This window comes from Cryptomeria japonica, chromosome 3, assembly GCF_030272615.1.
Source record: "Cryptomeria japonica chromosome 3, Sugi_1.0, whole genome shotgun sequence".
In the NCBI taxonomy this organism is placed as follows: Eukaryota; Viridiplantae; Streptophyta; class Pinopsida; order Cupressales; family Cupressaceae; genus Cryptomeria; species Cryptomeria japonica.
The window spans coordinates 366,837,635-366,909,723 of NC_081407.1; positions in this window are offsets into that span (position 1 = coordinate 366,837,635).

Below are 72,089 nucleotides of genomic sequence, written 5' to 3' on the forward strand. Positions count from 1 at the left end.
AATGTCTCTACACATGGCGCTGGTGACCTAGTTTTCACCATGGTACTTGCCCAGGGCGCCACCGAAGTGATTTTCACCGTTGGACGAAATTATTTCTCTTTACTTTTTTGGATTTTTCAATTTTTTTGTGTCACAAGGCGCCTGTTTGCCAGGTTTTCACCAAGTAACGATTTTTTTGTTTTTATAATTTTTTTGTATTTTTGAATTTTTTGATTTTTTTGTATTTTTGAATTAGGATATTCTGGAGAACTATGTGTAAAATCTGTGAAGATGCATGTTGTTGATAGGATCCTCCAAAGGTTCACCTTCTGTAGTTGAGAGCTGATATGCCCCAGATCCATATGCTGTTGTAATGATGTAAGGACCAAGCCAGTTTGGTTCGAACTTGCCCTTCTTCTCTCTGTCTTGCTGATTTTTAGGATTTTCTCTAAGAACCAAGTCACCTACCTCAAATGTGTGAGGCTTGACTTTATGATTGTAGCTGCATTGTTCCTTGACTGAATGATGTGTAGCTTGAGTGTCTGTCTTCCTTGATAAAGGAACTGAGATAGAATTACTAGTGTGTGGACTACGTGGGCCCATATGCGTATCACCTGAAAAAGTTTGGGCATCACTGATAGCAAAGTCCTTCGAGGAAGCTCCATTAAAGGTCCATGATGTATCGCCAAAAGGGGATGAATGTGTGGAACAAGTGGATGAGTTATGAAGGCTTATGATTGCGAAAAGAAGTGAAAGTAGGATAGCATGATGGAGATTTAGGATCAACAAGTATGATTTTTGACTTGAAATTGTAGAACTTTTGCCCCCAGTTATTTTGATATTAGGGGAGATCAACTCTTGTTCTTTTTGCTTCATAGGATTTTTGTCCTTGACCTTTATTTTTGCAGAGTCTAATAGATTTTGATTTTGATTTTGATTTTGACTTTTATATTTTTCTTTTCATAGCTTGATTTGTGATCCCCAATGAGTAAGGGCTTTTGTAATTCTTGTTGATCCAAGTCTGGGAGTGGAGTGGAAATGGAAGTAGTGGATGATATGGTAAGGCTATGTGATTTCTCAAGAGGGCTGGTGATATGCTCAATAGATTCTTTGTTGGAACCTCTCTTAGGACTATTGATATCAAGAGATGCTTGCACCACTAGAGGAGATTTGCATTCAGACTTAGTAGCCACAACACTAGGTGGTTCACACCCAATTCCTTGGCATTGCAAATTGTTTGTAGGTTGTTCCTGTTGATAGAATCTCTTAGGAGATAATGGGAGTTGGTCAACATGAAATATATACTCACCACATCCTAGGTCTTTAATCTTGAACTTTTCTTTTAGCTCTGCTTGTGTGGATGTAGAAGCTTTTAATGATTTTGGATCCACATATGCTAAAGATGGAACAGCTTCTCGATTAGCTGGAATTGTTATTTCTGATCTAGGTCGCAGATTGTTGCAATATATGAATGGATTTGGATCCGCTTTGACAGTCACTTCAACTCCATTGTGTGGAAACTTGATACATCGATGATATGTAGATGGGATTGCGCTCATCTCATGAATCCATGGACGTCCCAAGAGTATGTTGTATGTGAGATCTAGATCAAGGACTTGACAAACCACATCCTTTGTAATTGGCCCAACTCTGAGAGGTAAGGTGACTGTGCCCTTGGATGAACGCTCTTCATCATCATATGCCTTGATGGTAATTTTGTTTGTAGAATTTGCAGCTTTGTCGGAATATCCCAATTGTTTAATAGTGCTCAATGTACAAATGTTTAGACCTGCTCCTCCATCTATCAGGACTCGTTTGATTCTATGTTTGTGTATGAAGGCTTCAATGTGTAAAGGTGCATTATGTGGCTGATTTACAGAGGTGTCATCAGCTTCTGTGAATGTAAGGGAATGTGGAATGGAAAGGTATCCCACCATGGCTTGAAACTGATCCACGTTTAGATCAGTAGGAACGGTAGTGTCTCTCAAGATTTTGTCAAGAATAGCTTTATGAGCGGGGGATATACGTAAGAGCTCAAGGATGGAGATGAGCGCGGGTGTCTTCCCTAACTATTCTACAAAGTCATACTCAGGTTTGGTTGATGAAGAAGCGGTATTATTAGTGGAGGCACCTGGCAACGTAATTTTACCTCGACGAGTTGTAACATGACATTTAGAGGTAGGTTCGGAAGAAGATCCAACACCTCTTAGGACAATCTTGGGTCACTGAGGAGGATTCTCAGGGTTTTCATTCTTGATGGTAATAGTAGAGATATGATTGTCCATCGAGATATGATTGATAGTTGAATCATAGTTGTAAGGTGCTCTAGTATAGCTGGCTTGATCATCTGTGACTTTAGCTTTTCCCTTGTCGTGCTTTGGGAATGGTTCCTTAAACATCTCATGTTCTTGATTGGATGAGTGTCCCTCAATCTCAATGTCATCTCTATCAATGAGATCTTGTACTATGTTCTTCAGTCGATGACAATTTCCTGTCTTATGACCCTTGCTCTTATGAAATTCATAATGCTCATCATCATTCCACCAATTTGGTTTAACCTTTGGTTCATATGGAGGAAAATTTGGAACTGTGATTACCTTGTTTGCCACTAGCTTTTTGAAGACTGACTCAAGTGGTTCTCCCAATGGGGTGTACTTCCTTCATGATCTAGAAGTTGTTTGAGTATTCACTTGATTGTTTGTAGAACTTGATCCCGAAAAGATGAATTTGGGTCACACTGTATTGGCATCAACAACACCATCATTGACTGTGTTCTTGTTTTTATTCAAAAATCTTGGCTTGTCCTTTCCTTTAAAGTCATCTTTGTTTTCCTTGAATATCTTAATGACTCCTTGTTCAATTAGAACCTTTTCTGTTGCTAAGCCTTTTTCAATGACGTCCTTGAAGGTGGACAAACAAGCTTTTCTTAGATCATAGCCAATGTCCCTGTTAACATTTTGTGTGAACATTTCTACCATTTGTTTCTGTGGAATTTCACAAGAGCATCTGCTGGCTAGATTTCTCCATCTTTGTAAAAATGATGCAAAAGATTCTCCCTCTTTTTGCTTGGTATTGCACAAAGTAGTGATTGATATGTCTGTCTCTATATTGTAGGAGAAATGTTGAATAAATGCCTCTGCTAAGTCACCCCATGACTTAATACCAGGTGGTAGTTGGGAGAACCATTCCATAGCTTGATCGCCTAAGCTTTGTGGGAACAATCTCATCAAATATGTCTCTTCTGCCGCTACCTGAATGCAAGCTGTGAAAAATTGTCTTATGTGTGCCTTGGGGTCCCCTTTTCCTCTATACTTGTCAAATTTAGGCGTCACAAAGTGTGCAGGAAATGGAGGCATTGGAATGCTCTTGTCAAATGGATAAGGACATATGTCTCTCATTGTGTATGTTGGCTTTGGTGTATTTATGTCCTCCATTTTCTTTTGTAAATCCCTGATTTGTTGCTCCAAATTGTTCTTAGGTGGAGATCGACTTCTTGAACCATATCCCATGTTTGAGGCACCAATTGGAGGAGGAGCATATTGCATATATGGATGATATTGATCATACACATGTTCATATGGAGGAGGTCTATATTGATGTGGTATATATGGAGCACTTGGTATAGCTTCATGTTGAGGAACCCCATATCTATTTTGTGCATGTATACCATATTCTACAGGCATGTCATGTTCTATTGTGTTGCCCCCAAATTTGACATGGGGTTTCCTTGTGTCCAAATTTTGAGCATCCCTTTGAATATCCAATTGTTTTGGTTGATCCGTAGCTTGAGTATGTGATTGAGCATATATGTCTGCATAAGACTTCCATAATGGTCTGCGAAGGTGAGTATCATACGTTTGAGCATGTGTATGTGGGACCTCTGGTTTTTGAAGCAAAGCTGATGGTGAGTCAGGTACCATATGTGGTCCTCTATTTCCTCCACTATTAGGTCTCCTTTGATCCATGTTGGAGTGAGTTTGTTGCAAAGGTCAGTTTTCCATAATTTGAGACATGTCAAAATCATGTGGTATCTTGGCTCCACTTTGTGCCATCATGTGTAAGAAGTATTGTCTATCCCTCCTCATTATTTCTTCAACCAATCGATTGAAATGGGGATTCATAATGGATTCTTCTACATCTGTTGAATGTATTGAAAAGTTGTCCACATTGTCATTGTGTGTAGCATTGTTGTTTGTAGTGTCTGCGTTTTCCACATTTGGAATGTTTCTATAAACATCCATGTCCGGCAATGTAGTGTGCTCAGGATTGAAAAATAAATCGTTGTCATACTCATAAGAACTCATGTTTGCGGACTCTTGAGCCTCTTTAGTTTCTCTCCTAGATTTTTGAAGACGGGTTTCAACCATGAACTAGGTATTGACCAAGATGTGAGAGACTAGATGAAAAATGGAAAAAGTATGGAAGACCAAGAGTTGAATGGAATGTAAATGAGTCTGAGGTGTACTTGTAATGTCCCAAGTGTAAGACCAGGTATGTATGTAGTAGAGTAGGTGTGACTTCCAAAGAGAGGATAGTTTCTCTTGATGAGGTAAGCTGACCTTGACTCTAAGTAAGACCAAATGAGACCCAAAGGTAAGAAATCTTGATGAGGGACCACTTAGCAAAGTGTTGTTGTATGTAGTGTGTTGACAAAGTATGATGAGGACAAGCAACTGACCTTTTGACCCAAGTTTAGACAAGTATGAATGTAAAACGAGATGTGAAGCAATGATGGACTATGTGAGACCCAAGGACAGGTTGAATGCTAGATGAAACCTGAAGAAACAACCTAGGAAGCTCAAGTATTCCGAAACTGATTTCTTTTGTTTGCTGGACTATGAAATTTTTCCAATTTGTGAAGTTGTTGGTTGTGACCAAATCTGAATGTTTGACTATTTTTCGTGACAAAAGGACACAATGTTGATGAGGACTCAGTGTTTGCAAGTGTTTAGACTCCAAAATGACTCCAAGAAAAGTGTGTTGTTTGATGTAAAATTGTTTTGCATACACTTGAAGACACAAAAGACACAATGTTTTGCTGTTTGGTCTTGATTGTTTGAATGTTTAACATAAGTCAAGCACAATTCTTATGGCTGGCCAAGACAATAGTTGTTGATCCCACATGGGGTTTTACCCCCGAGGCTACGCTATTCAGAGCGGATACTTAGATGCTTGACCTCACTGGCTCCACTCTTGACACTCACTTCTCGGGTCAGCCAAGCATCAGTCCCCATGAAAACTCCCCATGGCGAACTTTGTATCTCTACTAAGAACCGTATGTGTGTGGGCCGCTACCAAAGGTCCGACCTCCTGCCCCAACAACTAGAAGGATTTGGGCTTCTAAAACAAAAAGGTGCTAGTAAGGGCATCTGTTCGTGTGGCCATACATGCGGCACTTTCAGCTCTGTAAATACAGAAGGCTCCCAGTCGATAGGGGTTACGCCCTACAAATGATCAAACAAATTTGATCAAACAGGTTTATGGGGAGACATAGTGTCGATATGAACTAATCAGCACACGTTATCCATAGTTTTCACCATGAATACAGTTGTTTATAGTGGTTCGGAAGAGGTGGGTTTTCCTTGCTACCACTTGGGTCATTCTCTTCTCACTAGTAGTCCTAATGACCACACGGGAAGACAGGCCCTCTAAAGATTAAACAAAAAGAGTCTATTGCTCAAGACACAAAAGACAATGATTCAATTTTAGTGCACCAATTGAAGTGTTTGCTAGTCTATGAAAACAAGGCACACAATAAAAATTTAAAAACCCTTGCCAAGGACCTGCAAAAAATATTTGTTAGTAGTTTGGATTTTTTCAAATGATCACCCCTTCCTGCAAGCACACAAGTTAGGCAAATTTTAGATCCAAAAGACTTTGTGAAATAGGGGCCTTCAACAATGCGTTTTGTTGACCAATTCAAAGATCTAATTCATCATAAAAAAAGACCACCTGTAAAATTTCAAGAGATTTCCAGAAATGTAAGAAAATCCAAAAAATTTGCTAATTTGCTCCAAAAATTAATTTTTTATGAAAAATCATAAAAAATTCATATAAAATGCAAAATTGATCCAAAAAATCTGAAATTTTTACTGAAGAGTCTCGATGGTCTTTCAAACTTGCACAAAACATTTCTTACAACAAATCCAAGTAGTTTGTGAGATATGAGTAAAATAATGCAAAACCCTAATTTTCAAATATCTGATTTTTGAGGAATTATTTTGCATCAAATTTAAAATCACAAAGAACAAATCCTATGTATAATTCTGAGAGATTTCTAAAAATGTAAGAAAATCCAAAAAATTCGCTAATTTTCTCTCACAATTAATTTTCTATGAAGAATCATAAAAAATTCATATAAAATGAAAAATCGATCCAAAAAATCTAAAATTTTTATTGAATCTTTCTGATACTTTTCTTGACTTGCACAAAAAAATTTATATCAAAATTCAAATCCATTTGTGAGATCTGATCAAAATAAAGAAAAACCCTAATTTTTAAAGATCTGACTTTTATGGAAATATTTTGCATCAAAATTAAAATCATAAAAAATAGATCTTGTGTATAATTATGAAAGATTTCCAAAAATGTAAGAAAATCCAAAAAATTCTCTCATTTGCTCTCAAAATTAATTTTTTATGAAAAATCATAAAAAATTCATAGAAAATGAAAATGCACTCCAAAAATTCTGAATTTTGGATTGAGAGCTCCTGATACTTTCTTCAACCTGCAAAAAAATTTGGTGCAAAATTTCCAAGCTGTTTATGAGATATGATCGAATCTCTCCAAGATCTTGATTTTGTGTCCAAAACCCTAGCTGCACAAGGTTATTCTCCAAATTGTTTTACAAAATAGCAATATAGGGTTAGAAAAATCTGCAAAAAACATAGATCTAAGAAAAATCCATGTCCCACCGGGTGTGCCAAAATGTATATGGTGAAAATGGATAACAATAATAACGATATTGAAAGGCTAAATGAATCCAACCACAAAAACCCTAGCCTAACAACAACAAAGATCCACCATAACATATGAAGATTACCTAAGACAATGTAAGTAAAACAAAATCAAAATGTATATACCATCACATGTCCAATAGGGTTTTGAATCTCCATTGATCTTGCTTGATATATTTGCTCTCAGATTTTATGTGCACAAGAGCTCAACAAAGAACGGAATGTGGTTGCAAGTAGGATCGTAGTGTAGCCAAGTCTTCAAGATTGTTGATTAGGGTTTGATAATGAAGGAGGCATCTCCTTAAATAGAAGACACAATATGAAATGGAGGGATAAGATTGAGAGGTGTAAAAAGGAGGTCAGCTAGGATTAGAGGGTAGGTAGAAGAAATAATAAAATAATGAAAGAGGTAGGTAGTGTAGGAATTAAGAGATGAATAACATGTGTCATGTGTAGAAAAAGCTAATGAATTAATTAAATAAATAAAGATTTATTTAATTAATAGAGGAAATGGGATAATTAAATAAATAAAATATTTATTTAATTTAGGAAAAGAATAATTTAAATAAATAAATGTATTTATTTAAATGAGAAATAAGGCTAGAAGAGGATAAATGAATTAATTAAATAAATAAAGATTTATTTAATTAATAGAAGAATTAGGCTTAGATAATTAAATAAATAAAATATTTATTTAATTAGACATGACAATTTTGGGTGTCTACATATACCTTTTCGATATGGATCACTCATTGTATTCTTGGTATTCTATTTTCTCAATGCATTACCCAGATTAAACAATATAGTATGGAGAAGAGATGTTTCGGTTAGTACTCTGATTAAAGAATATTTGGAAAATTTGGATGATTGTAATGCTTCTTGTCACAAGTTCTTTTTGCATATTTGGAAAGAGATGATTGTGAGGAATCATATTGCTCCAAAAGTTATTGAATGGTATAGAGGTGATATTACCTTTCTAGAAGACAAGGAAAACTCTTTTATTGAAGCTATTATTCCAATAACTTTGTGGGTGGCTAAGATTTTCCTTATGAATTGTAAGAAGATGAATGCATGAGCATTGTGGACATAATTCTTAAGATTCCAATAGATGTGAATACATAAAGGTTTGGGACATATTATGAGATTATAGGAAGAAGTGTTGGAAAGAGATTCAACAATATTGAGACAATGCCAAAAGGAAAGAAAATAAGGAAATTGTCTGAAGAATCATCTACTTCATCTTCTAAGGTGTGTAAAGCTAAACATATATCAAAAGAATTTACAGAAGTTATTATAGTTGAAAGTGATGAAGAAAACTCAGAGAAGGCTAGTTTGCAGAGAAGTGCTACAACAAGAAAGATGGTGATTGCTTCCCCTATCTCTTTAGAGGAAGGCTCGTTTGATGAAGACAAAGTACTTGAAATGCATGTGAGGCCTGACAATTTAAAAAGTTTTTGGTGAGTTGTATCTCATTGTTTTATATTATGATCAAGACATCATTGAACAGGCGTGTGTAACATATTTTCTCTGGAGAAATCTTGTTCCTATAAATGTTGTTGATGTTCTTTCAAAAGTGTTGATAGAATTGTTAATTGAGAGAATGCCTATAGTTTCTAGTGATGATAGTGAATCTAGTGAACCTTGCACAAAAGGAAATGTGGAAGAGATTATGTCAGAAAGGTGCCTAAAGGCACATCATGATCTTAAGTTGAACTTGGTTAGTTTTAGGAAAATGATGGATAATGCATCCGAATATTGCTTAAGATGGCATGCAGATACAAAGTGATTCAAATATTAAATAGAATCCATTGAGTCTCATCTTACGGAGTTATACTAGTCTTTTAATATTACAAAGATGATAATGGTGCAATGAGGTCCAAGACTCAGGATCTACATTCTCAGTTGTATATGTGACAAAAGAAAAGATAATAATATGTGAAGCTATTTTGTGTACTCAAGGATGCCATGAATTATGGTTGTCAAATTTTCTCAGATCATTGGTAGATGCATAAAAGGTTGAGCAGAGTGTAGTTAATATTGATGTCTTTGATGTTGCAATGAATTTATGTGTTTATTGTGTGTTAGAGAAGAGTTGTATCAACTACTATTTGTGAATGAAACTCTTCTTTTGTTGGTTTGAAGAAAAAATACAAGGATATTTAGGCTAGAAATTTTTTACAGATATTTTTGTTTTCGTTTGCTTTCTGGAGATTTTTGTTAAGGGGAATTGCAATTTTACTCTATATGGTTTTTGGCTTAAGGAATTACCCTTTGTCATTATTGTAAAAGGGGGAGAAATAAAGGAAATATGTTTGAATTTTTTTTTGTTTTAACACCAATAACAAACATGGAGATTTTTGCACAAATGGATGTATTTTTTATCATTGATATCATACCTTTGTCAATCATGTTACCCCTACGACATTTTTGGCATTGTGTCAAATTACTTTGGTATGGATATTTTTATAATCATTTGACACTTGGCATAAGTTACATGAAATATTTGTTTTGTGACTAATCAAATGCAAAGTTTTAAGTCACTTAATGTGACTAGGGCATGTGAAGTGCTTGGTCCCCATCATGAATGAAATAACACATTAAGTGGTGGTTTGAAATAAAGAGGTGCAAAAGTCTTTAAAGTCACGTCATGTAACTAGGAAACATAACATGGTTTGATCCCCACCATGAAGGCATTTGTTTTAGTGAATAACATGCAACATATTCACATATGCTAAAGAAGTCACTAGGTCAAGTGACTTTGTGAACCACATTGCATGATATTTGGTACTTTGTTAAGATTCATTTTTTGAATTGTTCTTTAGATGAGAACCTAAATCCGGTGAGCTCATTTTCACGAAGCTCGAACCGAGCTCTGCTTTGCTATTAAGGGCACAATTCTATGTCTAGGGTTTGATTCTCATATCGCCATGGGAAATGAAACCGTTTGAAGGTTTTACAAGCAGTGATATTTGATGCAACAAAACAGGAATTCTTTGACAGTTGGTAGAATCCAACCAAGATGGGTTTCTGAGGAGAGAGTTTGACCTTCAAACATCAAGTGTTTCGAATCCCTGTTATTTCTTTTCTATCTAAAAATGTTACCGAAAAACTTCCTCTAGTTAAGTGTTTGTCTTAAAATGTTTAGCAAAAGGGTTTATTCATATCTAAATTGTTTGTTTATCTGGGTTTGGAGTTGCTTCGGGTTTTGTAGAGTTTTAGGGTTTTGTTAACCTTAGTTTAATCCTGCTCGAATTCGTTAAAAGATAGAGTGTATATGTTTGTTACATGTTTAAGCTTGAAAAATAATGCTTTCCTTTATGTTGTTAAATAGGATTAGTTTGTACAAAATAGTTGGTTTTTTATATTCAGTTGAATACCATGACAACACTTTAGTTGGTTAAAAACAAAAGATGTTATAAAAGCATTGTATGGAAGGATCTTAGGTGTGTGAAAAGAAGGAGAACTTGAACAGATGAACTAATCAAAAAAATTATACTGTTTTTAGAATTTTGTTATTATTATGTTGTATATGATTTACAAACAAAATTAGGCTCGTGTATGATTCATGAGTATTGTATTGTTCAATACACAATACTATTGTGTATTTCATCTATGTGCATACCAGTATTGTGAACATGAACCAATTTTGTTCTTTGCATGAGGCTGATATGTTTGTACATGTAAAGGTTCAATAGTATCTTGTACTTGAACTTTGAAAAGATGTATTGTTGCTTCTAACTCTTATGAGTTCAGAAGATGATATTAAATGAAACAGAGTAGAAACTCTATATTTACTCAAACTCATTTGTGAAAATTGTAAAAGCTAGTGCGGCACATTTGTAGCTAGTGAGGCATATTTGTAACTAGTGAGGTTCTTTGGTTAGTGAGGCCATTCAACCAATGAGGCATATTCAGCTAGTGAGGCATATGTAAACATTAATTTTGCAAATTAAGCGAGTGTGCATTTTTGAATGGTTTTTCTACCCATGAGGGTTTTCCTCTCAGGACAATTTTTTTGTGTTGTGTGTTGTTCCTTTGATATGCTTGATTATGTGCATTTTCTTATCATGTGTCATTCAGTTTTAAGTTGTCCTAAGATTCATTGATCAACATGAAAATGTATTGTTGTTTGTGATCATGTCCTCTTCTCATCTTTATTTTAGTTAGTCAAACTTCATAGCAAAATCTCTAAGTTATGGTATCAAAAGATTGTGCAAACATCTTTACTCTTAAGTCTTATATCTGTGAGTTCATCTTTTACTTCATAACGTTGAGTTGATATTTTCTTGACATAGACCTGTCAGTATTGTATTATTGTCTTGATATCTATCATAAGTTGTAATGATTACATGCAATATTTCTATTCAAGAGAGGTTATCTTGTCACTCTAGTTAGTGTTGCAGAAGATCTAAGTTGTTTTCTTGGGTTATCAATGTTTGCCAAAGTGTTTGGCCCTAAGTTTGCTTGTTCTCATAGTTGTTATGTTCAAAGTGTTTGAAAGATTAAATCAAATTCATTTGAATTGATATACCATTGATTCACCCCCCCCCCCAATCTCAGTGGTATTGTATTCCAACAAGTGGTATCAGAGCCAAACCCTATCTAACTAACTTAGGGGATTCCTAGTAGTGGAGTACTCATCATGGCTAAGTGCAAAAGAAACAAAGGTGAAAAGAAAGCCACTAGTGTCAAGCTAAAGGATAATCAAATATCTCCTGTCAAGTCCTGTGAAGTTTTGTCTCAAGAAAAGTCTTTGTCAGTTGAGACAATGAGTGATAATGAAGTTCATACTTTGAGTAAGATTCAGCAGCAGTATGAAGACAATGAGATTGAAGTTGATTTTGAGGGAGAACTTATTACTTCTCTAGAATAGATTAAAAACTTTAGAAAGATTAGTCACCAATTAGAAAAGCAACTCCAAGAGGGAAATGAGTCAAAGAACAATTGAGAATGCTGAGAAACGAGTTACTGAGTGTGAGAATCAACTTAAAGAAGTCAAGAGAAAATAAGAAGAGGCTAAGAGAATAGAAGAATTTACTAAAATAGATTTGGAAATTAAAACTTTCAAGTGTCAAAAAATTGAAGAAGTGGCAGTTGCCTTGAGAAAAGATTTTGAAAACATCAAGATGAAAAAATTTGTGAAATGCACAAATGCATTGAATGAGATGTTGAGTAGTCAAAAAAGCCACAAGAATCTGGTTGGTTTAGGCTTTGAAAAAGGACAAAGCTCTAGTGTTCAAGATGAGTCTAAGCATGAAATAGTATTTACAACAATAGATGGAAAGAGTTTCAATGTTAAACAAACTCTAAGAAAGAAGATATACTTGAATTATTATTCTACTGCACCTGAAACCAAAAAACTAGGATACTAATAGAAGACAACACAAAGGCACCAACAAAGTTGGAAGAAGAGACAATTGGTTCACACGGTCTTCATCTTCCAGACAACATTACTCAATGAGGTATAAGTATTCTTTGTTTCATGGTTATTGGTATGTTTGTCATAAATATGGTCATAGAGTTAGAGATTGTAATCATTATGGATTGTCAAATAAAAATCACAATGTTGTTTGCTATAACTACAATAAGGTTGGGCACATGAAAAGAGACTGTTGGTTGAATGAGTTTGAATTTTCAAGAAATACTTATGCTTCTATCATATGCTATAGCTGTAACAATGTTGGTCATGAAGTAAAATTTTGCAGAAGGAGTTTTGTGACATCATCTAAAAGTAACAGGACAATGAAGAGAACCAAAATGGTCTAGAGAAGAAAGCATGAACAAGAAGATAAAGAAGACTCTGAGTGTGTGCTTCCTGCACAAGATACATTCCTTAATACATAAATAGAGCCCATTAGGGTCAAGGGAAAAATCCAGGTAACATCTCTTTGTCCCCTAAAGAAAGTAAAAAGGCAAGTTGTAGACTCTACAATCTACATCAGAGAGGATAATGCATCATTTTTAAATGACATTTCTTTACCACAAGCAATGAGTTAAGAATTTGTGATATAGAGATCTAGGAATGGCCTTTCTCAAATTGCATGTAACGTCCAGAATTGGAGACATTATTTTATAGAAAAAGCTAAGTTTGCAGTGAAGTGCTTTCTTGCATATGTAAAATGAAGTGTGCATAGTGGAAGTATCTTCTATATTATCACTTGCATGATTTTCAACAACAGTTCTAAATGACGGTGCATTAAGAAAAACGGTGTGGATTTGTATTATTTGGATATATTACTTTGACCATAACATGTGCAAATGATCTGAGAGTTACAAGACTTGGTTAAGACCATTCAATATGCTCATAATCTTATAGTCAAGATGACTATTACTGCATTTATATGGAGGCAATGCATTTTTATAGTAATTCTTCTTTGATTGCTAGTATTTTTGAGGAGTTAATATTAGTTTAAGACTAAGAAAATATCTTAATAAAAGTAAACAACATGTTAAAAGTTAGTCACGGGTGGTAGTATTCAAAAGAGATTAGTGACTATTTATTTCACTAATACTAAGTATTGAGTTGTCAGCATTTGGTCAAATATTAGATTTCTTTGTGCTTATAACAATCTACAAAGTTAGAATTATATGAATTGCTTTCTCAGAATGGTATAGTGACACAAGATGACAATGAACATAGAAGTTTTTGGCCAAAATTGTGACATGATTTGCTTGTGCAGTAAAATGGTAATATTTAAAAATGATAGTCCACATTGACATTTAACAATATCTTTACATTTTTGTGATGACTTTGAATACTTTGGAGATTGTTGTTATTTCTTGTAGATGGTGAATATTTGCAGTGGAATTTGAATAGTGCCATAATCAATGAATATCATGAACTCATCACTTCATATTTATGGAACAATTTATGTGTTCTATGCGTGGCTAATGATGGCTTGATAGTTTCAGAAACAGTAGATTTGCTTCATGATTCAAAGAGGATAGTTACTTAGAGATCAAATGACCATATAGATTGGTAAGACCGGCATATCTTACCTAGGGGGATTCATTGTCTTTATTGCTTAAGTAAATTCTTGTTGTCATATTCAGAGTGCTTAGTGTGTTAATCTTGATATTTGTGGTCAGTATCAATTCTTCCTTGTTTAGACAGTGTGTTTTCATGGTATAAAAAGATGTGATTCTATCTTGGTCAGACCGATTATACTCTATTGATTGGTACAATAATAAATACTTATGTCAAAGAAGTGTCATGAACAACATAGTGTCAAGCAAATTTCCTTTGAAGAGAGCATAAGAAAGGTCTCATGAAGCAATATTTGTTATCATAGAAGAAACACAGAGATAATGCAATGAGTTGATAGAGAGCAAATCAATGCACTATTACTAAGATAAAGATGCACATTTGTATGAGTGCTTAAACTAACTGTTCATGCATATTCCCAAGGGGAGCTTTCATGTTCTTACTATTATCCCTGCATTATCAGTTGTTAATACTTCTATGTGATCTTTGACAGTGATTATCAGTGAAATTTGTACATACTTTTCAACAACAAACTAAAGCGAATAACTTGTTGTGAACCTGCAATATTTGACAGTTTTTGTGGCTCATGACAAGGCCATGAAAGTGTTAAGTTCCTTGCTATTAATTAATACTATTGATCTTCTTGTGATGTGAGTTATCTTGATAGTGCAATAGAAGTAGTTTTTCTTCCTATCTTCAGACAAGGTTTTCAGTTTTGGATTGCTTCATTATGGTGATATGATTTTCAATACATTGGGTATTGATGACAACACTTGGTTGACATGATATGATAGGTAGTGATGGTGTTGGCAATTGCTATATTGTTTCACTAATCTTTTCGGATTTGGCAAAATGATAGTTCCTAGCAACTTGTTACAGTTGATAATGCATTTCACCAACAGTGATACCATTTTTGTGGCTACATCCATACTTCTTAATTGGTATGTGTTGATTGTATTTGGCAATTTGTTGACTCTGATTTCACATCATGACCTACTCTATGGTTTTGATACTATTGGATTGATCTATATTTGTGGCATTACACATATTTCTTCTATTTTTGGAGAAAGGGGGAGTTTTCTTCATGCACATCTTTTATCCCTATGGCATTTTGTGGCATTATGCTCTGAAGTAAATCTATGATATATTCTAATCTCTATCTTATTCTTATATATCATATGTTTATCTTCAGTTCATTATTGGTTTTCTTTTCTCTCCTTTGGCATTTATGTCAAAAGGGGGACATTTGTCAGATTTCTCCATAGAAATTCAAATTATGATTCAATGATCACTCTCAGTTTATGATCAGTTTGATCAGTTTCTTAGTGATAAGTTTCAGTTTATGATCAAATTGATCAATTTCATTGATACATTTTTAGTTTGACATTGATACATTGATTTGATTTGTTTCAGTCCTTCAGTTTAGTGTAGATTTTTTTATCACGGTGACTCTGGTCTTGGTTTAACAGTATTCTGACATTTTTGCACATTATGTGTAGTGATATGAGAATTCACATAGAACTTATGTTCTCAGTTTCAGTTGTGTCATAAAAGTATATTAGTTCAAATTTTTTGGCCCTGCTTCATAGATTTGACACCAATGCCAAAGGGGGAGTTTGTTACCCCTATGACATTTTTGGCATTGTGTCAAATTGCTTTAGTATGGGCATTTTTATAATCATTTGACTCTTGGCATAAGTTACATGAAATATTTATTTTGTGACTAATCAAATGCAAAGTTTTAAGTCACTTTTGTGTCGAATTGATTTGGTATGGACATTTTTATAATCATTTGGCTCTTGGAATAAGTTACATGAAATATTTGTTTTGTGACTAATCAAATGCAAAGTTTTCAGTCACTTAATGTGACTAGGGCATGTGAAGTGCTTGGTCCCCACCATGAAGGAAATAACACATTAAGCAATGGTTTGAAATAAAGAGGTGCAAAAGTCTTTAAAGTCACATTATGTGACTTGCAAACATAGCATGGTTTGATCCCCACTATGAAGTAATTTGTTTTAGTGAATAACATGCGACATATTCACATATGCTAAAGAAGTCACTAGGTCAAGTGACTTTGTGAGCCACATTGCATGATATTTGTTACTTTGTTAAGAATTTTTTTTTAATGGTTCTTTAGATGAAAACCTAAATCCAGTGAGCTCATTTTCACGAAGCTTGAATCGAGCTCTGCTTTGTTACTAAGGGCATAATTCTATGTCTAGGGTTTGATTCTCATACCACTGCAGGAGATGAAACTATTTGAAGGTTTTGCAGCCAGTGATCTTTGATGCAGCAAAACAAGAATTCTTTGATAGTTGGTAGAATCTAACCAAGATGGGTATTTGAGGAGAGAGCTTGACCTTCAAACAACAAGTGTTTTGAATCCCTAATATTTCTTTTCTATCTGAAAATGTTAACGAAAAACTTCCTGTTAGTTAAGTGTTTGTCTTAAAATGTTTAGCAAAAGGGTTTTATTCATATCTGAACTGTTTATTTATCTGGATTTGGAGTAGCTTCAGGTTTTGTAGATTTTTAGGGTTTTGTTAACCTTAGTCTAACCCTACTCGAATTGGTTAAAAGTTGAAGTGTATATGTTTGTTACATGTTTAAGCTTAAAAACCAGTGATTTCCTTTTTGTTTTGCATTATGTTGTTAAAGAGGATTAGTTTTTACAAAACAGTTGGTTTCTGATATTCAGTTGAATACCATGATAGCACTTTAGTTGGTTAAAAACAAAAGATGTAATAAAAGCATTGTATGGAAGGTTCTAACGTGTGTGAAAAAGAGGAGAACTTGAACAAATGAACTGATCAGAAATTTATATTGTTTTCAGTATTTTATTATTACTATGTTGTATATGATTCACATACAGAATTAGGTCTATGTATGATTCATTAGTATTGTATTGTTCAATACACAATACAATTGTGTATTTCATCTATGTGCATACCAGTATTGTGCACATGAACCAATTTTGTTCTTTGCATGAGGCTGATATGTTTGTACATGTAAAGGTTCAATAGCATCTTGTACTTGAACTTTGGAAAGATGTATTGTTGCTTCTAACTCTTATGAGTTCAGAAGATGATATGAAATGAAACAAAGCAGAAACTTTGTATGTACTCAAACTCATTTGTGAAAGTTATAAGAGCCAATGAGGCATATTTGTAACTAGTGAGGTTCTTTGGTTAGTGAGGCCATTCAGCCAGTGAGACATATTCAACTAGTGAGACATATGTAAACATTAATTTTGCAGATTAAGCCAGTGAGGCATTTTCAAGTGGTTTTTCTACCCCATGAGGGTTTTCCACTCAGGACAATTATTTTGTGTTGTGTGGTGTTCCTTTGATATGATTTCTTATGTGCATTTTCTTATCATGTGTCATTCAGTTTTAATTTGTCCTAAGATTCATTGATTAGCATGAAAATGTATTATTGTTTGTGATCATGTCCTCTGCTCATCTTTATTTCAGTCGATCAAACTTCATAGCAAAATCTTTGAGTTACAGTATCAAAGGATTGTGCAAACATCTTTACTCTTAAGTCTTATATCTGTGAGTTCATGTTTTACTTCATAACGTTGAGTTGAGATTTTGTTGACATAGACCTGATAGTATTGTATTATTGTCTTGATATCTATCATAAGTTGCCATGATTAAATGCAATGTTTCCATTCAAGATAGGTTATCTTGTTACTCTAGTTAGTGTTGCAGAAGGTCTGAGTTGGTTTCTTGGGTTATCAATGTTTGCCAAAGTTTTTGGCCCTAAGTATTCTTGTTCTCATAGATGTTATGTTCAAAGTGTTTGAAAGATTAAATCAAATTTATTTGAATTGATATACCATTGATTCACCCCCCCTCTCTGTGGTATTGTACTCCAACAAATCCTACATGAACCAATTGTTGCTAGTGATCTAGATATGTATATGTTCAACTGATGCATGGTGTATTTGGTTATTAGTTCAGATGTCTATTTTTATGATACTATGTTACAAAATTGATTGTAGATTCAAAATGTGTTGATTAGATGATATGAGGTGACAATTTAATGTGTTTTCAGAAGTCTGGTATTCTCTACTTGGTTGGAAAGTTATTCTATTATCTTTAGTGTTTGCTCTGGTGAAACTTATTATGGTCCAAAATGAGTGTGTGTATCGTATATGTCTCACATGATCATGTTGTCTATTGGGATTATTTTTCTTATCATGACTATGTTGCAAATCAAGATGTTGTGGTTATTTTGGGGTGAACCACTTTCTTTAGGTCTAGAATAAGACAATATGTTTTTAGCAGATCAAGTGTTGCACTAGTTTGTGTGTATTATTTTGAGTGGTTGTGCGTAAAGGCTTTTGATGTTGGTTGGAAGGTGTGTTGACTTGGTGTGAATCCTCACACATTATTTTTTACCTTTCAAATGATGTATTTTTCATTCGATGCTATGTATACATTTCATATTCTTTTGGCTAACCTAGAGAAGTTTATTTTGGATCTAACTAATATATTGAGTGAATTGGTTGTGTTATAACATAGAAGATAGATGAATAATGAGAAAATAGTGCATGATTGATGGACGCAAAAGTAGTGTCATGAAGGAAGTGAGAAGATTCAGAGATTTATAGAACAGAAAAATGAGTATACATCATGAACTGTTATATGCATTCTAACAGATTCTATTTTGTATGTAGTTCAATCTACTATTCCTATTTTTTATAAGAGTATTTTGTATCTTGCCCTAAAGAAGTGATCTTCAATTGAGAAAGTCCTCTTTTGTATCTTGCTTGAGGTTGTGTGTCTCAGTCACCAAGTTTGGAGCAGTGAGCTCTTTGGCAGGAAGCCTTGTTCATTGTAAAATGGTTATTATATATATTGTGAGTTTGATTCTCACTGTGGTTTTTCCCAATTTGGATTTTCCACATAAAAGTCTTGGTGTTCTTGTGAGAGTGTTTTTATGATTGAGTTGTTTACTTTCATGCATATGTATTAGGATGAATGTTGTTGTTCAAACTACGTAATATGATCAAGTTATTGTGAATGTTGATTCACCCCCCCCCCCTCTCAACTTCTGGTAGTGTTCAACAAATTATGGTATTGAGTCAAAGTTACCTAGTACCAATTGATTACCTTAGAGTCCTAATGGACATATATTATGATCCTTGTGTTGATATTAGTGTGATGTTATTGAGTGACTTATGTGCTATCAATAAATTTATGTATTGAGTGCATCTTAATACATATGCATCTTCATATATTATGATTCTTAGAATGGTAGGGGGAGGAGCACATGCAGTGGTACAAGCGGGAAGAAATTTTGAAAAAACATACCAGACAAATCACAGAGGATGGCCCTGATTTTTCCATGACTTTGGTGGTGGCTACAGTTTCCAGAAGGGCGGCTTTGGTGGTGGATACATTAACCAGAAGGGTAAGCAATTTTAGATCTCTCATCAACACCTATCCTGGCAAAGTAATCGACCGATCAAAAGGATTTCCAAGCAAAAGCAACCAGTTTTTGATATCTGTGAAAATATCTGGCCAGATCTCCCTCGAGAGACACACAACTAAGGGATTCTTAGATAAACTATGAGAGAGATCTGAGGTTGATCTCATTTCTAATTGCTCCCTTGGGGGCATCTCGAGTGGTCACACCCCTTCCTTCTTATCCTAGCCAAATACCATTCCTCTTCATAAGTCTTTTTCATCATGGCCAAATTCTATTCCTCTTATTAAAACAAGTTTTCTCTCCTCTCCTAATAATATTCCCCTCCATAATGGTGGGCTCTCTCGTTGTTTAGGCTCCAAGGATAGAATGTTTCTCCAACATTATAATCCAAAGAAATCTAAGTTGCAGTCAAGTGCAGATGGCTTTAATCGACCCTCTCATCAAACCCTAAAATTTTGGAGGAGAAAATGTATAGCTAAGGAATCTGCTCAAGGCATGGATGCATCTTCTATTGCTTGCTCTAGATGGCATGATCCACGTTGTTTGATCTCTTTACCTGATCACTTACTCCATCCGTAGATTTCACATCTCAGGGATCGTGCACTCATCGGTAAGTTTTGGAAGTCTTCTCCTTCTCCCTCTGATTTATCTTCCTAGGCAAGAAAGTTTTGGAAAGGTATTAAAAAGATCTTTTACATTGATAACGAATCTGGTTTTGTTATTGCAATCTTTGAGTCTAAAGAAGACACAGATGTGACCCATAGATTTAAAGGTTGGTTTTGTAAAGGATTTGGTCTTTTCAAAGTCCTATGGATTCCAAATTTTAAGACAAACTCTGAAATTTGCAAGTTTGCCCCTTTCTGGTTTCTATTACCCGTGTTACCATTGGAATATAGCTATTTGGAGTTAATTGAACTCTTCTCCAATCAGCTGGGAATCTTTATTAAACATGACCTCATTCCCTTTGAATTGACTCATCTCCCATCTCGAGTGTGCTTGTTGCTAGATCTATATAAACCTTTTCCAGATAGCCTAACAATTGCTTCCAAGTTTGGTAAATAGAAGCAAACTATTTTTATAAAAGATCCTGAAGCAGTTGAACTCCACTCTGAATTTTTAGGTCACTTTAACTCCCAATGTCAAGGATCGAATTGCTCTCCTATCAGGGTTTGTGTTAACCACTCCTCAGGTCCCTTATTATGTGAAATGGATAGTCCAAATAAAGAATGTGACCCCAATGTTGAGCTGCGAGATGAGATTAGAGCTCCCTCCTCATCTGCTAGCAATCGTGGAACTCATGTTGTTCAAGAAGAGCATATCCTATTTGCTAAAGTTTTGAGGTTCCTTATTCCTCTTTTTTATAGCTATTTTTCTCTACATGATCCCTTATCCATAAATCAACTCAAACAATATTATAGCCTCCTTGGCATTCTTCACCTCCTCAAATCCTAAATGATAATGTTAACAGTGAAGCAATCAATGCTCAGGTGGAAGAGATTGAGTTTTCTATCCGACCACCTCTACAAATATTTTTTAAGAGGAAAAATGGTTTTTCATCCTTTCCCTTCTCAAATATGGAGGATTTAGTTTGGAGGCTAGCCATTAATAACCAGCCTATTGACATTATATATTCACCTATGTTGGGAACTCACATTCAATAGAGTAAACTTCAATGGCACCCTAACTTAGATATTCTTGAACCTCTAGATAACCTAGAGCAAGTTGTTGATGATTTGCTGAAATATGTTGGTTCTCAGCTCTTAGATGACATTGCAGATAAATTCTTATTTGAAGAGGATAAAAGGGTCTCTCAACATTTTAATGATCTCCCTCTCATTAGTCAAGATTCACATAACCCTCCTTTCCCTCATGATCTTGAAGATGTTGATAGTATTTCTACAGTTGATCTGCATAAGCATCATGACTTATCATTTGATTTTTCGCAATCCTTATCCATCTCGCAATCTCTGACTATTTAGGGGCATGTCTCAATATCTCCAAAATCGAGAGGGAGGAAACCTAATTTAGTGAAAGTTAAAGAGGAAATAGAGGCATGTATACAAACTACATTATATGGGAAATTTTCAGTGACTAAGAGGCCAAGGAGGCCCTGATGCTCTCCTCAATCCCAATGATGATCATCTCATGGAATGTCAGAGGCATAAATGCTTCTGACAAGAGATGTCAAGTTAAGCAACAACTTGATTCGTTAGGAGTTGACATTATTATGTTACAAGAAACAAAAATGTCTTTGGAGACATTTCAATCAACAGTTGATAAATGGCCAAAATTGAAAGCAACACATGTTCCAGCTATAGGTGCTTCAAAAGGCCTTGTAGTACTATGGAATCCAAAGAATTTGATAGAAGAAATAGTTAGTGAAGGTAATAATTGGCAAATGATGAACATTCAGAGCTTTGATCTGTCATTTAAATTGATAAATGTTTATGGCCCCACTCCTACTCATGAAAAAAAAAGACTTTGGGATACCCTAACAACTTTTATACACCAGTCTGCAAATCAAAATTTTATTCTAGGTGGGGATTTTAATGCACTTGTTTATGATGAGGAAAAAGCAGGTGGAATCAGCCCCCGACAGAAGACCATTGATGATTTTGTCACCTTCATTTTCGATAATGCATTAAAAGATATAGTCCTTGATAAGGGGTTTTTACTTGGACGTACAAGAGGAGAAAATTTGCACAAATAGCTAAGAGATTGGATAGATTTCTCATATCTCAGTAGTGGATGCTACATAATTACAAGTTTGAAATGAACATTCTACCTCTTATATGCTCAAATCATTTTTTTATTTCTTGTTCTATATCCCCATCTTCACCTCACTACTTGTATCATTCATCCTTCAAGTTTGAAAGAATGTGGTTCAAGTGCTCGCATTTCCTTCCTCTTTTGCGCTAATGGTGGGTAAGTGCACCCTATCAAAGGGGTACTAAAATATTTCAATTTTATAAGAAAATGCAGCTTGTGAAAGCCCAAATCAAACTATGGAATATGCACACGTTCAAAAACATTTTCACTGAGAAACAAGTAGTTACCAATGAATTGACTGAAGTTCATGAGCACATTATTTTTCATGGGATGGATGCACTCATTTATGATAGATAAAAAAAATTACAATCAAAGTGGGAGGAGCTCAGTAAAAGAGAGGAAATTTACTAGAGGTAGAAATCTAGAGAGCTTTGGTTGAAAGAAGGAGATAGAAATACCAAGTTTTTTCATGCCTCAGCAAAAGCAAAAAGTGCAGCAACCTCCATCTTCTCAATTAATGATGATGTAACAGGAAGCTCACTGTCAAAGGCTAAGGATATTCAAGAAGAAGGTGTCAAAATTTTCAAATCCTTCCTAGCTTCTCCACCTTCTTCAACCACCCCCCCCCCCTCCTCTTTGACCATAAATGATCATGATGTCCTTGGAGCTATCCCTCATTTTATTTCTCAATAGGACAATGAGGATCTTATGAAGCCATTCTCATTAAAAGAAGTGCAAAAAGCGATTTTCTCATTACCTCCAGATAAAGCTCTGGGACCTGATGGATATACTACCCTTTTCTTTCAGAAGTGTTGGGATGTTATTAGTCTTGATTTGTTGGCTGCACTTGAAGAGTCAAGAAGGAGTACTTCAGTTTTAAAATTGTTTAATGTTACAAACATTGCAATCATTCCTAAAGTTAAGGAACCAAGAACATTTGCAGAATTCAGACCAATTTCATTATGTAATATTATCTATAAAATTCTTACTAAGGCTATCTATCTAAGACTTCAACACCCAATTCCAAAAATCATCTCTTTGGAAAAAGGAGGTTTTGTCCTTGGTAGAGAAACGGTTGAAGGGGCATTAGTAGCTCATGAAGTTCTTCACTCAATTCATTCATCTCAGTTGTCATCCTTTATTGTTAAGCTTGACATGATGAAAGCTTATGACAAAGTAGATTGGAGATTTCTTTCGAAAGTACTTAAAAAATTTGGCTTCTCAGAAAGATGGTGCAAATGGGTTAATTCATGTATTTCAGGAGCAGCCTTCTCGATCATCATTAATGGGGTTCCAGTGGGGTTTTTTCTAACTACCCAAGGAGTTAGACAAGGATATCCTTTATCTCCCTTCCTCTTCATCATCATGGCTGAATCTTTTAGCAGATTATTCATATCTAACAATGTAAAGGGTAACTCACAGAGTGATCACATCCCAAGAACTAATATTTCAATGACTCGCACACTATTTGCAAATGACTCTCTTCTGTATGGTAAGTCCTCTATTTCAGAAGCCACTCACATGAAGAAAGTTTTGGAAGCTTATACATCAATTTTAGGTCATAATATTAATGTTCTTAAGTCAAAGTTATATATCTTTAATACTAGTAGTGATGTTAGTAGAAAGATTACAAAAAACCTGGGATTCAAGAGAGAGGAATTACCCTGCACATATTTAGGCATTCCTTTTTTCATGGGGCCAAATAGGGCTTCCTATTGTAAAAATGTTATTGAAAGGATTAAAGCTAGAATTTTAGCTTGGAAAGTTTTGTGGCTTTCTCTCTCATGTTGCATCCTCCTCAGTAAAATTGTCCTAACTGCTATACCGAATTATTACATATCTGTTCTTAAAGCTCCTAAATCAGTCATCACTTAGATTGAGAAAATCATTAGGAACTTCCTTTGGAAAGGTAACCTATATCAAGAGAAGAAGATCCCCCTGGTTTCTCTTAATAACATGGCCATTGAAAAGCATTCGGGGGGGGTATGTCTTCAGGATGTCACTAAGTGCAATAAAGCTTTTGGAGGAAAATTGGTGTGGAAAATTTACTCTAAGCCCAACACAAAATGGTGCCAAATAATGCAAGCTAAATACTTGGACTCATCTAACCCCATTAGAATTCTCACTATCTCTAACCCTCTGGAAGGGTCTGTTATGTGGAATTTCATGATGACCTCTAGGGAAGTTATAACTTCATATATCTCCTGGCGAGTGCATAATGGAGAATCAATACATTTTTGGAATGACTCTTGGAATGGATATATCCCATTATATAAGTTGTAACATTTGGAGGATGTAATTCTAATTGTCATTAGTTCTTGAGGTGATAAATTAATTGATTATGTTAGTGGTGTTGAAATACATTCAGGGAAAGTAATTTGGAAAGATTTCTCAGAGATCCTTGTTGATGACAGTCATAAGAGTATAGTTCATCTAGCCTTATCCCAGAGAGTAGTTTTTTTGTCAAATAAGAAGGATAAAATCATTTGGGCTCCATCCAAAGAAGGTAATTACTCAGTTAAGTATGGATACAAGTCTCTTCAACAGAGGGCGAACCAACTCCAGAACCAGAGAGCATTTTCTTTTTGTTGGAATAATATAGTTCTGCCAAAAGCAGGATGTTTTTCTTGGTTGGTTCTACAAAAAAAGATTCTAACTAGTGACAAACTTGATAAGTTGCAAATTTCTCAACCCTTTTTGTGTGTCCTTTGTGGTAAATAATTTGAAAATTTTGATCATTTATTCCTTCAGTGTTATTTTTCTTGTCAATGTTGTCTCTTTATTATGAATAAATTGGAACTCTCAATGCCCCTGCCAAGTTCTATCTAGGATTTTTTCCAATCATGGTCAACCATTTTCAAAGCTTCCCTTTTCTCTTGCATTTGGAAAATTATCCCAACAACAATTCTATGGTCAATATGGTGGGAGAGGAACAAAATAATTTTCAGAAAAATTACTTCTTCTATTGACATAGTCCTCGAGGGTTTAGAAAAATCTATCTTAGAATCTGTAAATACATATGTGCAAAGGTTTTCCAGTTGTAGTTCAGTTTTCACTTCATGGGATGCATATATAGTCAAGAATTGGAAGTTGATTTGTATTCCCACTGCTAACTGCCCTTCACCTAACAATCCATTAAAAATTGATAGATCTTGTGTTGTCTGGCATCCTCCTCTATGTAACTTTGTAAAAATGAATTTTGATGGCTCTTCTCGAGGTAACCCAGGTAAATCAAGGACTAGAGTGTGTATTAGAGATCATCATGGGGACCTAAAAGCCTTCAAATCCTCAATCTTTCCCCCAAGAACCAATAACATGGCAGAAGCCCAAGCATTGTTGCTTGGTTTGACACTTTCTAAGAAGATGAATTTTTTAAAAGTTCATGTTGAAGGGGACTCTACTATTATAATCAATGCTTGCAAACATAGAAAATCCTTCAATTGGCACATTCATTATCTGTTAGCTCAAGTTTGGGATCTATTGGATTCATCCGTGGAAGTCCACTTCTCACATACACTCAGAGAAGAGAATAAATTAGCGGATAGGCTAGCAAATTTGGGCTATGATGGGATTGAGGTTGATTCAACTAAAGATGATCATGTTTTACTACAAATCCTCCCCTAGTTAGATGACATCATCAAATCGGAGTCAAGTACGGGATAAGGAGTGTTAAACTATTATGATTCAATCTTTATAATATATGCCACCTGAATCCTATTTATTCTTCATAGATAGGAAATCATGCAGCTTGCTCTACTCACTCACATTCACTACAGTCGCATGTGCGAGCAAGTACTATCAGTGTAAATTGGTGGCTAAGAGATGGAAACCTTGGCTCACTCATCACCTTTGCCTCGTGTGAAGGCATGGTTCTGACCTTCACAATCTTCAATAATAGATCTCACTCAATTTTTCGCTTTCATTGCCGCTGCTATGCAGATATTTATTACACCTACATTCCAACATTCATGTGGTTGATTCAACATCATTAATCAGTAGTTCTCAGCATTTATTACTTGCATCCTATTTAGCCTCTACACTCGATTAAAGGTTCCAAATTTGTGCAGTCTTCAGGCAGGGTTCAGTTGTAGGTGTGAAATGTTCCTATCGACACAAGGGACATGCAAAGTAATAGTACTTTTCTCACTTGCTAAAGAGAACACATGGAGTATATGTCATACAATGTTAGAGTAAACATCTCTGTGGAAGAATGGGAATGTCCATTCACAAATCATATCTCAGATGACCAACTTGGGCAGGTTTTCCTTACTCATAGTTATCAGGTCTGAAAGAGCATCAAACATTTAATTGGGGAAGAAATCTTGTTTCCACAAGCAAGGAAGCTCATATTTCCCTCACATTTGGTTTCAATCTTCCTCTCAAATGCTCTAGATATGTTACAATCTCTTTCATTGTTGGAGATAATTGTCAATAAAGTTGTTAAGGAGGTTTTCCTGCCTAATAATAAACTCATTCTTGTAGTCCAGAAGTATGACTTTTGGGAGGGTGAAGCACATGTTGGTGGCCTCTTCCCACGTCAATTCCTCCTCAACTGGCTCGAGTTCCTTTCAATTTATGACAACATTAAAAACACTTTGGAGTTGCAGAATTTTACATACATTCAAAGGGCTTTGGATTGACATCACAGAGTTATTGGACATGAGATGACAAGCATGATTAAGAAGAAGGTGAATTCACTTCTTATCTTACTTAGCACTCCTCATGTTGACGCTCGGGTCCCTCCTCATCAACCTTCAACCTCTCAGGTCACTCATTTTTCTTTGTCAAATCTCAATTCTTTGCCAGTGATGGTGACATCACAGGGAGATGCTGAATTTGCCTCCACTTCTCATGTACTTGCTATTCGTGTTAGCACCTCGCCCTTCAAGCAGTTAGCTGAACATGAGTTGCCTCCAACAGCAATGGTGGAATAATTTTGTGTCTATTTCCTATTTTGGACCTCTATGAGTAAATCGTTGGTCATTTGCTGCAACTCTTCAAATTTCTATATGGATTCCAATGGCCAATTTTGGCAATGTAATACTTATTGATCAATGTGTAGCAAGATTAGGCAAATAGGTTATCATTTCAGTTTTTGAGTTTTGGTATAACACAACTGGTTATGATGGGATTTTTCTTCAGAGGACCAGTATATGCATCTGCTCACTGGTAATTTCAATCTACTAGTATTCTCATTTGCTCATCGATAACAGGTGTTGATCTCTTCATTTATTTCCATCGATACAACAGAACCATTAGTAGAGTCATTTTGTTAACTAGCTAGGTAGTACCGGTAATGGAGGCTCTTTTTTAACCGGTTAATATGACAAGCATACCGGTATTAAAGTTCTGATATATTACAACTGACAACCGGTTGTGGTATCTTTACTTGGTCTCTTCGTTTATTTCCACAAGCACAACAAAACCGATAGTAGAGACATTTTGTTTACCAGCTGGGTAGTATCGGTAATGGAGGCTCTTTTTGAACCAATTAATACGTAAGGAATACCGGTATTAAAGTTTGGTTTAATACAACCGACAATCGATTGTGGCAGCTTTACTGTGTTCCGATAACCAGAATCCTGCTTCCCAAGTTTTCATGATATCCGGTTGTGGGAGTAGTTTATTAAGGTTTTTTCTAGATTTGACTTGACCCGCTACTCTCAACTTTGGCCTCTATGAGGTTTGTACTATGGGCAGGTCCTATTTTTCCCTTCAGATCTTTGGGGGTCCCTTCTTATAGCCCCGACTTCTCTTTCATTGTATTTGAGCAAGGATATAGGGTTTTCTTTCTGATTCTTTCCCTATTGAGCTCTTGAATCAGTTATCTTATTAATATATATTTATTAGTGGCTTGCCGCTTTTGCTTAAAAAAAAAGTGAATGTACAAATGTTTTATTATGTGTGAAAGTGAATAATTATTAAGAAATTCTCCTGTAACTTGAATTTTAATCATTGGTATATATGTGAAAAGAGGAATGATCTTGTGACAATTATCTTACCATGATTTATATTTTCTGAAGAAGTTGAGAAAATACAACTTCAGAGATCCCAAGAACACCTGCAAGCAAAATACCTATCACAAGAGAAGAATAGAGGCAAAAAACAATAATGGCTTTGAAGAAGAAGATTATCATTTAGAGAGGGAATCAGTAATGAAAAAGTATAATAAAATCCTTATAAAAGGAGAATGTGCAACCCTAAAGAAACCCTAAAGGGATAAAGTATATTTAATAATTAGAATAATTATTAAATACCTACTATATTATTAAATGCCTAAGTTTAGCTTAAGCATAGAGTATAATAGACTAATAATTAAATAAATAATTATTAGCTAATACACAATAACTCTAACACCCCCCCTTAAGATGAACTTGGGGAGTAGCTAAAAAACTAAATGCATGAAATCAATATGCAACTACATGAAGAAGGCAAATTTGGGTCCCGACAACAAGGCCTGATGAGGTACCCAAGTACAAAAGATCTCTATAAAGCGAAGAAATAGAGAAAACCTCATGGGAAAAAACTCTACTCCAAAAGTAGATGAAATACAAGTGAAGGATTGAAGAAGCCTCCAAACAAGAATGTTCCAAAAAGTACGAACAAAAGAAGAGCAGAAGAATCACTAAAGCATGAATAACTGACAAACACTGTCGATCTGAAGAACCTCCACTAAAATAGAAGATGATCAGGTAGAGAAGATTGTAATCTACATGAGTGCCCTCAAATAACACTACTCGAATCAGATGGCAAACAAAGGCAAACAACTGAACTCGAAGATACAAATGGCAAAAAACACCAAAGTCTAAAGAGCTAATCAATTGAAGATGGAAGGTTGCCTCCAAAAATAGGAATGAAAGATTTTCCATATGGGAAATGATCCATCTCACCAAAATGCATAGGTAACCAACCACTGTATCCGCCTAGTACATAGGAACAAATACTAAATACATAGCTCACTCCAACGAACCAAGGAAGCATTAGAACCAACAACCAATAGGAGAAACCCCCCATAATGCTGACAAGGGAGAGGTGACAAGTACACTAAAACTGAATGCCAAGAAAAACTGCATGATGAAGAACCAAGAACATCCAGCGTGCAGCAGAAAGTACAAACACGTGTAAAGTGTCATGGAAGGAACACTCACTTGACACACATCATGAGGCTAATTTCATGGAAGGAACACTCACATGACAAAGTTAGATGGAAAATGAGGCTAACATTAAACCCCCTCATGGCACTTTATAATGGAGTGTGAGTAAAATAAGGCACAAGATGTGCAAGATTCCAAGCATGCAAGGCATAGTGAGACTTTATCTCAGTGCATTTGCATAAATAAAATGCTTACAAAAAAATATCTACAATGATCAAAAGAGACATAAGTCTAGAAATATAGAACAACCAAAGACGAGACATCCTACTCATAGAAAGAGATCCCGGGACCTGAAACATCCAAGATATTCACCAGAGTGCTGAAAATAAAAAAACTGAATAAAATTTACCTGGAGAAGAATCTGGAAAGAAAACTCATATGACTGGAAAGTGCACAGAACAAGCTTTCCAACGATATAAAGTTTTCAAAAAATGGAGTTTGGATGCTCAAGTTATGTCTCCCGGAGTGCAGAAATGAACCTCTGGATTTGATAGAAAATAACACAATCAAAAAATCAAAATAAAAAATTTAAACCTCCAAGTCTGGATAGAGCTCGGAAAGAGCTATCCAACGATATAAGGTTTGTCAAAAAATGCCTCCGTGTGCCCAAAATATGGCCAAAAGACTAAAGGTGCTCCAGATGGGCCCAAAAGAGGCCTGAAGACTACCTACACAGCGTTGACGTTAGCAAACTGCGAGCATAAATTTGACAGTCGTATGGCCATCATAGGCAAAAAAAATAGTATGCCTATAAAAACTCACCGTAAAAAAAATCTGGTGCCTGCAAAAAAAATCCGATCACCAGAAAAGACAAGGGAGGGCCAGAAACTGGCCAGTGGCTCCTGGGTGGCACGGGAGTGGTGCTAGGGAGGTAGAGGTGGAGGCAGAGGGCGGAGCACAGGGGGGCCATTGGTAGCAGAGGTCAGACAATGGTAGGGCCTGGGCGGCGGCGGCAGAGGCTGGACGGTGGTCGGCGAGACCTAGGCAGGACGACAGCTGAGCGGGGGAACACCGGCGGGCACAGAGGCCGGAGGGCAGGTCCACAGCCTGTTGCGGGCCATATGGACCTACAGAGGTCATACGACCCTGTAGAGGCTGACGGCCCCCCACTTTTTAGATTCTTGTAAACCTTTTTTGTTTAAAGGTTTTTCACAAAAAAAAAAAAAAAAAAATTGGAATCCTGGCCTAGGTAAGCTGTTAAACTGCCAAAAAAAATAATTTTTTAAAATTTATTTATTTTTGGTTTTTTTTCATCTCAAAAAACGTGCCCAAGAAGGGCAAAAAAAAAAAAAATTGTCAAAGCCACAGTTGTCCAAATTGGACAAATTTTATATGAAAATGGGGGGTTTTGGGTGTTTTGAGCTCAACAGTGAGGTCTATTTGAGCCCAAAATGCCCAAAAAAAAGTCTCCCAAGATGCAAATAAAAACTCTGAAAATTTTGAAACCCTAGCCTCCAAAAAATCTTCTAAAAAAGTCAGGAACAAGTAACAGCAAATGTAGGCTCTGATACCATGAAGAAGTTGAGAAAATATAACTTTAGAGATCCCAAGATCACCTGCAAGAAAAATACTTGTCACAAGAGAAGAATGGAGGCAAAAAACAATAATGGCTCTGAAGAAGAATATTATCATTTAGAGAGGGAATCAGTAATGAAAAAGTACAATACAATCCTTATAAAAGGAAAATATGCAACCCTAAAGATGTGCAACCCTAAAGAAACCCTAAAGAGATAAAGTGTATTTAATAATTATTAAATACCTACCATATTATTAAATGTCTAAGTTTAGTTTAAGCGTCGAGTATAATAGACTAATAATTAAATAAATAATTATTAGCTAATACAAGATAACTCTAACATTTTCTAAGTAGTTAGATATTGCAAGTATTTTCTTGAGATGGTTCAATATTATGGCTACTTGTTTTTTTCTCTTTCTTTGTGTTTTGTGTTGTTATTTTGGTGTTGTGATTTTATTCTAACCTTAACGATTTCAACGAGTGGGTCTAATTTCACCAAAGGGATGTAAGCCCCAACCTTTAGTAATTCCTTCCATCTCCCAATTTCTTATTAATGTTTATTTTTAGCATATTTTTAGGACTTATTAGGTCGACTAATTATTTTAATGTTATAGGCATTATATTATGACATTAGATGTCAATTGTTATCACATGTGCTAACATATACTTGACTATTGATTCGTGATTATATTCATGCATTGCGATATGATTTAGAGTTAATGTACAATAATGTATTCAAAGTAAAATATAAAAATAATTTAAAAGAAAATAAAATTAAAATAGATATATAAAAAAATGATAAAAAGGAAAGAAAAAATTTGTGTGCTTGTTGTAATCTACATGGGCATGTAAATTCAAACTATTAGAAGATTCATCCTAAATTATGTCCTAAGAATCAAAATAAGAATAAAGAAAATGACTTGGATTCGTGACTCTTAAGGAAAATAAATCTGAAGAGATGACCAAAATTTTAGTTTTCAAGTTTCAAATTAAAGTAAATAAAATTAATGTTTTAGTAAATACCAAATCACAATGTAATATTTTTAAAAATTGGTAAAGAGGATTGAGTTAAAAATAAAGGAACATATACATCTATTGCCATAGAATTGGGTGAAATGGGGTGTAGAAATACAAGTGAATAAAAGTTACGAGGTAAAGCTTGGGGTAAATGCATAATATATAGATGAAACAGAGGTTTATGCCATTCTCTTGATGCTTTTGATATTGTTCTTGGTAATACATATATTTATGTTATGGATGCTATTTTCATGAGAAGGGATATTAAGTATGTATGTGGGTCAAGGATGGGATTAAATGTATACTCAAAGGGCACCAAATTAAGGATAAAGTAGCTATAGTAAGTGCTAATAAAGAAATAAAATTTATTTAAGAAATTAAATAAAAAAATTTACTCTTTCTTAATGATAAGAATGAAGATGGGATTGACATCTCTAGCATGAATAACTTAAAATTAAAAAAAGAGTAAATTATTGTCATATTTTCAATAATTGTTCATAAATCCAATAGGTTTTCAATTAAGAAGGGATATAAAACATGAGATTCAAAATTCTATAAGATTTTCCTCTAATAAATATTAACATGTACTAAAAGTTCATACCAAAGAAAAATCAAATCAAGAGGTAAGTTTATGAACAAGGGGTGAATAACCCACAAATAACCCTGCCACTTCACATTCTAGATCAATCATAAACATGTGCATAAAAAATAGTTCTTAGATAATATTCCTAGACTATAGATCTATTAATAAAAGTATGTTTAAGAATAGATACCATCTCCCAAGGATAAATGAGTCATTACATAAACTTATATATCTTAAGTGTTTTATTAAGTTGGTTATCATAAGTGCAAATTAAAGAAGAGAACTTAAAAAATAGTTCGATAATATTCCTAGATTATAGATCTATTAATAAAACTATGTTTAAGAATAGATACCATCTCCCAAGGATAAATGAGTCATTACATAAACTTATATATCATAAGTGTTTTATTAAGTTGATTACCATAAATTTATATATCTTAAGTGTTTTATTAAGTTGGTTACCATAAGTGTTTCAAAATTAAGAAATAACTTTATGAATGTTTGGTAGTTTCTTTTGTATTGAATAATGTGCTTTCAAAGTTCATGAGATTGATGTAGGTTATATTAAGAGATTTTACTAATAGATTTTTTATAGTCTATTTAGATGAGAAGAATACATAATCCAACGTATAATCCAAAAGACCAAAAAATATTATGGAATATAATGAAGTGTGAACTGAAGTAAAAAAATAATTGGTTTACTTAAAGCATGTTGTAGGAGAAGAAGAATTAAGAATAGACCCGTCTAAAATTGAAGCAATTGCAACTTTTTGTATACCAAAGAGTATCATAAAAAAAACTTTTTTTTTTAATGGGTGTACAATTAATGAGAAATCTTTTCCCTATATAGTTATACATCTCCATTGAATTGTAACAAGGAAAAAAAAATTAATTGGAATACTAAACATGATAAAAAATTTGATAAATTAAAATATAATATAAGTCATGCCTAGCATAAAAGATCTATTTGACATATAAATAGATGCTAGTAAACATATAATGGGTGTGACTGTGCTTAAGGTGGTAATCCAATATGTTATCATTTAGAGGTTTTTGCTTGGTAGTTAGGGAAAATTTAGTTTATGATAGAGGCTTATGTGAACTAGTTTGAGAAATTAAAAATATTAGACAGAATTTTGGTTTAAAGAATCTATTGTTCATATTTACTAAAACCTCTATAATATTTGCAAGCATGAAGTAAATTACAAAAAGAAAGGCATTATAAATATATGAATTTTGTTAGTTAAGTGGGACTAAAACTATTGTGGTAGAAACTTTGTTTAAGTCACCTATTTCAAAAATGGTTATGGAAAATCATTTGGAGCTCTTCATTAAAGAGGTGTATGTTGAATAACATGCACATAGTAGATATTTTAGTAATAAATATAAGGAACTACTATCATAAGAAAATATAAAAAGTGAAGAAGTCTATGTGATCCCACAATAGCATGTCTTACTTTTGGTCTAAATGATACATATAATCAACATTTTAACCATATCTTTAGCACGCGGCTAATCTGGCTCCAAAATGGCTCACTAATCTTCATGTTATACACTTTTTCAAAAAATGAAAGACATAGCTAGTTCTGTCGAGGATGACTAAGATCTGTAATTTTCGACTAACCTTCATGTTATGCGGAAATTGCGACTTTTTGGAGCCAGTTTAGCCGTAGCCATATCTTTACTTTTTCTCACTTAAAACAAGAAAACTATTAATAATTTGAAGATGATGTAAACTAGTTATTTTTTAGAGTTTGTATAAAATTCTAATTTTTTATTTAAAAAATAATTTATATAATTTATGAAGCATATTTAATAACTTGACTTTTATGCTTATCATATTTTAATGAGTGACATTTATTCCATAGTGAATAACTTTTATAATAAAAACTTAGATAAAATCATATTATCATAAAAACAAATTGCTAACATTCATATCTAATACATGCATATCTTTTCATAATTTTTTGTTGAATGTTCTATTTATTGCCAAATTTTAAATTCACATTACTGATAATTTAGATTTATTTTATTCATAATGCATAATTCTTTGTACATATAAAAAATTAATTGAAACAAGGACATTGAGATAGAGTATATAAATATTGTTTAAAAAAATCTTATCATTTTTAATTTTTTATGTGTCTAACAAACACTCTTATGTTTAATAAAAATTCCATGTTCACTAAAAGAATAGAAATATAAGTGTAAAGATGCACCATCTATAGCAATGCTCATTGACCATTAAACAAATCTAAGAGGATCATTTTCATTATCATCCTTGTTCCATAATGTATCCATATAATAATCTTCATTGATTCTTGAATTTTATTCCTCGTGATCTTCTTCTTCTATCACATGTGTCTTCTTGATAATCCTTTACAAACACATTATTAATAGGTTACACATTAAGTAGTTTATCTTTTATTTCATGTGTAACCTTTAAAAAAGAGTGTGTTATTGTAAAAAGGACCAATCTCTTGGCTTACTTCATTTTCTTTCATATGATTAACCTCATTAAGTGGCAATTCCCAATTGTGGGATTATAAGTATGCTTAATATAATTTATCACCTATTTATCTATAAGATCTTTAACTATATGCTTTTTTTTCGATAAAAGGTTAGTTTTGTATTACTAGTCAAAAAATATACAGTATAATATTTTCAAATTTGTCCACAATCTCTAAAATCATTAGAAATTCAACCACCAACATTCCAACTATACAAAATTTCTATTGCAATCATAATCCAAAAACCTATCACTGATGGGGAGGGGTACTCAAAGAGAGTCAATCCTTTACCAATAGGAAGTTGAGTGATGTCTTAGTGGGATCCCTTCACTCTACACTAGTATTTCAGCCAATCAAAACATTCAAACTCTCTAGGAGTGCTCCCAATCAAAATGTGCTCTCTGACTGCTCAGACATGGTTGAGATTCACAAGGGTAAATCCAACCTCAATCTACCAAACTACTACTATATGCTTGCAGGGGTTGTAGAAGGTATCCTTAAGGTTTTTCCAAGCCAATCAACTATTTTTGTGATTGGGTTTCATCCATTTCTCCAGCACTCCTTCTTTCACCTATTTTCTAGGCCTAGTAGCCCTAGAGCCCCAATTAGCCCTACCTAACCGATTTTTGTGAAATTTCTCAAAATTGTCTCAAAGAACTAGGAAAAATATTTTATGATCTGAGTACCCTTTTGGAAGAACTTTTATTTTCATTAGGTGAGGAAACCAGGTCTCTCCGTACATGTACGGAACCCGAAAATGGCATATTTTAAGGGTTTTAGGGTCTTTTAGGTCTTCTTCCAAGGGTTTAATGTCTTCCCTGGTCTTCCACACCTCCAAACTCCCACATAGTCTCTTCCACACCCCACTTACTCACTCCAAACACTTGGCATCTTCCAACCTGATCATCCTTGCAAGAACTTGCAAAATTTCAATCATTTCCTAACCGAGGTATGATTGAGCTCGCCTAGGAAATGATATCTGATGCTCTGCAAAAAGGACAAGGTTAGGATAAACAAACACCTAAACAAGAAAAAACAAGAGTTGATTGTTAGATGTTAGAAAATCATAAATTAAAAACTATCCTAAGCAAGCATATCAAGAAAGACACTACTAAGCAAAAAGAAAGCTTAAGGAATCTACAAAAAGCAACTAAGCTCCTCCAAATGCTCTCTACCATGCTGGTAGTTTCTCCTTCCTTGTTCCTCTCCTCTCCAAGTTCCAAAATAGTGTAGCTCTCATCATCTTTTTGTACTATGGATGCTTATGGAGAGTCAAGATTAAAGTATTTGCTCTAAATATGAATGAAAAGCTAATACTAAATGCTATAGATACTAAGATGATTTGTTTTAAACCAAAATGACAATTATATGAGTTATTTATGCTAAATGCTCTCTAAAATTCACTATAGGTTAAATGCATACAATTTTTCAGGATTATGGCTAAGAATGCTAAATGCTTGAGGATTTGAAAATGAGGAATGTGAGCTCTATTTATAAGAAAAAATGGAACAATGGATGGTTGAGATTGAGTAATCTCAATAAGGGTCAGGATTGAATGATATTCAATCCATGTGAGGGCTTTCAACCCAATCCTAGGATGACAAGTGTAAATGTGAGATAGGTTCAGAGGAGAGGGAATAAGCATTAAATGCTTAACATGACCTGGGAGTTAACTTGGGGATTAGGGTCAAGGTTGGGTTGAGTGAATAAATTCTTTATTCAAAGAATAAAGCTTTTATCCAATGGATAAACTCTTGTGCAAAGGCAAAAGGGATAACCATGGTCAAAGCAATAAATGCTTGAGGAGACACATGAGTGCAAGTTGAAATAACCATAAATGGTTATGTAAGAGCCATTAATGGTCATGTAAGAGCCATTAGTGGTTTTGGAAGACTTTAGAGGTTAAATTGTTGAACACACAAAGCATTGAATGCTTTTCAAAGACTTTGAAGTCTTTGAGAAGTGACTCCAATTTGCTTAAGAATGTGACAATAATTAGGGGATGGATTAGGCTAATCAGGAAGGGGTTAGAAGAATCTAGAAGGGGGTTTAGGAATGCAAGTGGATTTGGTGGGTGAGAGAAAATAGAATTTTATTAAAATAAATTTCATTTATTTCAATAAATAGGTGCAAGTTGCATTTGTAGGAAAATGCAAGTTGGGGGGGGATTTAATGATTTAAATAAATGTTTTATTTAATTTATTTAAAAGAGGAAAGAGGATTAAATGAAATAAATATGATTTATTCATTTAATTGATTTTGTGATTTTGGTATAATGAATTAATTAAAATAATTTGAATAATTTATTTAATTAATAGGAGAATGTTTGAAGATGAATTAATTAAATATTAATTAATTAACTAATGGCTAGTGGATTTTTAATCAAATAAATAGGAAATATTCATTTAATTAAATGGACAGATTTATGTGACTATATTTGCCCCTCTTTGAGATGGTGCGGTTTATCGCGTCGTTTCAAAGAAAGAAAAATAGGTGTGAAGAAATGCCCCATAAAATGTTAATTTAGTGGGTGGTATGCCCCTTCGAGAGATGGGCCGAATTTTTTTGAAAAATTGGGCGATCTCGCGAAAAAGAATGAAAATTGGCAAGGTGGTAGAAGAGAAGAATTAACAATAACGATGAAAGAATGGAAGAAAATAGAGTGAATACGAAGAAATATCAAGCCAGTGAGTACCCTTAGGTCATGCAAGAGATACAGAGCAGATGTAGTGTGTGGTTTGGATTGATGCTATACAATTGATTAAAATTGGTTGGACAATCTGGTGCAATTGGTTTAATTGCCCCGGTCAAGTCAAAGCATGACAGTTGATGTCAGTTGGTCACTTGGACAGGATAAAGTCTGAGTAAGTGAATCAAAGTGACCTGATGGTGACTTAGACAATTGATGTAATTTTCTGATGAATTCAAGGTATATGAAGCAAAATACTCGTTGAGACTTAGACAATTGATGTAATTGTCTGATGTGATTGTGTTTGATTGGTTGATCAATTGATAGTGTGTGCCTGTGATGGATGGCTGTGGGGATTCATGGCAGCCCTGTTGAGACTAGGTCATTATGATAAATGTTTGTTGTAGTCTAGGTTTGCCATGATCGATTAGTTGTTGAGACCTGAAGATACTTGATCAGAGTATCTGTTGATAGTCTAGGTGTGCGTGAGTCGATGTACCTATGCAAACAGAGTGACTTGCTTGAGTGCATGGATGACTTAGGATAAGACGCGCAATCCCTCCTGTTAGAGAATGGATGGTGATGAACGTGACTTGATTGAGTGGATGGGAAACGATGAAGGGATTAGGATGATGTTGAAGATAAGGAGGGTGAGGGAGGGGACTCAATGTTAGATAGAAGATATGGAGGACCTAGGACTGAGTCCTGTGGAAGAAGAGGAAAATAGAGTATCCATTGTCATTACTATGTATGCATGATATGCATCTATTATGAATGTATGGATGGATGCAATGCAATGAAATGCAATATATATAGATGAGATGAAATGACAATCCATTGTGCTTTATTTTTCATCATCAAGCTTTAAAATATTGTAAGAAGATACAAGCATCTTGACATAATGATTCAAGATGACCAGAGTATTTCTTACATGGATTTGATATAGCAAGTTAATACAAACAACTTGATATAATGGGTCAAGTTGACCAGAGTATTGCTTGCGGAACAAACAAGGATCATCTTCGTTCATGCATGACTTGGATCGTCCTCCTTGATCTTGGGTTGATCATATCCTGAGACAAGTTCACACTTTAATAAGAGATAAAAACCTTTATCCAAATTGGAATGAGGAGGAACCAAAGAAGGAGCATTGATCTTGCAAACAAAATAGTATATACATAAAGAATAAAGAATATGGATCCTTGGTAATGGTTCATGCTCATATGGTCAAGGTATATGCTATAGTCAGCAAGCTGTAGTGATCTATGACTGCATTTTGCATAAGATCATGTAGCTTAGTGAACTTCCCACGTAGACACCATGAGGACATGCCCCAAAACTTCATCGGAATAATGCGTCGAAGATACACAAACAATGTTGTAGGAACCTGATACATATAAACGAATGAATTACTCACAAATCAACCAAGTATTTGATAGCTTAACACATAATTTTCTTGTCAAAGAAAATGTCATTTTGTCTTTGTTTTGGTAAGGAAGGATGCATCCTTGTTGAAGACAGTTTTGAGTGTTGATGTTGATTGTTTGGTCAATTTGGACAAGTGATCATCGTGTGAGTATTTTTCAATGCTTGTTTGGTATTTGCTTGGATGAGTATGTACAATGTGTTGCCATGTTTTTGTTTGATTTTTGATGTTTTCTGATGTTTTTGGATTTTGTGGTTTTGAATGTTTTTGGTATTTTGCGAGATAGTTTTCAAATGTTTTTGGTATTTTGAAGATTGTTTTGAATGTTTTTTGGATTTTGCGAGATAGTTTTGAATGAAGAACTTAATGAATCACAAAACAATGTAGAATCCACTTCCATCAATAGGTTAAGGGCATTGCCCCCAGTTTAGACTTGACTATGAAAAAGCGAGATGCAAGATGCATGAAGTACTTTCTTGATTGCAGATTAATAACAAGCCATGGTTTGGATGGATGGATGTGTGTATGGAGTGGATGTGATCGTAACAAGTCTGAAAGACAATAGAGCCATAGCCTTTATGAGTGGTGCCTGTTTGCCAAGTTTTCACCATCGCACTTACCCAAGGTGCCACCGGAGTAGTAGTTCACCATTTGGATGCATGATTTTTCTTTACTCTTTTGATGTTTTTGTATTTTGTTCAGGACCTTTATTTGGATGTTTTTGGTATTTTTGCTAGTATATACGGGAGCCTAACGCTCTGTGCAGCTTATGTATAAAACCTTTTGAGGTGCATGTTGTTGATCGGATCTGCTAGCGGTTCTCCTTCTGAAGTAGCCAACTGATATGCCCCAGACCCAAATACAGCAATGACAACATATGGACCCAGCCAATTTGATTCAAACTTTCCTTGATGTTCTTGGTTGGGTTGGTTACGAGAATTTTCTTGGAGAACAAGATCACCTACCTCGAATGTACGAGGTCTAACTCGATGATTATAGCTTCTGCTCATGTGCTACTGATAGGCCTTGAGGTGATTGTATGCAGCTTGTCGCTTCTCATCAAGTAGCTCTAAGTCTTGGAGACGGGATACTCTGTATGCTTCATCATCGATGATATTGTGCAAGGAAACCTGTAGTGATGGTATCTCAACCTCAATAGGTAAAATAGCTTCGGCACCATAGACCAATGAGTAGGGAGTTGCGGCTGTAGGGGTTTGAATGCTAGTTCGATATGCCCATAGTGCTAGATTCAATTGAACATGCCAATCACGACTGACATCATTGACTGTCTTCTTTAGGATCCTCAATATGTTTTTATTTTATGCTTCGGACTAACCATTGCCTTGTGGGTAATAGGGAGTGGAAAAGCGGTGTTGCATGTGAAATTTTTCACAGAGTTCACGGACATCCTGATTTTTGAAAGGAAGACCGTTATCTGTGATGATGGACATGGGGTACACCATACCGACAGATGATGTAATTAAGGATGAATGAGGTGATCTACTTGCCGATAACTTGGGTAAGTGGAACAGCTTCGATCCACTTTGTGAAATATTCAGTAGTGGTAATAATGAATTTGTGGCCATTAGATGAAGATGGGTGGATTTTACCCACAAGGTCAAGGCCCCATTGACAAAAAGGCCATGGTGTTGTGATTGGTTGCAATTCCTGTGCTGGTGCATGTATTAGGTCTCCATGAACTTGGCATTTCTTGCACTTCCTAACAAAGTAGTAGGAGTCTTTTTCCATGGATGGCCAATAGTATCCAGTGCGTAGGAGTTTCTTGGCTAGTGATGGACCGCTTGCATGAGTTCCACAAATTCCTTCATGTACCTCTTCTAAGGCCTTTCTTATCTCATCCTATTCCAGACATCGAATGAGAGTACCATCAAGACTGCGTCGGTATAGAGTTTCAGCAATAATGGTATATCTAGCGATTTGGCGAATGAAGGTTTTACGTTGGTTAGGACGAAGGGTGTGATCGCGGAGATAGGTGTAAAACTCACCGTACCATGGGGATTTAGAACCGATAAGGTGACATATCATCTCAGATTTGGGGATATCATAAGTGGGAATCCAAAGTTGTTCTACCAAGAACTCGTAGCGTGTTGAATTCTATGGAAGATCTAGGAGAGATGCGATGGTAGCCATAGCGTCAGCAGCTCAATTTTGATATCTTGGTATCTGCTCAAAGGTGATAGTAGTAAATGATGCCTTTAATTTGTCCACCATTTGTTTGTATGGTATGAGTTTATCATCCTTTGTCTGATATTCATCAATTGCTTGTCGAATGACCAATTGGGAGTCGCCATAGACTTGTAGTTCTTGTAACTTCCATTGTACGGCTAGCCTGAGTCCTGTGATCAAGGCCTCATACTCTGCTATGTTGTTGGTGCATGAAAATGTGAGCCTATAAGACTTCGGGATGCTGTCACCTTGAGGTGTGATAAACAAAATGCCTGCCCCCGAGCCATGCCTAGTATACGAACCATAAAAGTATAGTTTCCATGGTTGTGTTGTTGTGATCATGAATATCTCTTCATCTAGAAAATTGGAAATGAGAGGATGATCGTCTATGAGTGGTGCATCAGCCAACTGATCTACAATAAGTTGTCCTTTGATAGCCTTATGATCTACATACTCAATGTCAAATTCACTTAGAATCATCACCCATTTGGCCAGGCGGCCTGTCAATGCTTCTTTACTGAGTAAGTATTTTGGTGGATCAATCTTTGCAATGAGCTGTAGTTTGTGTGTCAATAGATAGTGCCTTAGTTTGGTGGCTACCAAGATTACTGCTAGGCAAGCTCGCTCAATAGGGGTATAATTGAGTTCATAGCCAACCAGTGTGCGAGAAATGTAGTAAACAGCACACTCTTTCCCTTCTGCATTGTGTTGTGCCAATAGTACACCCAATGTTGTACTTGTTGTTGAGATACAGAGTAATAGAGGTCTGCTTGGATCTAGTGGGATCAGCAATGGTGTATTCATGAGATAGTCTTTAAGCATCTGGAATGCTTGCTAGCATCTGGCATCCCATTGAAAGTGGATGTTTTTGTGTAGCAGATGTGTAAAGGGGTGACACTTATCTGCCAGTTGTGCAATATCTACCAGTTGTGCAATGAATCTACGGATGGATTGTAGTTGTCCTTGTAATGTCCTTAGCTGACTGATGTTCTTTGGTAGTGGCATGTCCATGATTGCTTTGACCTTTGCTAGATCAACCTCAATACCTTTGCTTGAGACAATGTATCCTAGAAGCTTCCCTGAGGTTACTCCAAAGACACATTTATTTGGGTTGAGTCGAACATGATATTGTTCCAGTCTATCAAAGATTTTATCTAATATGTTGAGATGACCTTCTCTAGTGAGTGATTTTGCTAGTAAGTCATCAACATAATCTTCCATCATAGTATGCATCATGTCATGGAAGATGGTGGTCATTGTTTGTTGATAGGTTGCTCCTACATTCTTGAGGCTGAAAGGCATTACATTCCAGCAGTATGTGCCCCATGGACATGTGAAGGCTATCTTATGTTGATCCTCTGGTGCGATCTTTATCTGATTGTATCCTAAAAAGCCATCCATGAGCGAAAGCATGGCATGTCCTGTTGTTAGGTCCACTATGATGTTTATGTTTGGTAGGGGGAAGTCATCCTTAGGACATGCTTTATTCAAATCTCTAAAGTCAGTACAAATATGGATGACCCCATTTGGTTTTCCAACAGGCACAATATTGGATATCCACTCTGCATAATCAATGGGTCTAATGAAACCAACATCTAGGAGTTTCTTGAGTTCTACTTTGACTAATACTGCAATCTGAGGATGCATCTTACAAAGCTTCTGCTTGACAGGTTTGGCTTCTTCTACTATAGTGAGGTGATGCATGACTAAATCAGGATCAAGCCCAAGCATGTTTGCATATGACCATGCAAAATTGATCTGACGTTGTTGAAAGAACTCTACAAATTCCTCTGGAGTTAGAAGAGATGCCAGATGTATGTGGTGAGGAGTTTTAGAAGTCCCCACGTTGTATTCTTTTGTTTCCTCAATGAGAATTGTCGATCGTTCCTGCTGTGTACTAGAAGGGAGAATGTCAAACCTTTCATCCTCCGGCGCCTCAGAGAGGTTTTCACCATTGGATACGCTCTTTCTTTTTACTTTTGTTGGATCAAATAATGCCACAGTGTGGTTTTCACTGAAAGATCCATGTTTTATTGTTATATTTTTGTAGCTGAAAGGTTTGGCATCCGCCCCAAAGTATGTTGCGCTATTAAGTTCTATAGCGAATCCAGCTTTGTGATCCCCACTTGGTATGTTATCCCATAGTTCCAAAAAGTCAATGATCGCCTCATCGTTTTGGAAATGATCAAGACATGGGGGATTAGGTTGGTTCCATTCTATGAGTTCAGGATGGATAATGGGCATTACCTCATCGACTAGGTTAAGTTCATTAGATGTGTCAGTGAGGGTTAAGATGTTATGGTGAAGGTCGTTGATGGTACTCTCCCTGTCAGAATCAGGCGTAGGATGTGACGTAGGGTTTGTGGAAGAAGTTTCCAGTTCAGGAACCCAAGAGGTCTTTATTTGTGCTTCTCCGTAAATAGGGATGTCTTTGCAGGGTGGAGGTAGTGATGTGTCTTCCTCATCTGAAGTATTAAGTTGGATGGAATCAAATTCCCATTCATGTGAGTCGGTCTCTGAATCACTTTCTAGTATCCGATTACTATACCATACTAGGATGTCCTTTGTGTTAAATACTATAGGTGTGATCGGTTGATGTACCTTTGTAGATGAAATGATCGGTGATGCAGGAAGGATGATGGGGATCAATGAATCCGATACAAGGAGTATCGGTAGTGTTGACTCTGTTGCTTCCACTGGAACTGCTAGTGTTGTAGATGTTGCTACGGGTTTTGATGTAGTTGCTGCTGCTAAAGGTGCTACTGATGTTATTGTTGTTGTTGATGGGATCACTGGTTTGATGAGTGGGATGATTGGTCTTATAGGCAGTTCTGTTGGTATTTTGAGCCTCGATGGGGCAGTTGCGATGGTATTTGATGTTGCTTTTATGATAAAAGGTGTCCTCTTTGCAATAGGCTGATATAGTGGTTTGCTGGGTTTTCCTTTGAATCCGAGCTTAGGAAATATCTCCTTTTGAAAGCCTAGGCCTGCATTATCCTTGGGCTTTAATTCTGGCAACAGTGGTTCATGTCTTCCTTGTTTGCAAGGTCCCAAAGCACTCTGACCATCATAACCCATTCTTTGCATAATAAGGAGGCCTTTGCCATACTGATCCGTGGGAAGTGTAGCTTGCAGCATATCAGTGGTGATGGGATCTTTATAGATCCATTTCGTTAAGTCCTCATCTTTGGTTTCTTCTTCTTGACTCTTCCCAAGGATGAAAGGCATCAAAGCACATGCTGGCATGATCAGTGGTTGTTGAAGTAACTGTTGTGGTTTGCCATGTGTTCTAGGAGAAGTGGACATTTGTCCCACACAAAACAGTTGACTCAAATTGTATTCCCTAGGACCTTCCTCTGCTATTTTCATCTTAAGCTTTTCTTGCTTGGGTATAGTGGTGTTCAAACTGGCAAGAGAGGCTGGACTTATATATGATGTGGAGGAAATGGCTTCTCTATTGTTAGGAATGGTAATCTCTAGTTGATGACTGATATTATGACAATATGCAAAGGGATTTGCATCGCCCAGGATTATAATCTCTACACCATTATGTGGGAATTTGATACACTGATGGTAAGTGGATGGAACAGCTTGCATGGCGTGTATCCAAGGTCTTCCTAACAATAAATTATATGGCAGAGGAAGGTCTAGAACTTGACAGATGATGTGTTTCACCACAGGGCCCACTCAGATTGGTAGTACCACAGCTCCTTTGGATGAACGCTATGCATCATCATAAGCTTTGATTGTGATCTTCTTGCGAGGATCCACTAATTCTATTGCATATCCCAAAGTTGTGACCAACTATAGTGTACACATATTTAGGTCTGCTCCATTATCGATCAAGACTCGCTTGATCCTATGCTGGTTGATAAATCCTTCAATGTGTAGGGAAGCATTATGAGGTTGCTGGAAGGAAGAGTTGTCACTTTCGAAAAAAGTGAGACAAGGTGATAACTTTAGACTTCCAACCATCACTTGGAATTGATCTGTATTTAGGTTTGCAGGGACTGACGCGTCTTGGAGAGCTTGATCCAAAATGATTTTATGAGATGGAGATAGGCGCAATAGCTCTAAGATAAATATCAGTGCGAGGCGTTTTGTCTAACTGTTCCACAAGGTTATACTACTTTGGGATAGATGGGGTGCCTTGTGGAGCTACTTTTATAGTAATCTTGTTGCGACGTGTAACAACATTGCAAGTGGAGCTAGGATTTTTGATGGTTATAGTTGCAATTTGTTCACTAGCATCGTACAGGCGATTTACAGTATAATTATACGTGGCTTGCATATAATCAGTGGTATCGGTGCCTCTCCTGGAAGTGGAAGGACCCCTTTGATCTGGTGATGGAAGTGGATTTTTGAACATCAGATGATCATTGTTTGTTGTTTTTGGGTCATGTCCTTCAATTTCGATTTCACCTCGATCAATCAGATCCTGAATAAGATCTTTCAATCTGTGATAATTGCTTGTCTTGTGTCCTCTCCCTTGATGGAAATCACAATGTTCAGTGTCCCTCCACCATGCAGGTTTGACTTGAGGTTCATAGTTTGATGTTTTGGGTAGGGTTACCAGATTTTGAGAAACCAATTGTCGTAACACTGTTTCAATGGGTTCCCCTAAGGGAGTGTATGTTCATTTTGGTTTTTGTTGATGAGGTCTAGGTTCATCATGAGATGTGATGCGGCCTTGATTTAGAGGAGCAACCGTGTTAGTCTAGGGTGGGGGATTCTGTCCTACAAATCGAACTACAGGTTGTGCACTTTTGATAGTTCTTGCATCCACAACCCCGTCGTTGACAACATTTTTGTTTTTGTTCCAGAAGCTTGGTTTGTCACTATTGAAGCGTGGGCGAGGACCATCCTTTGGTTCATTATAGATTTTGATAAATCCTTTCTTAATGAGAGCTCACTCACATTTTAATCCTTTGGTGATCATGTCATTGAAAGAGTCTGTGTCTTTGACATCCAGGTGAAATTCCATTTCTTCGTTTAAGTTGGAAATAAATATTTCCACTAGTTCTTGTTCAGGTAACTGAAGAGAACGTCTGCTAGACATTTGATGCCATCGTTGCAGGAATACTGAGAATAGTTCACCTGGTTTTTGTTTAGTGTTACATAGATCAGCCATGGTGATATCACGTTCAATGTTATGAGAGTAATGTGCCAAGAACTTCTAAACTATCTTTTCAAAGGTCCTAATGCTACCTGGTAGTCCAGAAAACCATGATGTGGTTGTTCCTCCCAAGCTTTGGGGAAAAAGTCACCTTAGGTATGTGTCCTCGTATGCCACTTCGAGGCAAGCTAAATGGAATTCTTTGACATGATCGCGAGGATCTCCCTTTCCTCTATACTTTTTGAATTTAGGCATTTCGAATCCTCATGGAAAAGGTGGCATATAAAGATTCCTATCAAAGGGATAGGGACAAATGTCATTGAGTGAAAATTGATTAGTCTTCACACCACTATGAAGTTGTTGGGCAAGATTTTCAACTTGTTGCCGCAACATCTCTATTTCATTTGGAGGAGGAGGTGGTGGGTTACCTCGAGGAATGTTATATCTGATGGGATCTCTACCTCTTTCTTCCTCATGGCGACTTTGTCATTCTGATGCTTGTCGTAGTTGTACAAGATCAAAGTCAGAGGGGAGTTTGGCTCCTTCTTGAGAAAGCTTTAAAAAGTGAGCATCCGCATTACTCCTGAGTATTTCATCAAAAAGTCTGTTAAAGAGAGGGTTGTGCTGAGCCCTTTCTATTGTTGCAGGAGTAGGAGTACTTGGGTTTTCATCATTCGCATTTCCTCCAAGTGCTTCTTGAAATTCATTGATATTTTCCTCCTCTTCTTCTTCAATTTCTATTTCTCATTGCCTTGACTATGATCAAGTGTGAGCCATTTTGTTTACAAGCTTTTGTTGAAGTTCGGTGAAAATGATGATGAGTTGTTGATGAAATGAAAGATTGATGTTTGGTGAATTGTGCTGCATGTGGATCTCTAGCACTTAAAGGTAGATGTTACCAAAAATTCTTTCTTTGAATTGCTTGTTGTTTTTGATAAGGTTTGATGTGATAAGGTGCAGAGAAATCTGAGATGTGTTACAGACTTAACTACCTAGTAATGAGAGGATTCACTCATAAACTAGTTTTAACCTATGTAGATATGTCTCTTAGGATGAGCTTATCTTAGATGTAGAAACAATCTAAAAGTGATGTGATGTGTTTGATTCAAGCAATATCCCAAAAGAGAACTTAGGACAAGAACCTCTTAATGTTTTGAGAGTTGAAATGGATTGATGATGAAGTGATGATGTGTGAATGAGATAATGGATGAAATGTTTTAACTTCAATAAAAGCTTTGTGTCACAAATGGAACAAATTCTACCTCTTCCCTTTCGGGTGTTGATGGCATTTCTCGAGCTACGTTGTATGTGATACAAATGTTTGGGAAGAAGTTGGGATCAATCTTGCCTCCTTGGTTTTTGTGATAACTCAAAGCTCTATATTGCATAAAAGCTCTGTGGTTTAATGATTCTAAATCAAATTCATTTGATTTGCCTTGAAGGTAGAGATGCATGTGACATAGAAAAACTCTATGAGAGACAAAGATTTGTCTATTTAGATAGAAGAATTTCCTCCTTTTGATCAAAGCCTTTGAGCTCAATGGTCTTCTTTTCAAGTTGATGTTTTGATGAAAATTCTTCTTTCTCAAGATGTGAAGAATGGTCATAAAGTTTGATAGTTTTCTTTATTTTTTGATCTTTTGGTTGTTTTGAAAAATGTTTGGTTGGATGAATATTTGTTTTGATTTTTGGATTTTATGATGTTTCTTTGACAAGAAAACAAAGCAAGCACACAAACACAAGAATGTCGCCTAAAAGGCACAAATGAGTATGGGTCTAGATCAACCCAATCCTTGGACTTTTTATGACCCTTTCCTTTAAGTGTGTTTTAGGTGTTTTTCTTTCCAAAGCCTGAAGTCGGCTCAATTTGCACTTGGTCTTTGACTAAACGAAAACACTTCAAACACTTTGTATCCCTAAGGTCAAATGGCCAGTTGCGATAAATTCAGCCCACATCTTGATATTTCTTCAACTTTGGTACTACATACCTTATGAATCCCGTCGTGGCAGGTAAGGATGCGATATACTAAGTCTTGCACGAGCATACCAAATAGATGATCACTATGATGGGAGAGTCACCACTTTCATCAAGCCACAAGTGAATTTTCAAAAAGCTATGTTTCTACTCAAGGAAATATGTATGGTGATTATCTTGGGAGCAAAACCATCTATGCTCTTGCACTGAATTATATCACAAATATCCTCAATCAATAGAATGGGTGGGCTACTACTTAAAGGTGTATAGTAATTTTCGATGTCTTTGGACATAAGTTCATTCTGCAGTGACTCACTTAAGAGCCTTGTAACTTGTGGTGGGGCGCATTTGTCCTTTCGGCAAGTTACACTGTAGGAACAGCCATACCCAAGGCTACAGCTTTCGCTCTCACCTGATTTCTATAGCGGTTCGAAGGATTTACCACGCGAGGTCGTTCCCAAGAGTGATGTGTCTCTTAGTAGGCCTCTCTTAAAAAGATTAAAAAAATTGAGTGTTACTGACACTTTTCTCTTGCACCTAGGACCATGAAAGCCAAGGGAGAAGATAGTGTGTGTTAGAAGTAGGACCACTTGACCAACTTTTTGCACAAGTGTGCCAATCACAAAAAACACTTGTTCTTTTTAACTTGTCATTGCAATGATTTTCTATCTAATTGGAGATGTTGCTCCAACAACCATGATGTTCTTTTTAATTTCAAAGGCAATATGTTTAAGTAACTAGGAAAATGAAATCCTGGTCAACTTAATAAAAAACACATTTTGCTTGAAGTAAATCTTGAAGTAAATCGCTTGCAAAATTGAAACAGGTTGATTGTGAATTTTACTTGCACCAAAATTTGAAGTGTGGATTGTAAATTTTAGTTTGATGCAAGAAAGAAATTTGTCTTGTTTTGTTTTAAGCACCAAAATAAAATGAACCTAACTTGCAAGGAAGTAAATTAGTTTTGTTCAATTTTTAAAACACCAAATGCAAATGATCCTAACTTGCAAGAAAGCAAACTTGTTTTGTTCAATTTTTAGAGCACCAAAAACAAAATTTTGATTTTTAAGGAAGTGAGTTTTAGACCTGCAATAAAAGCAAATAGTTAGTAAAATCCACACCTAAAGGGGGCTTCCACAAGCCTAAAATAAACCAATTTTTTAGTTACAAGGCCTTCCTTACAATGTTCTATTACAATAGCGCTAGTTAACCAAAAACATGTTTTTACATAAACAAAAGCGCTAAAAGAAGATTTTGACAGTAAATACAAAAGCGCTTGAACAAACTCAAAAGCGCTGAAATAAGCACAAAAGTGCTAAAACACGCACAATAGCATCAAACTTGAGACAATAGCACTATTGTAAAAACAATAGTGCTAGAATAGCAAGTTGCAATAGCGCTACAACGCGAGCAAAAGCACTAAAGCGTGACCTGTGTGACAATTTCAACATTCAAACATGTTAGTTGTTTTTTTTTTTAAAGTTTATAGGTGTTTGTGATTCATGTTAGGTTAACCAAATGATGCTTTGCAAAAAGGACAAGGTTAGGATAAACAAACACCTGAACAAGAAACAACAAGAGTCGATTGTTAGATGTTAGAAAATTATAAATTAAAAACTATCCTAAGCAAGCATATCAAAAAAGACACTACTAAGCAAAAAGAAAGCTTAAGGAATCTACAAAAAGAAACTAAGCTCCTCCAAATGCTCTCTACCATGCTGGTAGTTTCTCCTTCCTTGTTCCTCTCCTCTCCAAGTTCCAAAATAGTGTAGCTCTCAGCAGCTTTTTGCACTATGGATGCTTATGGAGATTCAAGATTAAAGTATTTGCTCTAAATATGAATGAAAAGCTAATACTAAATGCTATAGATACTAAGATGATTTGTTTTAAACCAAAATGACAATTATATGAGTTATTTATGTTAAATGCTCTCTAAAATTCACTATAGGTTAAATGCATACAAGTTTTTAGGATTATGGCTAAGAATGCTAAATGCTTGAGGATTTGAAAATGAGGAATGTGAGCTCTATTTATAAGAAAAATGGAGCAATGGATGGTTGAGATTAAGTAATCTCAACAAGGGTCGGGATTGAATGATTTTCAATCCATGTGAGGGCTTTCAACCCAATCCCAGGATGATAAGTGTTAATGTGAGATAGGTTGAGAGGAGAGGGAATAAGCATTAAATGCTTGACATGACCTGGAAGTTAACTTGGGGGTTAGGGTCAAGGTTGGGTTGAGTGAATAAATTCTTTATTCAAAGAATAAAGCTTTTATCCAATGGATAAACTCTTTGCAAAGGCAAAAGGGATAACCATGGTCAAAGCAATAAATGCTTGAGGAGACACATGAGTGCAAGTTGAAATAACCATAAATGGTTATGTAAGAGCCATTAATGGTCATGTAAGAGCCATTAGTGGTTTTGGAAGACTTTGGAGAGGTTAAATTGTTGAACACACAAAGCATTAAATGCTTTTCAAAGACTCTAAAGTCTTTGAGAAGTGACTCCAATTTGCTTAGGAATGTGACAATAATTAGGGGATGGATTAGGCTAATCAAGAAGGGGTTAGAAGAATCTAGAAGGGGGTTTAGGAATGCAAGTGGATTTGGTGGGTGAGGGAAAATAGGATTTTATTAAAATAAAATTCATTTATTTCAATAAATAGGTGCAAGTTGCATTTGTAGGAAAATGCAAGTGGGGGGGATTTAATGATTTAGATAAATGTTTTATTTAATTTATTTAAAAGAGGAAAGAGGATTAAATGAAATAAATATGATTTATTCATTTAATTGATTTTGTGATTTTGGTATAATGAATTAATTAAAATAATTTGAATAATTTATTTAATTAATAGGAGAATGTTTGAAGATGAATTAATTAAATATTAATTAATTAACTGATGGCTAGTGGATTTTTAATCAAATAAATAGGAAATATTCATTTAATTAAATGGACAGATTTATGTGACTACAATATCCAATGGCCTTTCAATGACCTCCAAACCAAAACAAAGCTTATATACACTTTATAAAGGTTCCATATCTAGATTCCCAAGGGTTATTGAGAGAAACTCAAAGGACTTCAAGCTAGAACCATGTTTGGGCTTTAAAATCCTTGCTCAGGCCGAGAGCAGTATAAATCAAAAACTCAATTCAAACCTGCAACAAAGACTAATTAAAAATCCTCTTGAGCACTAAAATAACATTTACAAATAAATCATGAAAGAACAGTAAAGAGATCAATCCATGAAGTATGGACTGTTGCTAACAATTTGAGAGAAATGCAAGTTATAACTGGAAAAAGGCCTTCAAAATGTATTGTGATTTGCCAAGGTGTTCACCAACCTCATTACATTCATACACAGATAATTTATATTCCATTTAGATCCTAAGCAGCTCTCCATCAGTTTCCTAATCATTGATTTTCTCAAACTTTCAAAAATTTGCTCAAAGTTGTAAAATATTGTCAAGCAACATTGACAACTTTTGCCAAAAAGTACTTTTTTGCATTTAACGCTTTGTCACTCATTCTAAACCACCTAGGATGACTTAAAACCACTAACATGACATTTCTCAATGCCAAATAAGGTTTTTCAAGATGTTTGACACAAAAATGCATGTTTATGCCATTTTAGGCTTACAAGGGCTTATAAGCCAAAATTGAGTAAATACATGATCCCATTGACATTCATCCTCCAAATGCATATCAAAAACACATGTGGAATTATGAGTAGTCCATTATTCACAATCCAAAACCAAACTAAATACTAACACACCAAAATCTATAAAATGCACTCAAAACTAGGTGCTCCTGCACCAATCACCCACCCAAGATTTACATCATTTACATTCATTGTATATTCATAATCAGATAAAAAAATTACATTTTATACAACCATTTATAAACAAAAAACTACTAATTTACTACTTTCTTCTTCTTTGTCTATGACAATTCCCCTTGTAATCTTTATTGCTAGACTTCAACCACTTCCTCACCATCATCTTCCCTTCAAAGCCACCAATCCTATCCTTCACTTCCTTGTCTTGTAGGTATTCTTTAATAAAATTCCACCCCAATTGTACCTCAACTCGATGCTCTTCTTTATCCCATGATGCACTCCAAATCAAGAAAGGACGTAATAAAGGAGATAATTTGACTACATGGACCCAATCTCCTCCATGAGCCATGAAAACCTCACCAAGTATGGTGATGGTGATGAGTGCACATAGCCCCTAACGCCATTCATCCTTAACACACTCATTCATGAGCCAACGTGTTTCATCCTTGTTGTCCAATTTTAAATACCACACAAGAAACAAAGAGACCCCATCAATGTTTGTTTTGTACTCATACTTCACCGCCAAATACTCCTCACCCAACATCATTTTCACCAATTGTAGAAACATGGGGTCCTAAATCTTGAAAATATTCTTCATTTTATCCTCTATGATTCTCACCCAAAATGTAAGCATCTTCTTCCTTGTTTGCAAAGGGAAATTGGCTTCCATTTTGCTCACCTCAATATTTGTCCTTCTCAACCACCTCTTCCAACTTGTGATGGAAATGCCAACTTTCCACCCCCATAAAAGCTCCCACATATGAATCGCCTATCTCGGGGATGCCATCATAATTAATAGATTGTACTTTCGTTAAACTTCTTCTACACCCCAAACCTATCTGTCCTCGAAGTTCACCTCTCTCAAATCTTCTTGAATATCATCTTCCTTACTTGCAATAAATGTGGTAGCCCATTTGGACAAAGTGTCCACCACCTCATTCCCCCCTCTTAATGTATGTGTGATTTTAAAATTTTAAAAATATTTTACTTTTCTCTAATTATTTTAATAAACTTGTTTAATTTTCACAATTTCATTCCTCCTTTTATTATTTCATTAATAATGATTTGTGAATCACTCACCAAGTGGATATTCATGACCGATAATTTTCTTTCCATGTTTATGGTGAGCAAGCAACTTTCACTTTAACTTTGTTTTTGGTCCCATCTTTGGGCTTCTGAACCCCTAATGCTAGAATGTTCCCCAAGTAGTCTCAAGCTACACATCCAACACCAGACAGTCCCAGTTACGCCCTATCAAAATTCATTTTAATCCATCCCTCTTTGGGTTTAATCCACTCAACTACCCTTGCCCCGTTGTAAGATGAATTAACCTACTTCAACCCATTAACAGACCCTTTAACTATATGTTTGAATACATGCATCTTTCTATATAATTTCCATGTTTACAATCATATGAACAAAAATACTTAACATCATGTGATGCAAGTGTAGAGTTACCCATTGGTCAGACAAGATGTAAGGTAATGAGATTGTGTCATAAAGTTATTCTAATACCATAAGTGGACACTCCTTCAATGAAGTGAATTCTCTAAAGTGATTTGTTTTAGAAATTGCATTATGTCCGTCATGGATATTATTGATTACATCCTCATTGCTCCAATTTTCCAAGTTGTGCATACTATTAAATAGTGTAAAAAGTGAGAGGTACTACAAATACACTAATAAAAAATGAGATATTATAATGAAGGCACACTCACAATAACATATAATAACACAAAAATCTATAAATGAATGCTAAGGAATACAATATAATTGGCTCCAAAAAATTAGAAATATTTCATCCATAAATCTAAGGTCACTATTATGGGTCAATAAGATTAAATATAAATCATAATCCCAAATTATATGCACTGGAAGGAGTGATATATAAACTAGGTTGTTCATAGAAGTTTGAGCCTATATTATACATTTTTTATCCCAAAGGTAATGGATCTAACCTTCCATGTGGATTTGTTTCTATAATACATATTTGAACTTATTTTTCCTTGATCATTGATGCTTGAAGATGTGAAGAATTCCAACTTTATGTTAAAAGATACATCTTTGAGATCACTGGATCACAAGGGTCATGTTCTCTTAGGTTGATCAACACTTGATTGGACTAGCTTTACAATAAAATATAAATATCTAGAAGACATCACTCTTAAACATGTATATGTCATAGATGATGTTTATGTAGATTATGTTTCATCTTAACTCTCTTTGTTGAAGCTTCCTATGAGTGAATGCTCCTTTTAATGTGAATGATCTAGGATTGCTTGATTATTTTTTGAAACAATCAAGTGAATGCTTTTAAATACTAAGACATAATGACAAGTCACACAAATGTGTATCCAGCTAGCTCCTAATAACTAGCAATAAAGGGTATGCATGTATTGAGATTGACGTAAGATGAGAAATACATTATCTCAAGGCAAGGAGAAAATGCATGGAAACATAGGCTAATGATAAAAAAACAAATAAATAAAATTGAGATAAGGTTATATATATTAAAATGTGTGAAGGTAAGATTACATAAAGATAGATAAAGATTAGAAAAAAGAGTTAAACTTAACACAAAAATATTGCACATACTACTATATAATCATATTAAAATATTCCATCAAAATGAACCAAAATCTAACATTATATACATGTAATCTATAGTGTCCCTCCTAGACTCACATTTTGATTCATGTTTTGATAGACCTATTTAGACATATGGATGATGTTTTGATGTTACTCATGACTTTATTTCTGTGATATTGATATTGCTAGATACTTTATGTGGACATATGTTATTTGATGATTCATATGATGGACGATACATTCTGGATTATTTGATGGATGAATTTATATTGATGGATTATATGCATTTGGCATTTCTATGTGGACTGATGTTATGATGATTCTAACCCCATTTGGTAATCATGGTTTCATTCAATGCATTGATGTGATTGATGTGTGATTGTCTTCATGAAAGGGACGATGCATTATCACTCATTGCAAGCATGATAAGTTATTGCAATTCTCTTTTCAATTTCCTGTTTATTATGATGATTATATGTCATATATGTATTGAATCGTGATTGCAAGATTGTAGGCACCGGACATCGACTCCACCTGGCTTCACATGTCTAAGCGTGTCCTATCCCAATGGCAAGTTGTAGGAGATGGCATGGGTTTCTTTCACTCACTCTAGGATTAGATGTTCACGTTGTCAGTTTGTGCCACGACACAAGTCAATGGTAGAGTTTGCGTTGATGTTTTCCTTTGTCGAGTTGCTTGAGTATGCGAGTGGATGTTTTCTATGTAATTTAATTTATGGAATAATGTTATTAATTAAGGTTTGGATTAATTATCCTATAGTATGATTATTGGTTATTTATTTGGTTATTTTATTAATTGATGATTATTCATTGTGAGAATTGTATTTAATCAATTGAGATTAATTTAATTGATTTAATTATTATTTATTTGTGATTTATTGATTATTTATTTATTTATTGTTTTGATTTATTTAATTATTTAATTAATTATTGTTGAGATTGATTTATTTTGATATATTGTTTAATGGTTTATTTACTATTGATTTATTGATTTATTGTTAATTTATATTTATTTATTGTTGCTTTGTTTTATTTAATTGATAATTTATTATTGAGTTTTGATTTATTGATTTTATTAATTTATTTGTCGTTTATTATTGATTTGATTTTATATTACTATTTATATGGATTTATTTATTTATCTCATTTATTTGTTTTTCAATGGATATGACTTATTATTTAATGTGTTTATACAATTACTATTTTATTTGTAATTGAGTATATTATAGATTTACCAACCATTTTACGTGATTGGTTATTTTTTAATGGGTAAGTAAATTATATTAATAAATAATATACTCCTCGAAACTATACATGTTAGGTAAAATATATTGTTTCTTGAGATTTTTTGATTGGTCGAATATTTCTAAACTTTTTAGTTTGAATTTTTATTTAATTGGCTTTATGTGAATGTTGTCGGGTTAATCATCTAACAGATTTTGGAAGTGGTTTTCAATTTGGATTGAGGAATTGCTTGAAGATTTGGATTTGCTTGTGGATTTCTCATCTTCATATTACAACCTTGATTGGATTGTGTTTGCAGGTTGGTTCAATTTCTCCTTCAAATTGTTGATTTTCGAAAAGATTGTCTTCTCTGCGACTGCGCAATTTGTTAATGGATATTGCTTGAAATGTTTTGGGAGATTTGGATTTTTTATTTACAGAAATTAATTTATTTTGGAAAAATAATTTGAATGGGGGATTTATTGTTTTATGTTTCAACCATGTGTTGTGATTTGATCTTTGATTTTTTATGTTGTCATGTGGATGTCATGTTGAGTCCCTTGGCAGTTAGGTGTTAGCCTAGGTCTTGAGTGTGAGTTGGAACCCCATGTCATCTCCTAGTACAAGGGGTGGTTCCTATTTGGTTCCACATGATCGGGTGGTTGAATGCCTTCTTCCATTGGGATGTTCTTCTTGGGTGCCACGTGTGTGGAATGGATTCTTGGATTCTCCATTATATGGATATTCTCTTGGAGCTAATTTCTATGTATTTGGAATGAGGAAACATTGTATCATGATGATTTGTATATATATAAAGGAGATTATGTATCTTTGTATTATGTATCTTCATGTATTTGTAAATGAAATTGAGATAAGATATGTGTAGTGGATTAGGAGAAGTATTCATTGATCATTCCTTGATGTATTGGATGTTCATATGCAATAAGAATTTATGAGTTCTATGTGAAAAGGAAGTGCTAGCATATATGTATTTGTGTCGCAATTGAATTCGTGAAATGGAATTGTAATATGTAATCTTATGGAATTTATATTGGAAAGAGTAGTATTGTTGTTATAAACCTCTTTTAAAGTAAATGAGAGTAATCCAGATAAAATAATAAAATAGACCTAAGATGCATTTATGATAAATGAAGGTATGAGTAATAGGAAACATTTGGTTAGAGTTTATAAAATGAACCTAGAAATTATAATGTAAAAAGGTTATGCATGTGTATCATTGCTTATCCTAGTTGAATGAAAAGTAAATGATTAGTTGGAAGTTAGAATATGATGTTTTAGATGGATTGTGATGTAAAAGTTTATATGTCAAGTAGTGACGTTGAGATACCCTAGGGAATGGATATAATTGTAAGAGTTTAATTTGTGATATGTTAATGTATAGATGATTTAATTTTGCTTGCGAAATATGTTCTATGGTTATGTTTATGTTGATTCATATGATCTTGTAGATAGTTATTGTTGCATTAATGCATGATTAATGGTATCATAGAAGTAATGGATTGTCTTTTAAAAAAAATTATCTCCATTTGTTAGTAGATTATGAATTATTTATCTAGGTTATTTTGGTGGGCATTACATCATCATTACAATAATTTTTCTATTAATAATCCAACATGCATTTCATATTTATATTAAAATGATGGTTTATAAGATATGAGTGGCTTAGTAAAGACAAAACAATTCAGGATGTCTTTTAAGGGAAGAGCACCTAGAAGAATGCAAGAAATTCCAATATTAAAATAAAAAGTGTTCAAATTGATGTGCCCCCTATTCATAACTTGTCAATTGTTTATCATGATCTGAACAAGTTGAATAGTGAAATGTTGTCTAATGGGTTGAGCTTAATTGGTTAAAACATTGGGTTCTCATTATGGAGGCCTCAGTTCAATTCCCCACAGGGACATCTAAAGTGGAATTATGAGTTGTGACTCTTGGTCTTCCATATTTGGGTTCTAATATGGAGGTGGTTTATAAATAAATGTGGATTTCTAAGTGACGACTCTTGGTTTTCAACATGTTATTTCTAATGTGTTTTCTTATAAGGAGCTTGTACTGGTCTAATGTTGATGCTTGTATGAGCAAGATATTTGTAATTGATATTCAATTTTTTTTTTTTAAAAACTCCCATATTAACATAAAAAGTGAATCAAAGTGTCTCCTATTTATAACTTGTTGATTGTTTGTCATGATTCAAGAAGTTAAGTAGTGAGCTATCTTAAAAACCAACCATTTCACATCATTCTTACTTTTATTTTCTTTCATTTATGAATATCTACAATTTTGTAATAACATCTTTAAGGTCTTACATATTCACATATTTGATGTTTGAATTCGACAATGATCTAGATGTTTGATAGCTTTTGGATTTAACTAATATATTTTTCAGTCGATGTTAGATATCACACTTGAAACACAAAAAAGAAATACAAAATTATAACGAAAACTATCATACATCTATTTCATCAAAAATAGAAAATCCATACCACCTATCTATCCAATATATATAACCTTTGTGACACTTTAATTATACTTAGGGGAAGCGTACCAATAGTTGTTATAACTAACTTCACAAACCCACATATCCTAAACAATATATCGGATTTCAACAATTTTTTTGGTTGTCTTCACATGTGACTTAATTGCTTATAGCCATTGTTCTAGCTTCTAAGTAGTAACGACACACATTGTAAGAATTGTGATGCATTTCAAAGTGTCACCCAATACCTACTTATGCACAAATGCCTCACTACTTGCACTATGAGTACCAATAAAATTGCATAACTCCTCCAATTAAAATTTACAAATTTTAATTATTGAAAATTAATAAACTTTTAGTTATCAATTTTAAACTAAAATGTAAAACAAAATGTACCTAGAAGCAGAAGTGAGGGGAGACCAAAAAAATCATCACCGGAGTGTGAAACCAAATGTAGAAGCAGGGCCAAAATGGGCAGCTGCGTAAGGTGTCACGGAATCTTATCCCGTTTTGATTCCTCCAACGGTTAGTGTTAGTGGGTGCCCACTTTCGTCGTCATGTGACGTACAGAGTTGGAATTTGTAACCCCGAAATGTCTCCAACATAAACATTTGTTTTTCTCACGTGATTTCGTCCCTTTTGAATTCGAGTTTGTGCCTACCCATTGACGTCATCTTAATTTCAGTTCCAAAAATCTGCATCGAAATTTGCTTTACATCCGTTTTCACCTTCCTTACCGCCATTTACTTTTTCAGCCGCCCCACAAGATTGCACGTCTCCCTGCCCCATTTAAATTGTTTCGCCATATGTAATCTTTCTTTTACTGCAGATTATAATATTACGAGGATATATATATATATATATATATATATATATATTTGGTTGTTTTTACATAGTAGATTCTAATATTATGAGAGATCATTTTTATATTAGAGATCAGTTTTTGGTTAAGTTGTTATGAGCTGGTTTGGGTCATGGGTTTGCTTCTTATTGGTCTTGGGTTCGATTTCGAGGCTCGGGCTCACCCAATTCATCTTGGTTGCGAGTGGCTATGTACATCCCTAGAGGACTAGTCTCGTCTCAGCTCACCCCTTCTTGACCCCAACTTGGCAATAAGTAAGACCAAGGTAAGGCAAGTTGGGCACGACTAATCTTGATGGATAGTGTAATCAAGAAGCATAACATCATCCTCATTAATTAAGTGCAACCAATTGAACTACAACATTTTGATAAGTTTTGGGAGTTTGGACAAGTTAATGGACTAAGAAAATTAATAGCCATTAAAGTTTAGGTAAATTATTATGTAATAAAGAATTGTAAAGGATAATAAACTCCAACCAAGTGCGTTATTTAGAATAATTAATTAATGTAAGCAATGACCACTTAAAATTAATCTAAACAAGAAAGCTAAAGTTGAAATAGTTAATGTGAAGGAGAAAGGTATTACTCTATTTTTTATAGAGGAGAGTAATTATATTTTGGTAGTGAATTTGATTCATGGTGAGACTTGAAATGGCAATAAATCTTTGTATGTACTTCACATCAAGTTTTGAACAAGCTATCACCTCTATGACATTTAAATTTGTGATTCTCAATCTTTTATGTGAGAATGAGTGTGTCATGTGCGCTATCATGTTGCGTGTGTGCTTTTAGATCCTATTTTTCCTAATTCATTGTTGTCTACTCTACAATAATGAGCAATAGTATTTAAGATTACCTTTGAAAGGTTGCCAGATCTCTAGGATAGACATTCTCTTATATTAACCTTTTTAGAAGACTAGATTTATGACTGTGAAAAATAATTGAGGGCAATGGACTTCAAACATGCAAATGCTTCTAGGAGGATTATACATATCCAAGTTCTTTTTGGTGCTCAAGGGAAGTGTTCCTAACACATTTTTGTAAAAAATGTAAATAATGGTTACAATGATCATCTATGTAAATGAATGTAGTTGATTGCCTTTAATTACAAGGGCATCAACAAGTTGTGCAAATATGTGTTTAGTCAACTCTTAGGCAAGAAAGGAATGGGTGGGAGAACCAAATTTTAATTTTAATTTTGAAATTTTGAGGTTAGATCTATGTGTGTGGGATCGTTCTTGCATTTGCAAAATTGACCTTAAAACATGAAAATGGTTAAATCAAGGTACAAAATGAATGTATGGAGATCAATACAACAATATTCATAACAAAATAGATGTATGGAGATGTGCATTGATACCAATTATAAGATATTAATAAAATATGTGGGGATGTGTGTAAATGGACGAGTAGTGTCATTACAAAGTGAGCCCAACTTCACCCAAAGATTGTGTCATTTGATAGTATATAGTTTTATTTAGCCATTCTTACAAAATGGGCACAAAACTAAATATGAATTGATAGAGATATGCAAATTTCACCATTACATTTCATCCCCAATTTGAGGTGCATCTCAATCTTAAAATGATCTTGTATCTCAAAGTATGCACAACACTCACAAACATGCATGTAGACTAAATATCTATACTTCAAAGGATATCCAAGCCCATAAAAACAACAACTTTCACTAAATGCCATTATGTTAGGTCATCCTTACAATGTGTGCTCCATAGGAATATACAAAAAAGAGGGAAATATGTAATGAATATCTTCCATCATGTAAGTAAGAATGAAGACAACTAAAAGTTAAATGTTATAGTACCATTGATCATGGAAATGAGAGGATATTTATAAAAATTGTCTAGTAAAAAAGTAATAATATTCCAACTAGCTGGGTAGTCATAGGATGACATGGCATATTGGGCACAATCATGTTTTATCTAGTCGTTGTGATGATTCTTTGTATAGGCATATGCATAACTATTTGTAGCAATCTCAATATGAGAGTGTTAGCAATAGAATATTCCCCTTCAATTGGTTGCATCTATTAAATGCAAGGAATTGGAGGGGAGGGAAAAAGAATACTTAAAATATAAACATTGTTAGGAAAGTGGTGTCTCAACCTTGCAATAATAAAAGGTTATTGGTACATTTTGAATGTTGGATAAGGTGTATTCTAAATGTTAGATAGACACTTGTGTTTTTGTTTTTTTTTGCATTTTTTAGATGCAAAAGTGCATCTAGATCGGTTGATAGTTGTTGGTGCATTTTGTATGTTGTAAAAGTTTGTATAGATTGCTCGATAGTTGTTGGTGTAGTCTATATGTTGTGAAAGTGCATCTAAATTTCTCGATAGCAAATAAAGCCACATTTTATGTATAATTTATCATTGTAAATCTTGACCATTTATCATTAGGTTATAGATCTAATAGTGAATATCTTATGTGCTTTGCTTGCCCTAGAAGGCAACCTTGTTTTATGAGGACATTGTATTAAAGCTCTACATTGTGATGTATTATGAGAGTTTGATAGCTTTTGAGTCACCTCTGGATCTCCATTAGTGATATTCTAGTGAGAAGCTTGCTCTACAAGTATATTGTAATTTGTTGTTAATTTTTTAACAATTTATTGGGTGGCTTTTGGAGTGTGGGGTTTTTCTCCCAAAAGGATTTTCCCCACATAAATCAATGTTTTGTGGTATGAATTCTATTTATGTTAAATTTTATAATTTCTCTAAAGATTTTTTTTTGTTGTTGCATTACTCTCCTCTCAAGATTAGTATAGGAAGTTGTTTCCCTACTTTAACTTCCTTCCAAATGTAAGCTAAACATGTAAGCATGAAATCATGTAAATTAATGACTATAAGTAAATTCATCATGTAACAAATAAATAAAATCATATTGAAAGATACGTATGGTAAGTAGATGGATTCTTGACATCATCAAGGAATATACTTGCAATGTGACTACATGAGCACAAAATAATTGAGGTATGGCAATAGACCTCCAATGGTAAAATACATCTTCATGAATGTAATAACATATTCAATCAATAAGGTTGGGAATGTAATGGTTTTCCTAGTGTAATATTTAGAAAATGGTTGTCATGTGAGTGCATGATGTGATAGGGAAGGAACAATGCATAATTCTCATAATGTAATAAATTGGACTCTAGATCATGTGAGTGTAAGAGTGTAGAATGTGATCTTTAAAGCACATATCAAAAATATTGTACCCACATGGGTAAGATAGTGTGGTAAGACACAAATAGTGAAATGGAAATGAATCATAAATCATGAGTAGCCACAAAAAATGATAAATTAAGCTAGCCTAATTATCTTTATGAACAAGTGACAATAAATAATAAGTGATCATGTGTGTAGATAGACATGTAGGTTTAAATAACATAATAAAAAGGAACACATAAAATTTTCTTTAGTATTATCAAGTGAATAGACAAATGTGTCAAGTTAATTTGGTCCCTAGTGAGTTTCATAGGTTAAAAATGCCATTATTATTAAAGAAAGGTAGTAATAAATGAACAATGTATTAAAGATCAATTGAGATGTGATTAGATAATGTTTGGCCATTAATAATGTGTTTCATCGTCTATGGGTTGATTTAGTTCAGGAATAGAGACACCACCATCAACAATAGAAAAAGAGAATAACCCCTATAGATAGTAGGGTAAAGTAAACGAAGGAAAAGGCAAAATTATGTGACCATAACTATAGGGCTTAAAATTGGTCTATCCAATTAACACCCAGTCTTAATTTGAGATAGATTTTGTCTCCCTTAACCAATAATATATAAGAGGAAATGGTTAAGAGTCACTTTAATTTGTGCATACACTCCCAAAGAACTTAACCATTTAGGATATTAGAGATTATTGTGATTCGACACCATTATAGAAAGGAGTCATGTGCTCTTGCAAGGTGATCAAGTGAGGGCTACTATCAATTGTGAAATGATCTCAGACATAATGAGTCAAATTTCAATCTAAATTTTTCCCACTTTTACTTCTTTTATTTTATGAAAAACATTATATTCATGGAAATGCACGTTAAAAAACTTTAGGATAGGTTATAGGCATGATGGTGAGCTACGAGTCTAATCTAACTTGTGGAATTGACCCTCACCAAATAGTTTATATATATTTGATTGATTTTAGTCATTATTTTTTGATATAAAAAGAACCTAAAAGATCATTTTTTCATTAAAATAATGTGAAGTGTAAATTGAAACTTTTAAAAATCCATTACATATTAATCAATAATAGGGGATACAATTTTGACTAGATAGACAAGATCAATAAAAAATGAAACACACACACATATTGTAAGTTGACTAAATGAGTGGGAAAAAATACGAAGTGGACCAAGATGCACTTGGATTGGGAACTGATAGATTGGAAAAGGATCAAAATGAAAAAATCAAGTTTCTTATCAAATTTTTGAAGTTGTTTAGTAGAGGATAAGATAGCTAGATAAAGTAACTCCCAAGGGTTAGCTAGGTCCTCCCCTACCTCCTTGGAAAACAATCTAGTGCATGGGGGATAACAAAGGTTTGAGATTTTGTAAAAAAGGTTCTTTACTAAATGGTGAAGATTCTCCAAGATAGAAAGTTGTTAATCAAATCAAATAAAGATGAAATCAAATTAGAAATAAAAACTATTGTGTGTGTGTGTGTGTGTGTGTGTGTGTGTGTGTGTGTGTGTGTGTGTGTGTGTGTGTGTGTGTGTGTGTGTGTGTGTGTGTGTGTGTGTGTGTGTGTGTGTGTGTGTGAAAGATAGATAAATAGTCTAAATGGAATGCTTCCATTTGATATTTTTAGTATGCAATAGTAATTTGGCATCCAAACACTAATCAAGTGTTGCTAGAGAATATAAAATATTATTTTGACCTATAGAGACAAGGATACTAGGCAAGTTACTCCCTAGGGAGAAATTTGGTCTACTCCAACTTTTTGCCAACTATTTAATCCAAAAGGGGGTACCCTTGTCTACATGTTAAAATGGGATAAAACAAAATTTTATTTAGTGATTAACATCTCATTTTACTCTTCTTTTTCTATTTTAAGCATGTAAACACAAAATCTATTAAAAAATCCTACAAAACAAAGTGGTTAAGGGGTAGTCTATCTTATTCAATCACCTTACAATATTTTAAGCATGAATCCACCTATAGAAGATATGGAAAACAAATTAAATATAAAATATATGGGAAGTTGGAAAGGGAATATAAATTAGGAAAAGCTAGAGTTTACTGAAATATGTAGGATATGTAGGATAGGAGAAGAAAAAGAGGAAGCAAATGGAGAAAAATGGATGGAATATAAATTATTATAATGTTGATTTATAATAATGTGAGATTTAAAAAAATTATATCTAGTTTCTTAAGAATAAAGGCATGAAAAATATTAGGCCCATGAAGTCAAGCAACACTAGAGTCGATCCTACAAATTTCCCTATCTAGTTGACGAACTCATGGATGGACCCTAAGTATGGTTCAAATTCATGGAGTGATTACTATCCATAAAGGAAACATGTGCAATGACCTAAGGTACATCAAAAAAGGGTGGCCATGGTATCGGTTTGAGAGGAATCAAAAGAAAAAGAGACAAGGAAAATAAAAAGGAAGGATAGTTGTAGGGGAAAGAAATGCTAATACTCTAACTAAGAGTGGACAAATGAGAGGAAATGGAATTTTCCCTATTCTAAGACCTACCTTTGGGGTTTATTTTTGGAGGTTCAAACCTCGAGGCTCAATAATAAAAGTTTTTATGATACCTCTTTGGTTCATCCCACTTCTCTATAAGATATAGAAAAGGTCATTAAGTAGATGATACATTATATTATATTAGTCTAGGCTGTCATTAAAGACAAAAATATCTTTAGACAATAAGAAGATAGATAGTGATCTTGTTTCTCCTCTTTAGGTGGAAAAAAACAAGGTTATACTTGGTGCAAGTACATGAGATGAAAAACAAAGAAGGCAAGAGTGAAGGAGAAGGAACTATTATATTTTATTGATCTACACGAAAGTTTCTCTAAAGAGAGGATCTTAAGGCTACTGACACCTTAAAGAAGTTGTTACTTAATCTTGGGTTTACCGTGTCTTTTGATTATTTATTAATTCATACTTTTTATATTGATCAACTATTTGTCTACTAACATTTTGTTGTAATTATTTGTTAGAAGCCATTTAAACCCCTTTTACACTTTAATAAAAAACAAATTTACAAAGATATAGTTTCAATACATCATCCATTAACCTTAATAAACTATCATGTCTATTAGTCAATCCAAAAGGCATACCTAACCATTTATTCAAATTCTATTTTGTCTTAAATTCAATCTTCCACTCATCTCCTTCTCTATTTCTATTTTGATGATATCTACTCTTTAAATATATCTTAGTAAATTATTTTGTATCATTTCAACAATCCATAAGACCATCCTTTCTTGGAAAATATTTTTTTGTTTGGAAATAATCTTATTTATTCTCTATAATCTATAAATACTCTTCATTATCCTCTTTTCTTTGGTACTAAAATTTTTAGTACCACACATGAAACCAAACTTTCCCTTATTAATACTTTCTTTGATAATTATAAAACTTGCCTATTTAAAACTTCACTTTTTGTTGGTGTCAATCTATGCGCTACCTTATTAGGAAATTTCGATCCTAAAATTAAATTTCTATGACGAATTACATTTCTTAACTATGATAATATTAGCCTCAAAATAACAAGTTGGATCTTATAATATCACTTCAACCTCCAATTACTCCCTTTCTAGTCCTTTATCTCCTTTCTTGGCTGCCATATCTATCCTCAAATAATATTGCACTTCTTTATATATAGAACATTTAGAAATAAAGTGTGTTGAGCGACACCATTATCACATTGATTAGACCATGTGATAAGGTTTCACAATCTCAATTTTAAATATTCTCTCATTGGCCAATCTTGGGAGTCAATGTATTGCCTTGTGTAGCATGCAAGTTTTATAGTAATATGTATCATTATCATTTCCAATGAACTATGGTTTTTTAATTTAAAGTGTTTCATAGATTACCCCTCTTGACACTTATAATGATGTAGGTAACCTTAAGAATTGATGAAGTTTTAAATAGTTATCACATTGGTCCTAATTGACTCCTCAAATAGAAATCACACATGTGATGATTAAGAATACCTACAAATAGAATGGAACATTCTAGACACATGATACATTCGATGGTCCCAACTACAACTAGTGATCTAACTAGTTGTTGTGTCATTGATGACTCAAATATGTTTGTTGTTATATTTATGAAGCTTTCATTTTGGGTCATCCCACAATAGTGTACCCCTTTTTGAACTAAACAAGACACCCAAAATCATTATTTTTTAGCATTTATAATCAATGTCAATTATAGGGAATAAATAGTCAAAAAATTAAGGATGATGTACAAACTCATGAATTATGTAAATTTTTTTTATTTATGTAGAACTAACTTGTAATTATTTGAATTTAATTTTTTTTATTTTTTTTTATTTTTCAACCATATTTTTTCTATTATTTTTTATTAACTAACATTTCTACTAAAAAGTAAAAAATTCTACATTTTTTTCAAACTAGATTATTAACTCCAATATATAGTATACATATAATTTTTAAATATTTTTTTATAATTCTTTTAATTATTAATTTTTTAGTTTGTACTAACATCAATTCAACCTTGTATTATTCTATAGAACATCATTTTTCCTTTTCATTGAAATGACATCTATGTAGAGTGCAACACATTTAAAAAATAATCTAACAATATTATTTTTCCTACCGTCTTGAATATAAGTCATTAGTTTTTCACATGGACCTAAATTTATTATAAGATAATACAAAAGATGTGATATTAAATCAAACATAATATATTATAATTTTTGGAGCGCTACATACTTACAAATTTTCATTTCCAAAGTAGGTGCAAGGAGACTCCATCAAGAGTTTGATTTGTGCATAGTGAGGTTCTATTGAAGATAATTTCATATAAGTCTCTTCAATCAAACGCCTTTAGATAGAACTCCTTCTTGAATATTATTATTATTATTGTTATTGTTATTATTATTTTCTAAAAAGTGTGTTATTTCAAACAAAATTTAGGGTTTTTCACAAGTGGGACATACTATTGTGGGATCAACCTCGTATGAAAATATACATTTGGTGAAACGTGGTGCCTCAAACCTGACTCACACTACGACAAAATAGCTTAAAAATAAGAAAATTATCTACAAAGAGAATAAATGTTAGAGAAATATGTTTGGTTGATGCAAGGTTGCTCTTACACCCTAAATTCTCAACAATTCTACGATTAGCTTCGAAAGTGAGATATTTAAATTTTGAAACTTGAGGAATAGACTAGGCACACAATTCTATCCAGGGACAAGATCACTTAAGTAATCTCATTCAAAAAAAATCTTCGAAAACTAAGGTACTAGTATTCTAAACTAAAAGATATCGAATAATAAAATGAGGGGTTCGAGTTTAAGATTATTGAGTACACAATAACGAAACTATAAATCTATAAAATCCAAATAAAATAACATAAATACTATAAATAAAAATTTTAAGTATGCAATATTAATGACATAGTGTGTTGTTACATCATGAAATTGTTATTGTTGCTACCAAGGTTCAAACCCTCACTAGGTGATTAAGTTCGTAAGATTTGAGCCACGGTTACACCTTTGTTGAACCATTGTGCTCTTAGGTTTGAAACCTTTGAGTGGTTGTTGCCACCTAAGGCCCAAAATGATTGTTGTTGTTTGGTATTTTGTTGCACTTACAAGCCTTGTGCTACGCTCAAAGTCTTCTATGCCTTTGTTGAACTACAAAGCTCACAGATTTGAACTTCTAAAACTGAGAGTAAAGGAGAAGGTTCATCTTGTGACCTCCACTAATACATGACCAATCTAAATAAACTTCCTTAAACTATTGAAAAATTGTAAAATACATAATGTCCCATCCCATAACTTCTCTAAATACCTCTTGCTATCTCATTCAAAATAAATTGCCAATATATTGTACCATTTATTTATGATAGAAACTACCCAAACTTAAAAAATCAATACATTTACAACAACATGCCTACATTTGAAACTCTTCCCCACCATCCTAACCAAACAAACAAACCACTCCCCCATTTGAATCTCATCCCCACCATCCCCCCCTATATATATTCTGATAGTATTCACAATGAAGAAGATGAGCCCGAGAAGAATGACAACCCTCCAAATATATCGGAAAGAGTTTTCCCTTGAGTGGTTTGGCCGTTGGGTGCCGTGCTTTATTCCTTGTGTCTTCCTTATTTTTGGGAAAGTAATTTTTCCCTTTTCCCATTATTTTGTTCATATCAATGATTTAATTTATCAAAAAAAAGTTTTAACATCTCTAGTAATGAATACCCACTTGTTCCAGATTTTCAAGACTAGTACCAAGTTGGTCTCATCGAACAATTTAATTTATTAAAAAAGTTTTGGCCATCCCTAGAAATGCAAACAAAAATAAAATTCTCAATGTGGCCCATATCTTAAGGACTTTTCAAAGAAAAAAACAAGTAATGGTACATTCACGAGATATGAGTTATTAATCTTTTAAAAATTGCATTCTATCTGTTTGGTAAATTGTGCTTTTCTAATTTATCTTTGTTTGAGGTTTACTAAGTGCATAGTTATTAGGTTTTGTTAGGTTATATAATTTTTCTTTGTTAAATATTTTTTTTTTAATAATATGTGTTTAATTATCTTTAAAATAGTCTATTGGTCACTAGATTTTTAATCTATTCGTGAAGTTGGCTGGTTTCAAATGGATTCATCAAGGATCAAGTCTTGTTGAGTGCAAAGCTCCGATATCATAGTTGACTCTAATAAAAAAGATTTCACAAATGATTAAATCTAGATGAATATAAGATTTGTAACATTTTAAAAAGATGAAATTGAGATTCTATTCTAATCGATTTTGATAAAACAAATATAATTTAATTATTAAGTGTAAACCAAAACAAGGAGATGGTTCATATGACAAGGTGTACACGGACAAGGATAGGAAGACTGGACAACCGATTGCCCTCAAGAAGTCCAGACTCGCATCTGTTGAGGAAGGTGTCCCTCCCACTGCCCTGCGTGAGATTTCTCTAATGCAATTGCTTTCTCAAGATCTTCATATTGTCAGGGTATTGAATACTGAGAATTTTGAAAAACAAAACGAAAGTCCTTTCCATACTTGGTATTGAGGTTCACACATGACATTGGCATGTGTTATGTGGGCTATAAAGTTGTTGAAATGCCTAGATTGCTTGCTCTCTTTCAAGTAGTTTCAGATCTGCAACGACTATTTTATATTTCAGATGTATTGAAACTTCAAATGAAAATGTTCGACCAAGGTTGATTAACATAAGCGATGGACATGCCTATCCTAAAGTTCAAACTTATTTACCTTTTAATTAAAAAAAAAAATTGTAAACCAAAACATTAATTCTTTATATAATTTAAATTTTGAACTTTCAATCCTAATAAATTACTAAAACAATTTAAAATATTTATCTTCTCATTAAAATAATATAATACATAGATATAAAAAAATTATAAGGTTCTCCCTCCCTCCCAATGCACACTCTCAAAATGTATAGAACCTTTAACTTAAATGGTACCTTTTATTTAGGAGATTGAATAAAACAAGTCTTTTCATCATTTGATCCAAATTGATTACTCTCCTCAATGATTTAGAATATCCCCCATGTAGCGTAGGTGTTAATATCAAATTTAATAATGACTTTCATTCATTTTATCCAAATTAATTACTATTCTCAATGATTTAGAATATCCTCCGTATAGCCTAGGTGTAATAATTAATAATATATCAATATCCAATTTTATAATGGCTTTCATTTTGGAGAGCTACTACCACCAATACTTTGGGATTCTCTTCTAGCGTGGTTTAGCTGTATTCTAAGATAGTTGTCAAAATAATCATTTCATTTTTTTAATTTTTTTTTTTTTTCAAATAGTATATTTTAACATTTCAATTTCTTATGACTACTCTTTGGGGGCATGTGTTATGGTTAAACACTCATTTCCTTAGGTTTCATCCACTTTGTTTCTATTGATACGGTGTCACCCAACTTTCAAGTTATATAAATAATCACATTGTCAAAAAAAATTAGATATCATGGAATTATATTTGTACATTTTTATTTTCATTTAGATTTTTTAGTTCTTATTGTTCATTTTTATTTCAAAATCGTAAATATATATATATATATATATATATATATATATATATATATATATATATATATATATATATATATATATATATATATATTAAGAGAGAGGATTTAATAGATGATTATATATCAATAGTTAATTTAGTGTCATATACTAAAAATTTTCCTTATTCTTATATAATTAATAGTTCTAATGTTGTAGTTAAAAAATAGATAAAAGTATTTATTTTCACAAGACACATAAAAGAAACGACTATTCTATGATAACACATAAGATTACTTTTCCCTCTATAGAAGGAAACCTAGTTTTGGCCCGGTTGTTGACCTGCATAAGTATGCTCCAGTCCGGGTTCGCCTTCCAAGACTTCCTCTGGAATACTGGGATGAATCGGTCTTTAGATGGATCAAAAACACGTTTGGGAACTTTGTGGAATTGGACAAGATTACCTCGACCAAATCCAGGTTGGTGTATCCTCGTTTCTGTGTTTTGGCAATGGTTACTAAGAATCTTCCCAACATTATTACTCTGAATTCTAAATTGTGAAGCTGGACCCAGGCTTTGGTCTATGAAAATGCTACTCTTTTTTGTTAAAAGTGCTCCAAGGTTAGCCATTTAATCTATGACTGTAAGGCCCTTGACCCCAAGCCTCTTAAGCCTAAAGAACCTATGACCAATGGGGACCCCTTAGAGAAGGGAGACTCTAGTTCTGTGACTAATTGTGAGGACTATCCCTTTCAAGAAGGTATTAACAAACTACTTGACTCCCCTCACAAGCCTGTTGATGGGGTTCTTGTAACCTTTGTTCCTCCCTTGCCAGACTCAGTTGTTGTCAAGCTTCCTCAGGGGGTTCCCCAACGTTTGTATGGTAAGGATGGGCAAGTGCTTTCATGTCCTTCTGGCATGCTAGGTTTTAGCCATGTGCGAGAGACAACTCCTCTGGAGGAAGGGGAGATATCTGAACAACCTTCAACTCAGGGCAACAAAAATGAGGTGATCTTGACCCCAACTCTAAGGCTCTGAATTTGAAGGATTCACTGATTCGTGCGACTGACATGGAGGTCCCCTCTACTCCAATGAAGAATGTTTCCTCACCTGGGGCCTCCTCTAGTAGTTGTCTCCCCTTTGCTGATGATGGTTGGATTATGTAGAGGCAAAAAAAAAAAGAAACATGAAGATTGATGTTAGATTGATCCAAAGACAAGTTGCCCATCACTAAGACTCTGTCGACAAAATGAATCAGCAAGGGAAGTCGCCCATGCTAGGCAAAAGACCTTAGAGAAATCAATTAAAGTTAAGAAATGAAGATCCTTTCATGGAACATGTGAGGCCTCAATAGCCCCTAGAAACAGTTTACCCTCAAGAATTGTATTCTGGAAAATAAGATTGAGGTCATTTTACTCCAAGAGGTTATAATGACCGATACCTCCTCTGCTACCATTCCTAGTAAGATTTGTCCTAACACTAAGTTTTTTATTGGTAATGCCACTA